General features: G+C 46.1%; 1 protein-coding gene across 1 annotated transcript; it reads right to left on the bottom strand.

Moving 5' to 3' along the window:
- Nucleotides 1-7,764: 7,764 nt before the first annotated feature.
- On the bottom strand, nt 7,765-54,583 carry Dfd (homeotic protein deformed). Its single transcript, XM_077707039.1, is given in 3 exon segments — nt 7,765-8,477; nt 53,580-54,204; nt 54,206-54,583. Coding segments are annotated over 3 exon segments (1,215 nt in total). The 5' UTR covers nt 54,224-54,583; the 3' UTR covers nt 7,765-7,905.
- Between the last annotated feature and the right edge of the window lie 17,506 nt (nt 54,584-72,089).

Consider the following 72,089-nt stretch of genomic DNA (forward strand, 5'->3'; position numbering starts at 1 on the left):
GTGCAACACTCTTGCTTTGGCAAATTTCACCACGAACGATACAGTGGGTAGTCAGACACATCGAGTTGTTAGGTGGCGTTGTAATCGATACACAGCCATAACCCCCTCGTTAGCGACGAACCAGACATGTTATCGTCGTTAGGGACCTACGTTACTATTTCGTAACCATTTATGTCTTGCAAAGCTTTAGGCGTTGGCATTATCTGGTAGCCCGGCGCTTTACATTGTTTCGGTTTGCCTTTATGCGTCGACGGGGGCGCAGATCTCGAAAAACGTTTTGGGCAGCGGCTGTTTTCCATTGAATCCGTTCCTTTTCGCTTTACTCAATTTACTTCTAACATCTTCGATTTGAAGGGAGGTCCTCACGCCGAGAATGCTCCAAACTCACGTGAGATAGCAGAAAGTGAATTATTATGCAAAAGTGCTTTATCTAGTACATTGCATGCACTGGGCTTTCAGACGCTGGACCTCTGTGTTTGCAGTGTTGTGCATTTCACAGTTTAGCATTTGATGCTCTTGCGGCTTGATTCTTTCTCCGTGTCGTGTTCTCCAGTCAATATTGCAATGCCCGCACCATAAACAACGATTTATGCTAATTTAGGCTACGTTACTTGTGTTCCACACAGCGTTGCGAAGTCTTCATCGCGATGCGTCACGGGCACAACTGAATGGCGTTCACCCCGGTTACTTATCTTTTACTGTCGCTGGCCGACAAACCCTTTGCGTACGCTAATGATTACGACAAGGTCCGATAAAGTTAGGGAGAAAGCGAGTATCCCGATTAACTGCGCGTTTGTCCCTCCTCATAGCGGAGTCCACGGGATTGCGCCCATCTTCAGAGCTTATTTCTCGAATTGACTGGGCGGGGGGAAGGGAGGGGGTAGCACGGTTCCATGCTTCATGGTGAACAAAAGCATCGCGTGCCGCATCAGTAAAGCCCGGACCCCGACAACAAAAGAATGGGATTTCTTGAGAAGTCAGTTTTTATACAACAAACTTTGTTGGCGGGCTACATATATGTAGGTTTGTTCCTTTACACCCCGAACACGTTTCAAGAAAATCGGGTGTAAACCCAATTTTTCCCCAAATTTTACCTTTTAAAAGTAGCGATCTGCACAATCGTGCGCTGGCAGTCCGCCGCTCTCAACCAGTACTTTCTGGAAGCAAGCCCCGCAAACACTGCTTTCGAATTCATTGAGTATTGGCATGGCTCTACCACTCGCTATTGCAGGCTGGCAAATGAGGCGCTGACATTGTCGTGCCTAGTTAATGGAAGCTGTGATTTAGAAAGAACTTTCTTCCGGCTGAGGTATACGTTCGACGACCGGAAAGGTCTCGAATGGAGACCGACATGTTGCGCATGGAGATGATAATGTACGTTAACAAGGATGTGTACAAAAATCGATGACCAACTTTTCGTCAATAAAATGTTTCATTTCTTGCAGGCTATCAATCCTCTTTGCGGTCATCATTACTTATATTCATTTCTAAACGCCAAATTTCGGGGAGTGTTTGCTAAAAATCCTGATGCCCCCTATACTAGCTTGAAAAAAAATTTAACGCACTAAAGTTAAGAAGCTCGTGATACCTTCTGATAAAATTAACTGAGTATACTTAGTATCTTTGTAGATTTAACAAAAATAAATCCGAATTTCGAAATCGTTTTAGGAAAAAACCGATTTCTCCTCGATTATCACTTTTAAATAGAACCCCGTTTTTACCCCCGGTTTAAAAAAAAAATGATAAAACCCGAAAACGAACAACTCTACATATATGTACCCTGCAGAGTACCAAATCTTGCTAACAGGAGATGTTCAGTTAATGTTGTGAACATTTTGCCGCTTGTTGAATCCCATGCATCTCTCGTGTTCAGTATGCTATATCGAAGGGCGCATTCCACGTTTTCACGTGGTCAGAAGGGGCCGCGACCACCTACAAGGCACCTAGTTCGAAAGAAAACTACAGAAAATTAAACATGTTGCTGTCACTGCTCCTGGAACCGTGTCGCATGACGTCCTGCGCACTATTCTCGAGAAGTTTCGAGCTTTAAATAGATCTCAACTATGCACGAAGGGGTGGTAAAAATTTAAGGCAAATAGTGCCATCAACACCAGAGAAAAGCAGCCTAACTTTACCGTCTACTACCAATTACCGTCTACTACACAATTTATCGTCTACTACAACTAAAACTTTATCGTCTACTACACAATTATCGTCTACTACCAACACCACAGCAACCATTTATGCTTAAGGTGTACAGGACCGAGCGCACTTTAAGTCGCGTTTGCATAGATGCGGCCATCTCGCAAGCTGCCGGTGGCACTTGGGTTGCTACACCATCTTGAACCAATCAGTGGCACGGAAATATTCCAACGCATTCTCCCTTCCCTTTTCCGGTCGCAGCAAGGTATGCGTACATCCACAGCGGCCAATAGGCGCGTCAGTCTGGCCGTGACGTTCTGCAGAGGCGGGGTAGAAGCGTCAATGGCCCTGGGGCCTTGGAAGGGCATTTCCGGTTACCCCGCAGCGCACTATAACCTTAACCGTACGCCTCGTGGTTATGCCCTGCTGTACGCAACATGCGAAAAGGGATATAGTACAGCTGCTGTGCAAGCTTCGCAATAAAAATACCCATCTCGCTATGCTGCAAAAAGCATTGAGCGAGTTCAAGTCTCACGAATGAAGACACACATCGGCTCGGGAAAATACAGGGACGAGCAGCTTCTTTTTATTGGCGCTTTTTTTTTTTAATGAACTCAGTTTTTTATACAGCATTCACAGCGAAAAGTGAAAGAAACGGTCACCTCTAATAACATGGCTACAACACTTACAGTGGTACATAATAGCACATGCACTCGATGCCGGCCGGTAAGGGGTTTTTTTGTTGTAGCTGTTGTTGTTTTCATCCACTCGGAGAACATTACAAAAATGTCCAGCCAGACAAAATATACACTCCACACAAAAATCACTGTGCTTGGCAATCCATCCTCGAAACCGAACCACACTGTACCACTTCGAACACGATGCGTTCCAGTGGCTGCAGCACTGCGCGTATGAGTTTATTGTGAATGAAGAGCCACACGTCTTCGTTCAGTAACTGTTTTGCAAGATTATCAGAGGCGCGGCTTTTGGGCAAGAATGTCTGTCCTCACGCAAGTGCTGCTCGTACCACGACAGTCATTGTGGACAGATCCACCTGTCCTCGTTCTACAAGAAGCGCAGCTTTGTCGCGTCGTTGCGTCTCGTTTTTTTTTTCCGTTTCGCATGCCCGGAGCACGTTTCGAAATGCCGGGTTTGCGAGTTCTATGTGCGGTAACATATAAAATTTACGTTGCAGGCATTTCGTGGGGGAAATAATTTCACGCGTTGCCGGCCATGCTGTAGCGATCAGTTTGCCACCTTCTGAATGCACCATCACGTTGAACACAAAGTAATACGAGCGTAATTTAGCATGCTTTTTGAACGGCATCTTCTTAGGCTTAACAGAATTGTCTTCGAAGCGAGGAAAAAGGGATGGGCAACATGAGACCGAGGGGGGCACGATAGAATCACAGTATCCTTGTCAGGCGCGATGTGCTTAGCAGCTACGGGGGATGGGAAAAGGGCCCTTGGCTATGTGCCCTTGAGGTAGCGACTTTTTTATTTTTAAAATTTAAAACTGCGATTTTGTACGTGAACACAGTCGGAGAAAAAAACACCGGCGGCAACGCGCACTCATCCGGGCTCTAAAAGGAGAAATGAAAACTTTTTTTGCGAATATTGGTTTTTCGTGATATAGAGTCTATTGATGCGGTGATTTCCGAGCATGACATTGTGTTCAAGGCGGAATAAGTGAGCGGGGGCTTGACCTCTTAGGTGAATATATTGCGACACGACTTTAACCGCCATTTCTGCAACAAAAACCGCCTGCAGCGCCACGCATAGAACGTGTACGATGGATAGCGACAGGGATATAAGCGGCCTTGAACTTTAAAAAAAAAGAAAAGCAAAACATTAGATACACTGCAGAATTGAACGCCGTCAACAGTTGAAATAGCGCCATAAAGACGGCTCGGACTGGCCCGAAAGTTGCATGTCATCGACGTTACTACTATCGTTATTATTTTGCGTCTTATGTTAACTGTACCGCGCCAGCGACAAATGTGGAGACGGCATCCTTTTGACTTCCTCAGAGACAAATCAACCTTAGGCGTGTAAGCCGAAAGTGATAATGGGCTCGAAGTTTACGACAATATGACCAAGCAAAAAACGTTAAGTTCCTTAGAGTTCACTTATCCAACAGCGAAGTGTTAACCCCTGCAGCGTACGATTAGGAAAGAAGCAATCGTCGAAGGAACGAAAAAAAAAATGTTTGCCAAAGAATAAAAACATGCTCCGCAATACCATCCGTCCATTAGCGGAGCTAAATCAGGTTGTATTCGGGTGGCCCTCGCGGTCTCAAGGAGGCAGGCGGGAGGAAAGGCGTTGGAGATCGGCCCGCTCTAGAAACCTTTCTTCGATTTGATGGCTAACATCGTGGCATCGTTAGGTCTGTTGTCCGTTAGTGACCGCCCCTGATAAGCGAAAGTGCACGTTCGTAGTCACTGCAAATGTTTATCCCTTGTTCATGTTCCAGTGTGTCATACAGGCGCTCTATGTGCTGCATGATTTCTTTCTTAGGGCAGCGAAGATAGCGGGTAATTTAACGCCTGGCCGTATTGCAAGAGAGACGATAACAGAAATCTGTCGGCCTCAATCATAGCAATAGAAGCAATGCTTACCAGGGTAATAGAACCCCTGCGCGCTGTAAGAAGTACTGGCACAGGCATTACTCCAATTGATCGAAGGGCAGGAATGTAATAACACCCCCATCGACTGGGAAGTAGCGATTGAAAGAAGGCCGCCTTACGCCAGACAAGGTGTGTTCATGTTAAGCCAATGAGAAGTAAATACGCCGTCGTGCGTTGTTTTCTAAAAATCCAAGCATAAAAAAGTCGACTTCCGCTGCCTATGATTGCAGATACGTTTCTCATTCGAAAAATGAATGTCTGCTTGATGAAGTTCACTTAAGCTGCGCACTCAATGAATGCATGAAAACGGACACGCAAAGGGTGCATTTGTATATTCCTTTTCGACTGATAAGAACACTTTCATAACGGAAAGAAATGCATGACTTTTCCAAGAGCGTGGGACCTAATATACGGCATTACGGAATACCAACTAAGAATATATTTCCGACTGGTTCGGACGAAATAACTGTTTGTCCTTTCAGGTTCCAATAAGTCATTTTTGCACCGTAGCTTAATAGAGTTATCAACTGCGTGTACCACTTCAAAACGAGATGTGTACGGAAACAGCGCCCTCCTCCTGCCGCTGTGAATGCCATTGCAAGTGCAGTTATTGCTGCTTTACCTGTCGCTCTAAGTTTTGTTTGGCGCGATTATTAGCAGACTGACGCTCGACAAATCCCAACGCTTACAATAAAGTATGCCGCAAAAGAGGGAGCATCGCGACGAATCATTCTCGCTGATGTTGCCAACCGAAAGGATGAAAAAGCGACCTAGCACAACGAGTACACAAAGGAAAGAAGGCGGGACAACAATAAACGGTACGCAAAAATATCACAGATTTCCCGGGTAGGCTTGTAAGGTGACGTTTCACACGCGTCTATCGTAATTCGCTGTTGGATTTCCAGTTTCGAAGAAATCTACGTACTGTCCGGTGCACGGTACAGAAGGTATCACAGACCGCAACCGAAAGAACTAAACATTGTCAGTGTGGTTGTGTTTTTGTTTTTGCGTGCACGCTAGCTCGTTTTTGCTTTAGTCGAAAGTGTTGAATGCTTTCAGAATGCTGCGTACTTTTTTTTAAAGGCAAATTCAGCACCAACAACGATTCCGAAACAACGCGAGTGTAAATTAAGCCTGCCATCGGGACACTTAGGACGGTGACAATATTTCTTGCTTCGCTGAAGTATTTCGCGCGTGCTCGGGCTCATATCATAGGCTTCATAACTTAGGGAAAAACAGACACAAAAGAAGAGAGAACTGTACAAAAAGACAATTCTGTCGCGGCTATTGTATAGTGTACAAGTCGCGCATTGCTTTTTTTAAGGATGCCATGGAGACATATCTCGGCCGTCTTCCCAGCCGAGTCGACGGCTCTCCACCAATAGTGTAAGCTTAACAATATAGACATATATTTTATCCATTTCTCGACAGATACGCATATGTCATTTGTACTTCTGACGTGTCGCGACCACCGGACTGAAGAAAGAGACACGCCAGTAAGACAAACCTAACAGAAAAAAAAAGACACGATTGCAAGACAAATCCGCCTTTATGGATACAATGGCCTCAGCAGTCATGGAGGCCGCTTTCCTTGTGGCCTAAATCATTTCTATATCTCCCTCACCACGACTGCCTCTATCGAGATCCGTAATGTTCCTTCTGGAATTCCTTGTGGTTCAGACGTGATCGTTGCCATGAAGAACTTGTTTTTTTATGCGTGAGTATTCGTGCCATTTCCTGCAAAGTTCTGCGGTCCACGAGGTATGCTTACACCATTTGTTTAGCCTGTACACAGTGATAGCACTCATTCTTGAGAGAAATGCCCCTGAGTATCAAATAGCCACTCTGTAGAGAAACCTTTGCTGCAAGACCTTCTGTGTACACCACAAGGCTTCCCGTGTCCGTCTGATTCGCGTTATGGCTGCAAGATTTCGTTGAAGTGAGGTAGTTTCGGTTAAAAAAGTGCGATGATTTCCACTTCTTCCCCCGCCGCAGCCTTAAATGAACGAAGAAAGAGAAGAGCGTGCAGTCATTAAAAGGCAGATCGCTACAAATTGAACTACTGAGGGATACGTTTTACACAGTACTTTTAGTTCTTGCTTCCTCAGAAGGTGTAGTTTTTTTGGGTGGTAACTGCCTTTTTGCCTTGTGCATTTATGAACACTATTTGAAGACAGTTTATTTCTGCCAGTAAACTGTGCATGCACCCCGTTAAGTACGGACAGCGTTTTTTTTTTTGCATGTTTTTAAGCCATAAGAGTATAACCGATTATGAAATACAATGCCACAACCATCTCGGAGAAAGCCGAATGGGTCACATACTCTGTGAGTCAAAAACGTCGAATCAGATGATCGCATACCAGTGAAACTGAATAGCTAAAAAAAACAAAAAAAAACATGCGTTTTGAGGGCCATACTGCAGAAACAGTTCTTCGCTATCTTTAAAACGAAACCGTAAGCATACACATCAGGCGAGCCCCACCGGAGGCCTTGCAGGTCATAGCCGGTCTGCAGCACTGAATGCTCCAGGCCTTGGAGGCGATTCTCGAAAATCGCGAAAGGCATTTCTATGGCTGGCTCTTCGGATCTCTCCGAAACAAGTAAACGAATGGCGTTCTGGACTCATGTCTTAGATTTCCTTCGCACAGCGCGCCCGTCAGCCGCACAGTGCTGCAAAAGCTCCACAGCGCGGATGTATCGTGAAATCTGAGTTCTATTTACAGGAGAAAACAGCATCATGAAACACACACCTGCACTAGTTGTTGGCGAACATTGTTGTCCACGCGCGCACACTCACACACGATGAACCCGGAGCACCACCGCGGGCGCCACGCCACCCATGTTCGCTGCGACACAGCGCTATACAGCTCTTCGCCATCAGGCTGTCCAGAAAGAGCACGGTGGCAACGACGCCTGTCCGCGGCGATCCGTCCGCACACAGGAGGAGACACGCCTCGGGATCTCCCCACAGAGGAACTTTTCTTGTTTTTGTCTTGTCAGCCGACTCCCCACGTCACCGCGATTGGCCCCGCGGATTGTACAGTGTCCACTTTTGCACTTCCGGGCAGGGGCGAAGCGTCCGCGCAGCACGGGACGGCACTCACAAGCACGTTCACGCACTAGAAGACCACGCGGTTCACAGTTCCGTGAGTCCGTAGTCTCCCTTCGTGTCCACAGTTGGTGGCGGAGGAAGCGGCGACATGATGTGCGTCTGGACCGGGTGGCCCAGAGGGTGGCTGTTGAGGAGGTGCGCGTGCTGGTGGGGCGCCAGCGCGAGGGGATTGGGCACCTGTAGGGTCGGAGACGACTGCTGGTGCGGAGGCGGGTGCGGCTCCTGAGAAGACGTGTTCTGCTGGTGCGGCTGCTGCGGCTGCTGCGGATGTTGTGGCTGCTGCTGTTGCTGCTGTTGTTGCTGCTGCTGCGCTGCTCGGTTGGGGTTGTTCTTCTTGACGTTCTTGGTGTTGGGCAGCTTGTTGTCCTTCTTCCACTTCATGCGCCGGTTCTGGAACCAGATCTTGATTTGGCGCTCCGAGAGGCAGAGCGAGTGGGCGATCTCGATGCGTCTCCGCCGCGTCAGGTAGCGGTTGAAGTGGAACTCCTTCTCCAGCTCGAGGATCTGGTGCCGCGTGTACGCCGTGCGTTGCCGCTTGGGCTCCATCCCCGTGAAGGTGCCATTCGTCGGGTCCGATGCGAACAGGAATGACCGGCCTGCGTCGGTGAGAAGGAAAGAAGAAATGCGTTTAGTTACTTAGCATTGACCTCATGAAATATTTCTGGACGCTTAAAAAGTGCTACAAATTGTCGAACCCTCCAACTTGTGGAAGGCCAAATATAATGCGCTAGAGCGCGACTTCGCAAAGCAAACTGCGGATTTTAGAACCCAACCTTTGTTGAGTATGCACCCCTGTAATGCGCAGGCCGCAATAAAGACGGCCAGTTTTGGAATGGCGTTCGTAAACGAGACACGGCTTTCTGGCGTACGTACACGCGACAAAGCTGCTGGTTCACAGCAATTACGTAGAGCCTGTCTATTCCGCGCATCGTTATTTTGATGGCAAAAGTGTTACACGCTAAATGAATACGCGTATTTCGTATAGATTCTTCCACGTGTAGCCAAACAGCAGGCCTCCACTCTCATGGCTATTAAATGAATAAGTGAACACTGGGCGTGTAGAAAAATCTTTCACAACAAACACAACGTTAAAGATATCCCTGCACGTCGCTTCTCCTTCATATTGGGTGTTGGGTCCAATTGGTTCAAAACTTTGTTCAGTTGTATGCATGCATCTTGCCGGACACGGATGTTGCTTAGCCATTAAAGCTTTCACACATTTTCCAAAGGAATGCAGTATTCTTCTTTCTGTTTGTGCACGACGTTTCAGAAGCCCATTCTCAGCGACGCGAGAACTTCCCCAGCCTGTTTCTCGAACTAACACAAGACCGCGTGCAATCACTGAATCTTTTTCTTTGGCATTTCCTAAACCACCTTTCTGTTTAGAACAAACCTCCAAAGGTGTAGACGTTGTTGAGCAAACTTCATTACGCGCAAGGCACGTTTGCATTGCATTGAGCACGCTTGCGTTCTCGAACCGGTTACCGTCAAAATAGCAACAGCAGCAGCGCAGCGACAGCAGCAACAACGACACGCAGTGTCTGCAAAACAACAGTTCCTCCTAACTTTGGAATGGTCGCAAACGCACGTCCTTAGTGACAAAGTCACAGTAGTAAGCTGAACAGAACGGAATCTAATGAGCTATACGGTGCATTCCTTGTCTAACTACTCTATCTTCACTGACTTCCTTCATTTCGAAGTGCAGATAGTGAATACGCAGAGCCACCGCAACACGGTTTACATTTTGACACGGCGTAGTGCGAAGAAAAGTTTCCACTGTTGCTTAAATTCGAGGTTAACACAATGCAAAGCACGGAACGGCCAGGTAGCGGGGCGGGATAGGTGTACTACCACAGCTTCGTCTTCGCTCTCTGCACCTCGAAATTTGCGTAACGGCATCACGCAACGAGAGCGAGACCCGATGGCTTCCATTCTTTATTCCGCGCGCGCGCCTCCTCCGTGGCGGCGCAACCAGTGTCTGAGCAGCCTTCCGCTTTTGTTCGCCGCTCCAAGGCCGTGCATTGAAAGTTAATGATCTGCTCATTGTCTGAGCCCCGCCTGACGGCGGTCACACGAACTTAAGCAGGCCCGATTGCTCCACTGACGTCCTCGCGGCTTTCGCCGGCACCGCTGCGCCTCAAGGTTAGATCTGCCTGGTGTGCACCGATAGGATGCCAAATAAAATATAAAAAAACAACATGGAACCACTCCATAAAGCCCTAAGCAACTGCAAATCCCAGTAGAAAATGACAATAAAAATTTCTGTAGTTTTGTCGTATTCACGCGTGTCGTACTGTCGTCTTGTCGTATTCATGTCGTGTCGGGATTCTGGTGTTCTGTCGTTTGTGGTATTCCTGGCCTCATTTTGATGTTCCGTCGGGCCGAATTCCTGTCTTGTCGTGATCCTGATGTTCCATCAGTAGTTGCACATGGTTTGAATGTTATTGCCCATTGTGAAGAGTAGCGTAAATGGCATGCAGTTCTGTTGTGACTACAGAAGTGTTGGTCGTTGAGAAAATTGACTTTGTTGTTACGACGGAAATGTATGTCGTAACAACAGATGGCTTTGTCGTAACAATAGGACTTCTGTTGTCACAACAAAGTTTTTTGTCGTACGACAGGAATTTTTGTTGGGTTTTTGCGATATTCCTGTTGTGATTTTTAGACTGGGAATTTCGCGTCGTTCCATGCTATCTACCAATTTCGTGTGTTGTGCCCAACCGAGTGCTGTTTGGCATCCATGGAGCACTGTGTCTCCCAACGAAACGCTGTTTATTACTTTTTTATCGCTAACTAACGCACCCCGCTAACAATACATTGCCAGGTGGAGTGTTTCTTAGAAGTTTAAATTGACGCGTTAATTGGTGTTGCGCTTCTTACGACAATCATAGACAATATGATTTTCTTCGGAATTTGAAATTTGAACGCTTTATCGCGAGGGGAAATAACATGATGAGCAGGCATCGAGAGAGATACCTGCCTCGCAGGATACTTGCGCCTGTTCCGATGTTATAAGGACTTAACTGGCAGGAAATTCACTATTTTTGCTTACCGCACACCGTAAATGATTTCTGCACGACCTAAAGGTGTGGCACTTGGACGAGTGTCACACGAGTGAAGATCAATTTGGATCTCTTGTGCGTTACCTACCGAAGAACGACGTTGGACGGACCAAACCGTCAATTTAAACTGATGCACTATTGTCCTCCTAACTCAGTAAGAAACACCTACGCTATTTTAGTCTGCATCTTATTGTGTTTCGATTCCAATAAAAAGCTTCAATCAGAAATACACCTTGCGAAGCAGCGATTGAGGCAAAACCCCACAGTGTCATAGTCGCATACAACCTGATGCCCTGAATAAACATCTTTCAGATCATCCATGACACTAATTCATTGCTTCATGGCGGAATATATAAAAGGCAGGCCAATGCAAATAGATTTCTAGTACTTTTTTCATTGTATTGCTCGAGTTTTGTGACAAGCATCATACAACCCCTCCGTCTAACGACGACGATGGTTGAACATGAAGCTTCCTGATGAGACATTACTTGGTTGTCCTCGGAGTTTGGACTTTGACTCGTTGACCTTTGACTTCTAACCACACACAGTTTGGGCTTTTGATATATAAGTGGCTTTGAGTTTGACCTTTGCCTATTTGATTTCACGCGAAGAAAGCGTCGCGTTCAACCATCGTCGTCGTCAGACGGAGGGGTGCGTCATTTTTCGGTATAATTTTGCACGTTCATGCAGCCGTCTCCAAACCCAAAGTGCTTCGGCCGTGCGGGAATGGTGTAATTGTATAAAGATCGGCTTCATAACGCGGGGGACTCAGGGTCGACTCAGACCACGGGAAACGTCTATTTCTTTTTTCTTTTTTCACTTCACCCACAATTACCGTCCCTATCTTGACCAGAAGTTATTCTCAATTTTTATGCACTTAATAAAGACCCATGGTAAACGTGACACGAAAGCATACATCTTTATAAGCCCAGTCAACTTTGGGCCTTGCTCAGCAAGTCTTTGTTTGGTGTATACAAAGGTGCAGCCTACATATCTTCTCATTTGAGGTTTGCACACTAAGCATCTTCAACGCGAATGGGTCGCGTTGTTTGTGCGATATTTAGACCTCGCTTTTCTCAATCCTTTATTTTCGAAATACTTTTCACCTCGAAAGACCACTTTCATTGCTTCCTTTAGCGCAAAGAGGGAAAAAACCGAAGCGTTTTCTTGGAAACACACGCATTACAGAGAAAGAAACCTTCGCTTAATACACACAATGTTTTATTCCTTGGTTTTATTTCATGTCTCAATTACACCATGTTTACACTTGCGGTGACGATTGATGATTTTTATTGGCTTTCCGGCCGGGTAGAATGGGGGGACGGCATGTATTAGAGAGTATTAGGACGGCATGTATCTAATACTTCAGGTATTAGAGAGTTTTAGCTGACCGTCTTGGAGGGTCCGCTCCGGTATCGGCGGCCCGCTCAGCGAAACCGGAGCCAACGCCGTTCGCGACCAGGCGCGCCACGCATGCGCATTGGCGCTCCCGCTTGCTATCGGAGCGGAGAGTACCGTGAAAACCCGTCAGCAAAGACTCGCTATTATCAGACATAATAACCAGGCCTAACACAATGTTTACTTCGTTATTTACAGTCTTTGTGGTTATGCTAGCTGCCTCTACTTTTTGCCCACCGGTAATCGATTCATACTATGCTGTCAGCATAGGTTGGGTATATGCATAGTTTATGACCATAGTATTCCATGCATATTTTATGAATATTTCAGCAACATTTTTGCTGAATCGGTTGTGTGTGCGTGTGTTTATTGAATATGTACACAGGCGGACTTGGGCCTGCAGCGTACTACAAAGAACTGACAACAGGTAGACACTAGTGTAACCGAGTGGCTACCGACAGATGATACAAGTAGAGGAATAAAGATAAGCCAGACGATCCAGGGAAAAAATAGGAAAATTGTGGGCCAATGAATGGCTTCAGATATCGCAGGATACAAATGTTTGGAAGTCCATGAAAGAGGGCTTTTTCCTCCCGTGCACATAAATAGTAGGACTATGATGATGGGAATGACTCGTGCTTTCCATGTTTTTTAATCACTCAACATTTAATCGCACCATGAACATAATATATTTTGCGTATTATGATTACTAAGTGTATTTTATGTGTATTTTAATTTTGTATAAATTTTATATATCTTGCCTAGACGTATATAATTCTTTGTAACAAGCATACCGCGTTAGTTTCATTCAGGAAGACGCAAGGGCGACACGCTAATATGCGACACCAGTAAGACGTATAGACACACACGCACACAAAAGAAATGCAGCCAGCCGGGATTCGAACCTGGGTTTGTTTGCTAATGCGTTTTAGCCACGGCTTTGTTCATTGTTTTATTTGCGGTTTTGAACTGCGCTGAAAGATTTCCCTACAACGTCCCAACTTTGCAGTTAGGCCTGGAAGCCGACATCCCTATCGCTAATGGCCGAAGCATTGCAGTTCCGAATCTTAGCATTAAGAATGATGAGAACTCCGCGTGTGCTTCTCACTTTCCTACCCCCACTGGTCGCGCACCTGCGGGAATACGTGTCTATGCAGGGCAGGGCAGGGCCGTACCCAGAAATTTTTTTCGGGGGGGGTTATGAATTTTGGGAAGGGGGTAGTTTTGCTGAAAGCATCAGTAAGAATTGTTTACGTGCTGCCTGGAAAAGATTTCGGGAGGGGTTTGAACCCCCAAACCCCCCCTCTGGGTACGGCCCTGGGGCAGGGTGTCAATGGGCGCAAGCCGCAGAAAGCGCAGACTTGTGGTTTCTTATTTATCATTCTGGAAATGCCAGAAGTGCTCCGAGACACCTCCGTACTTCATTTGCCCATAGAATTTCTATAAGCAGAGCATATTTGAGCTGCTCAGGAACTACTCAGAACGGCAGGCAAATAAGAGAGACTACTGGTGAATGCGCCAATTAACAGCGGGAGGCGCCAAAGTATTTCGGCTAGCCATATTAGGCGTGGCGTTTAGGTTGACATTTTGTGAGCGATTTCGTTACATGCGGGGACGGAAATAACGAGGGACACTTTTACGCACAATATTTACTCTTTGACCTCGTGTGGAGCTTTACACGAAGAGCACCACGCTGGTCAGCGATTAAGGGTACTTAATGAGCAGAAGGCACGGTGCCCGTTTAAGGAACCGGGGCTCCCAGACTACAAGCGCAAACGTCCAGCACTTAGGGATGCATGGTTTTCAACTGTGGATAAAAACTTGGCTAAAACGTAACAGCAAGCGGCCTCTGGTCTTCTAGGTCATGCAACAAGTGTTCTATCAGTGCGCTCTCTAGGCGGTAAAGAGGAAAACTGAAGGAATCGTGCTGATTGCGTGTGGCAGTCAGCAACGTGTCCTTTATTGATAACAAAATTACAAATGGCCAGTAGAGCTCCCCACAGATCTGGTCATCACATCATTTGGAACGTGATCCAGCTTCAAAGTTGCTTCAGTATTTTGAAATTTAATTTTTTTTAACGTTCCAGGGCTTATAATCAGTTACTTTATTTCTCTCCTTTCACCCACAGTGGCACTCTATACGATGTTACTGCAATATTTTGAAGTGAAAATCTCCTCATTGATATTAGGCCATTACTACCATGAAATAAATACTTATTTCCTGCATCCCTTTATTCCCATCCACGGCTATCAAATAAACTTTGCGCGTGCCATGGCGATATTCTAAGGCTTTTAGGAAGACCGTGATCTCAATCAAAAGCAAATTTATTTGGGCGCATCCCATCAACAAAATGTGTCTGTTTCCGCTTTCTCTCCGGAGACAGCCTAGTCATTCAGTGGGTACCCACCTCCAGATCTCTTTGTTACCAAGCAACCTGGCTGAATCTAACAGCGCCGGCGGCGTTACCGTGGCATACGAGTCACGAGGCGGAATAAGCACGTTATGGCTACGTCACCAGAAAAGATTGCACCCCAACCTCGAGCCTCCTTGCCGTATGCAGACAGCCATGAACCTTGTGCACTCAACCTTACCGACTAATAATATAAAACTGTTGTTGTAGAACGACTTACACCGAGGGCAGATAACGGAACGAAGTCGCTGTAACCAGCGTTACTACGAGCTCCAAATTTGGGGCTTCAATTGCCACGACAAAGTGACGATGGTGGCGGCGGCAGCGACATTGACAACAACACGCACGCACGCACACAATTTAGTATTAGTGCGAGTGATATGTTCCTTGTGATTAACACCGCTTTATGCTGCAATCGCGCTTTTTTTAAACCAGTTCGTTTGTTTGATTCACATGAGCGAGTTACAAAGCGTCAAGCCTGCTTAAAGCTTGCATGAGTATAGTTCCCGTATTGGAGTAACCGGTTTGACATTGTAACAGCGTGCTGAATAAAATGCTATGATTACAACACCAAGCTTGCAATTGCAACAAAGACAAACGGGAAAGTGGCAGATGTTTTATGTGTGTGCGCGTTTATAAGCAATATTCGTAATTCACAAAATTTCTGTAATTCGTAAAAATTCATAATTCGCAAAATTTGTACATATTCGTCAAATGTGAACGAGCGAATTCATAAACGTCGCCGTTGGAGTGGTTGGTAACCCTCACAGAAGTAAGCGAGGATGATTTGCAACCGTAACAGCGTTGGCAGGCGCCGGCTATCTCCTTTGAGATGCAGCACGGGGAAAAAAAAACGGGCGATTCCAACTCCCGAGGGGATATTGTCTTCACATTCATTCATTCATTCATTCATTCATTCATTCATTCATTCATTCATTCATTCATTCATTCACAATCAGCCTTTTTATGCCCAGTATTTATAGCCGAATATGTGTTTATAAGACCTGTAACTCTATACTTGCGTACACAGCTGAATTGCTTTTCAGGGATTTCTTACCGCCTCGAAATACAAGAATGGAAAGTTTCATTAGAAGAACACTGATAAAAGCCTAAGCAGTATCATGCTGCTTCCCCCCAAAATCTTTCCGTCTGTATGTAACGCGCGAAAGGATGCGCCCAGTATGAACCGAAGGAAACAGTACAGGAAATGCATGGAGGTTTGGCAGGGAAGTGTGAGGTTGGCTACCGTAAGAGGTATACATTGCGCCGTATGCAATATTTAATAAACGGCCCTGGGCCTTCCTATCTTGGCGCAATACTACCTATATTGTCCATTAAAATGTCTTCTGAACAATGCGTCCGTGTATAGTAGTGAGGAGGAGACGTATGCATAGCAAACAAGCCCACTATTCAGTAAAGCGGTCTCTTTAAAGTTAGCTTTTTCACATTAGTACCTTGTATTGCAGTGAAGTTTTACGACCGTAAATCAGCCATGTAAGAAAGCCACGAGAACTCTTCACAAGTGCGAAGTATGCGGCGGCCAGCATTTTTTCCATCTGCCAAAACTACAACAACAAAAAAAGAAAACCAAAACCGTCTGACACGTCGAGGTGCATACGCGGAGGCCAGTAGCTGGAAAGAACACTAACGCGCTATCCGGCAAATCCTGACCTGGAGTTTCTGAAAAATTTTCGTTCGTTCCAAGCATATGAACGCGATGCTAAGGTTTAGTTCAATAGGCCCAGTCACTTATTTTTACAACGCTGTTAGCGCACACACATAATGATTATGTATGGGTTTATGTGTTTGACATGCAGCAGCATAGCTTTATTTATTTGGCGTTATGAGCGATAAACGACCGAAGATAAATCATGTTCGAGAAAAAGGTCCCATTGCACTGGTATGGACAGGTACGATGGGCATGAGGTCAGGCCTATAAAAGCGACTATTTCTTTATATATGTCATGAAGCTAGACTAACATAGTTGTGCATCTTTTAAACGTTGCGCAATGGCGCGCTTGTGTTTTACATTCTTCTTCGCTGCTTTTAACTGTGGGATTCGGGGAATCGAGGCGCCAACACAACGAGAAATCCTGCCCCTAAAAGGCATGCGGATGGAGCAACTATTATCCTCGTGTGATATACAAGGGTGCGTAAACTTTTATGCGCACGAACTCTTTTTTATAATTCATTACAACAAGACCCAAGATAGGTTCGCCCCACTTTTCGTTATGCCATGGTGTATGCATACCAAAGCACTTGTTCCAGTGTATAACAAGTGCGAATTTGGAGTCGTAAAACGTATGTTTCATTTGTCCTGCAGACAGCCCTGCATGCATCACACTTTGAACGTGTGACTGTATGACATACGGCCACTTAGGACAGCTTCAAGGTCGTGACGTATCATTGTAACGTACAATACGCGGCAAATGAAACGCGGACAACAAAAAATGAATCAGAACACGCAAAATTCAAAAATGCTGTCCGTTGAGGTCTAATAATGGAGCGCTATTGGTATATTGAAAAACCCGCATTTCCGGACTTTGTTTTTGTAACCAAGCCACGCGTCATTTTGACTTGTATGGAAAGAATATATTTGCGTGTTTTGATTCAGATTTTCGTGCTCGTGTTTCAATTGCCGCGTATTGTACACTACTCACTCCGTAACAATTTTTTCCCCGCAACGCCCCTGTGTTCTCATATCCGAGTGCCCGTAGCGGATTTGCAACTGAATGTAATTTTCTATAAGCGGCACACACGTGGCCGCAGGGCAGATCAAATACTTCTCTCGGGGGTAAATGAATGCTCGCGGAACGCCAAAATAAGTGCACTAAACAGCAAGTTTATTACAATAAAAAATTCTTCATTCTCTACTCTCGTCGTCAAAAACAAATAAAAACGAAGTTCAGAAACCTCGTCCTATAAAATAAAAAAAAAAAAGACGCTAGAAACGCGATTCGAAACATTCCGAAACTCTATCGAAACACTTCGAAACTTAATAGACACTTCGAATTCTAAGCGGCACAACTCGGACTGAACTTTGGCCAGCACTGTTACGCATTTACGAGTCGGTGAAATCGCGCCTTAAATATAGCATACACGCGGGATACGCTACAGTTTATGCATGCAGTGAATTTTCTGTCATGCCGGCAACCACCCTGCGTATCCCTCCGCGAGTTGAGTGATATCTATACATGCCCCCCTTTTTTTCTGAGTGAATGCGTACATGAAAAAACGCTATTACAACCGAATACAAGGCCCTCAATCATCCTACCATGCATTTTATGGGAGAGATTTCTCGGACCATGACCGCCAACTGCCAAACACAAGACATCACTAAACGTTAAACGGAGGTTTCGGGGACCGCCACAATTGATATATGCCGCGAGCTGATGTTATTAATCAACGCTGCGACAACCCATAAGCGGTTATGCTTTAGTCTCCACGGTCATCGTTGAGGCTTACACTCTCCTTTTCTTTTTTTGTTGAAATATTGCAGCTTTATATTCTTTTGGGTTTGTATGCACTGCGTCAAAAATTATTATTTTGCTCTCATACGCCATGGTTGATTCCTAACTCCTCCAATTATGAGATTAAAAAGTTAAATATGGGCCGCAAAGCTAAAACGAAGCATTTGGTGTTTCTGAAAAAAAAAATGGTTTAACAGTGTTTGGCATTCCAAATATTTTGTTGAAAAATGTAAAACAAAAGTAGAGGAGAGAAAAGTTCATATCTGGCAAGTATAACTGCCCACAGCGCCGTACAATTCATTTATTTCTCAGTGACATAGCTTCCCACGTACGCTATTCCAGAAGCCAGCATGGCGTACCTCAAATTCAAGAATAAATAACATTTCTAACGCCTTCGGTGCGCTCTTCTCTGTTTCGCCTGGTTCCCCCAGCTGAAGTCTGCATGATTGAGTGCTCCTATTAATTTCCCATTCACCCCCCCCCCCCCCCTCACCTTTCAACACTTGTTTAGGCGCGAAAATTGAACTGTTAGTCCGACACCATACAGTGCCGGTCTTAGCACCAAAAGGTAGACAAATAGAGTGGCCGACACCATCTGTGAGCTTCAAAGCTATATAAACCATCATCATAATTTCTAGAACTGATTTTCTGGCAGTTAGAATGTATTCTTGCTTGTAAAAATTGTTCTTGTTTTTCTAACTGTCTTGAATCCTCAACCTAATGCTTTTTATGTACCAAGATCACAGTATATAGTTGTATCACGGAATCGCTTGAGGAATTAATTTCACAGCGTACCCAAAACCCTACCGGTTCCCTACGGAGCGAAAGAAGCACACGGGCATAAATGCATACAAAACACTGCACAGTCATATTCTGTAATCTTAGTTCGAAAGAGAGTTCCAATCGGCAAGATATCTAGAATGAAACCCAACTCGTATTATAGACCTGGCGTTCCAGTGACGATTCAAGAATTTTTGCGCCATTCATCAACATGCTTGTCCACTAATTGGAAACTAAGCTGCAACACCTAAAAGATCAACGCTACTCTATTTCTGTTGTTCACTTTCGGTTACTTACTGTGAGAGTAAATGACAATTTCTGATTTTGCGTACATTGTGCTACGTCGAATAGTGCAGGAAGTCACGGAGATTATAGGAAAGCAAGCCGACGGCCTTTTCCGTCATTGAACGCCTTATACGATTTTGCATTAAAATATACGCCGGCTTGCGGCATTTCACACGGTCTCTGCAAAAGGAAAGCAACTTGTAACGCCACCGGCCGGAATTGCTATGCCATCGCTGGTGACATAGCCCTTCATATGATGGATGAGCCGCTCCCAACAGGTTTTCGTTTACGATGAACCTTATGGGCAGCCGGCGTTACGCTCTGTACATTTTTTGGCGAGTGACAACAATTTTCCCCCATCGCTCATTAATCCTGAACACTCAGTATCTTTCTAAGACACACGGGGCCACGATCCGAATTGTTTAAGAAAGGAAAAATACCTAACTGGCGTAAAGGGAACAAAATCTGTGGTACAGTAAAAATAAACGACCTAAAAATAACTCGTAGCAAGCATACACCGCAAGTGAAATATCTGTACACAGAAGAAAAACTACGCAGTACGAAGTTCGAAAAGTTGAAAATCAGGTGCTGCTGCCTGTGCGGCGAGCACGCGACCACGAAAGAATGTTCACAATTACTTAGAATGCGCCCAAGAAGAATTTTGTCACGGTTTTAGCAAACACCTCCCGTAATTCAGCAACATGTATTTTACCTGCGGAGTAGTCGCATTGCTCTGATTTAATACGAGCACGTTGCGTTATCCTGTAGGACACAGCAGTGACGTAAGCGCTCATGATCGTAACACCACGGATGATTCAATGCAAAGACTCTGCAGGTGCACGTGTACAGTTGCTCAGAGAGACGTCCAGCTGCTATTATAGGTACGCAGCGTACGCGTTAACATGCTACGGCGCACGAGCGCATGCAAGGTGCAAGCTCCAGTTGCGGTGAACACTCCTTTCGACCACGAAAGAACGAGCGGGCTGCGTTAGCAGGTTTTTTAGGGGCGAAGCTCCTAAAGCCATGGATCTGTCCATCCCTTGTGTCTCGTGGTACGTGACCGCCGCATGCTTTCGGAGATGTCGCAAAGTGGGCCGCGTTGCACGCGCAAGAACCGGCTGCAACCGGCAGCGCGAACTCGGCACCGGGAGCGCGAGCTTGTCTGTGTTCGCCAACGGAGGCGCGAGCGCACGTGCACTGCGAGGGGGAGATCACGCAAGAGATCACGCCACGAACGCAGGCAGTCGTTCTCGGAGATCGAACGAGACGCAAGGACCTTTGCTCGTTTCCTCTCGTCTTGTTCGGGCACAAGTTCGCCCTAAATAAAAGTTCTTTCGCTACCGTTGTGTCCCATCCTACGTGACAAATTGTGGTGGAGGTGCGGGGTAGTCCTCGATGGCGCGGGGTCTTTCACCAGGTCTGGGCCTGGGAGCATTGACTCCGAAAATAAAAGTTGATTTGTACAATGTACGCACACAGTCTTACGTCTTTCTTAATGATGTAATGGGCGAACTTTTACGGGAGAGTTACGGTTACCGATGATCTCCCCCTCTCGAGCTTCGCCCCACTTATCATCATTCATTCCGTGGATATGGCGTGATTTTTTGTTTATCCTAAAAATTGACTACGGCCGTCCGTTCTTGGGTAAAATCTGGTATAGCCTGATTTCCCCTCTCCCTCCCCCTCGCTTTTCCTACCTGCCAAAGGTATTTGTAAAAATCAGGTTACACCCGATTTGTTCCCGAAAGCGTGTTACAAACCGAAATAATCATCATCACAAAAATGTCTGCGGCAGGAAATAACTATTATGGCAAAGTAAAAAATCGCTAAAGACGCAGAACTTACCAGTAACTCCTAACAAGACGGTTAAATGTTAAGACGGTTAAGAAATATAAAACCCGAAAAAGAAGGGACTCAGATATGATGTACGCTTTGCTCCAAGCACAAAGTTGCTCGCATTCGTACGTACACAGTTCAACACACTTGATTGATTGATTATGAGGTTTAACGCGCCGACACTTGCCAACATACTTCCTACACCACAGCTTTTAAAGACGATAGTCTTTCTTGGGCTACTTAAACCCAGAAATTTTGGTCTGTCTGTCTGTCTGTCTGTCTGTCTGTCGGTGACTCGATTCAGCCCCTCGGCCAAAGTAAATCTAAGTATGCGCAATAGTCTTATCTACTCATAGCCAAATCTCAACGTCCCAGTCCGGTTTATGTGTTCATACTTGTCAACATTGTTGAACAAGAACAAGGCATTACGCAAATATAAGACAGAAAATTAATACGTAAGGGTTATTTACAGTGTTCCTTAAATTTATAAAAAAAAATCATAGATACTTGATTTTTGCGAAATGAAATACTATATCCAGCGCAGAAAACAAAATTCACACTGTCGCCCGCGCCACTAAAGCTTCTGGCGGCATTTTAAGAAATAAACCGGCAACAGTCACGAAAGGTTCCACTATATAGGTTCCACGTTCTGCTTGGAACGCACGTGGGCTAGGGCAACGTGATTCTTTAAACGTTGAAATAGGGCGCCTCGATTCACGCGCGTCTCCACCGTATGGCAGCGCTGGCATCGAGGCACCAGGCCTGGAACAGTGGAACGCGGTAAATGTAAATCGACTTGAGCAATCCCTTAGCGTGTTTACCTTGGGAGGAGCGGGACGCAAGAGGAACAACATGAGAGGTGAGCGGGAAAGCGAAGGGAGGCATTTACTCGGCAAATTTCGGCAAAGACTATCGTCTTTTGTCGACATCTGCAACAAAAGGAGCAGATACGCGGCCAATTTTAAGTGCGAATGCACTTCTTCAGCGAGCCTGAAGCGTCCGCCGCCGTCCGCATAGCAACAGCTGCGGGTGCGCGCGCTCCTCGTCTTCCTTGGCAACGGGGGGAGATGGGCGCGCGCTGCCTGGCCGCTGACACGGCACATACCCACGTGGGGGATTGGCCAGGAATCTCCTCGTCTTCCTTGGCAACGGGGAAGATGGGCGCGCGCTGCCTGGCCGCTGACATGGCACATACCCACGTGGGGGATTGGCCAGGAATCGGGCGTGAGAAGGGCTAATGCACCCGCTTAAAGGAGTACTGACACGAAATTTCAAAGCTGAGATCCGCTCTAGCAATCAAGTACAACGACAACACAAATAGGTGTCTGTGAATAAATGCATCTATCTTTCTTTGTAGTTGTGTGCGTGTGTGTGATCTCTCTTTCACGAACATTACCGAACCGCGCAAATTCAACTCGTGCATTCGCACTTTCACATTCTTCCCCTCGGGGAAATGCGGGGAATTTTTTTTGCACTTCGAACCTCTGGCTGTGTTGCCGCAAACTAACCTAGAGAAAACTACACTGCACTATTAACAAATCTACACCGACTACGTCAGTGCCAAAAATTTCTCGGGAGTTTGCGTTCACACTTTTCCTGTGTGGCCAGCCGAAATAGCCTTCATTATAATGGAGGTGTGTTGAGGAACATACCTATATATGCATGTCGGGACAGACCATAATCATCATCGCCACGACCGGTTCGTAAATCCTCATTCTCCAGTTGGATGATTGGGATCCCACGGGCGAGGATAGAATCACCATTCCGCATCTCACGAGGAAAGGGATTACGATACTCTTCGCAATATAGCCTTATATGCGCCCAACCCGGTGTCACAAATTTCAAGTATTTCAAAGCGCTTACATATTTCATATTACATATTACATCTTTCAAAGCGCTTCGTGTTGTGTTTCTTCCTTCGTCGTCGTTTTCAAGTAGCGCTTTTGCAATTATATTTCAAGTCGTTTTGTGTTCCGTGTGCAATTGTGTACAGACAAAAAAAAAATGGCCGCGTACATGCTCCTTTCGTTGCCAAGTTCGTCGAAAGACGATAGTCGAATGGTGCCCCTGCCAAGTAAATGCCTCCCTTCTCTTTCCCGCTCACCTCTTAGGCTGTTCCTCTCCCGTCTCGCTTTTCCCAAGATAAATACGCTAAATGTTTGCTCAAGTCAGTTTAAATCTACCGCGTTCCACTGTTCAACTCCGGGTGCCTCGATGCAAGCGCTGCTGTATCGGATATGCACCTGAATCGAGGCACCCTACTACAACGTTTATAGAATTACGTTGCCCTACAGAGTCCACGCGCGTTCCAGGCGGAACGTATAAACCAATCTAGTGGAACCTTTTGCTACTACTGCCGTTTGATTTCTTAAAATGCCGCCAGAAGCTATAGTTGCGCGGGCGACAGCAGGCGATAGAGGGAATTTATTTTCAGCAGTGGATGTATTTCATTCGCTACAGCAAAAATCAAGTATCCAGAATTTTTTAATAAAGGAACACTGTAAATATTACTTCTTCATATTACTTCTTCACTACTTCATATTTGCGTAATGTTTTGTTCTTCTTCAACAATGCTGACAAGTATGAACATTTCCACCTGACTTAGACGTTCAGATTTGGCTTTGGGTGCATAAGATTTTTGCGCAGCTTCTGTTTCACTCTAACCGGGTGGCTGAATAGAAGTACAGACACAGACAGACAGACCAAAATTTATGCTTTTAAGTAGCCCTACAAAGACTATACTTTTAAAAAAGGCACGCTTGTGCGCCCTTGCTGTAGAGGCTGGCGCAACTAGGGTGAATAGTATTCTTTCAAACATGGTGTACCCAGTGTACCCGCCGTGTCATGTCGCTCCCCGTAATCAAGACTCCTCCTTTCTTTTTCGCCAGGTGGTGACTGCTTGAAAGGCTGGAGTATGCCTTTTTTAAGTAACTGAAATTATGTTCTCTCTCTCTCTCTCTCTCTCTCTCTCTCTTGAGGCGACGCCTTAGGCTCCAAGAAACTCGAGGAACTACGCAGCGTTTTCGGTTTTATCTTCAAACTTTTCCCACATTCAAACGCTTAATGAAATCACACATCAAATGCATTTAAACTACGGAGTTATGCTGCGGTGAGCCTATAAGTGGACAGATGGCTATATTGGGCTCGATGTTCTCTAAAGCAACCATTGCCGACAGTACTAAAAGTATTTTTATAGCACAAGGGGCATTAGGGGCAACATAAATCTCAGCTGTCTCCACGGGTAATATGGTCAATAACATTCAGCATTTCAGGCGTTGTTACTTGTGCCGTCATATAATATATTTTTAATTAATTTCAGCCACGCTTTCACCTTTTTAACAGAGAAAAACTGGAGCACCTGGAACATGAAGTTGCAGCACGCACCTGAAGTAGGTTCCTAACTCTGCCAACATCGTTCTCAGAAACATGGCAGCTAGGTTAAAAATGTTCCCCGAAATAAAAACATTACAGCCAGGCGCACCTGGAACATGAAGTTGCAGCACGCACCTGAAGTAGGTTCCTAACTCTGCCAACATCGTTCTCAGAAACATGGCAGCTAGGTTAAAAATGTTCCCCGAAATAAAAACATTACAGCCAGGCGCTGCGCAGTACACTAATTGCGGTACAGTGCACATAAAACACAATTCATGAAATCAACAAAGGCATCCATTTAAATTTGCTGAAGGATGAAAGCACATATCGTTACGAAACAAAAATTTCCTGCAGTATTATCACAACTGCAGAATCTCCTGGTAAAGCTTCAAAACTATTGCTCGTTTCCAACCTTGTAAATGATTTACGTTTGTCGGCTGGTTTACTTCTTTTGGTATAGCTTTGTGTCCCTTAACTGTATTTTTTTGTTGTTTAGACCCCGTTTCCGGCAATTGTTAGCTCTTTCTTCGATGCTTTCGTTTTTGGAAATGTACATTGCTTGAAATATTTAAACTTTTTTATGTTTTCAGATATATTCACCCTAACCCACACGTGTGATGTTTTTCAACTGTAATTAAACAGGAAATAATTGGACGACATTCACTCTGCCCGCAAGGAACGACCCCTGACACGAAAGCTCCTCCTCCAGCCATCGTCGAGAGGGTCTTTTAGCAGTTATCTATATTCTCACCAGGCCTCCACAAAGTGTCTAGATGGCTGAAAGACGTTGACAGGGGTTGGCGCGACAGCTATCTTCTTCGTACTCGAATTTGCGCAAAATATTGGTATAATTTCTTACAGGTCTGGCAACATAACTCCGCAGCAAAAGAGAATTCCCGACAAGGACGAAAACGGGAAAGCAGGGATTAACGCAACGGCAAGCGCAACGGGTCACACATCCTATAGGCAAAGCAAAGGCTGCGCAACGGCCTCCCCCTACCCCTCCCTTCCCCTGCAAAAAAACCATATATATATATATATATATATATATATATATATATATATATATATATATATATATATATATATATATATATATAAGAGAAGAAAAACTTCGAACAAGGTAAAAGCACGATTGTGGCCTACGTTTCAGAAAAGAGCAAGTTCTGAGGAAAGCAAGTTCTCTTTGCTGAAACGTAGGCCACAATCGTGCTTTTACCTTGTTCGAAGTTTTTCTTCTCTTGTGTTCTCTACCATCTTCAAAGTTCTACTACTCCCCATATATATATATATATATATATATATATATATATATATATATATATATATATATATATATCAAGGTTGCAGTCGTCATTGCCAGTGCTATTCGGCTTTTTTTCGAAATATATAATAGGGCCGAATGACGTGTGCTTGTCACGTTTCTTTGATTCATTGATAAATAAGCGAAAATAGAAGTCGAGAAAAAATCCGCCGTTTTCCGGGAGCGGGACTCGAACCCACATCTCCGCATAACCGGTGCGGTGCGGTACAATATATATATACGTATATATAGGGTTTGGAAATGAGGGGCTCGTTAGGAAATACAGAAAGAAATGCCGGCAGTCTACAACGCCAAATTGGTTGTATTGGTACGGCATTCGAGATCTAATCGAAAGGCGTGGGTTCGATCCCCACTCTGGGCGCGTGTTTTTCTTTCTTTCTTTCTCACGTAATTAAGAAAACAAAAATATTAATGTAACGTCACTAACGGTAAAAAATAGTCTAACCATTCCCCTATGCCTTCTTTGGCGTTCTAGACTGCCGGCATTTCTTTCTGCATACGTATATATATATATATATATATATATATATATATATATATATATATATATATATATATATATATATATATATATATATATATATATATATATATATATATATATATATATCGATAAGGCGCGAAATGGTGGTCGAGGCGGTCGGTGCCATGACAGCGATCGCGTGTCATTCGCACGTACTTCGAGTGTGAGTGAACTGGCATAATCTACGGAATGGGCGCAGACAAAAAACAATGGGTAGACGAGAACAGAAAATTACTTTCAAACGACGGGGTACGAGAGCCAAAAAAAAGATATACCACTCTATCCCGGTAACGCCTCTAGTTCACAATACGGGTGCGTGCACATAATGATTCGGATTGTATCGAAAACGTAGCTGTGCGTGCCCAGTGGTTCGAGTTGACCGGGAACAGAGAGCTCCACAGGAAGGGCTTTTGGTTGGTTGTTCGCCTTGTGTGCTGAATTTGCTCTGAATGGCACATCACTACTACGGACACCCAGTACATATGTACTAGTGCGTTACTTGTCCATGTGGCCCAAGGCGACCCCGAGGAGGCTTGCAGGTTTAAACGCTCTGCGTACAAAAAATATAGCCTGCTTTAAAAATATAGCCTGCTTTAACGAGACCATATCTCGCCTTTCGGGCTGACACTTGCAAATAATTATAATATTACCCAATAACGAACCTGTTTAAAGAGACCCATGTGCGCATACGCGATGAAAAATTATTATTCGCTGCGCATACAAAGCGACTTTCGTTGCAGAGATTATTCTTGGGTCCCTCCGTCACTTCCAGCATAAAGGAGTGGGTTTAGATGGCGCAATTTTTGATAAGAAGGGAAGCAGCTACACGTCAGCTGGTGCCTTCACTGCAGGCCCGGCGGATGCCTGAAAATGGGTCAAGAGTAAGAATAATCAGCTTGGCCACCTTGAATTTAACGGTTACCTGCCCAACTAATTTTTTCCGATACAAGTTTCGAAGTATAAACTCTATCTTTCTGCGTAATGTTGCCAACTTTGCATGTATCCAGCTAGCATCTGGCATGCTATGGCGGCACGCCGATGCCCGCCTTGTCGTATGTCGAACAACTCACCTGGCAAGCGGCCAGGTGGCATCAACGGGCACCTATTATCGATTTCCCGCGGCATTTTTCCCGGACTTATTATCGCTGCTCGCGCTTCACCGGTGCCATTTTTCACAATTATGCAGGTACACTTGTCGGACTGGCAGAATCATGGCAAGGAATTTGATTTGTGTTTCCGGCACGACAGGTTCAAATTTTCGCACGTGCTCTGTGGGAGAAGAAATGTTTTCGCGGCGATCAATGGGGTTCGGAGCGGGCTCCGTTTGCTTCACTGGAACAAACTGGCCATATCATTTATTCGAAAATAAAAATAGAACTGCGCTACTAAATATCAGTCCCGAATCATTTGGTACCTGGTGTACGGCGAAAGCGCCAAGCGGGCACGCATGCATACACGCCTCCCGCAGGCAAGTATACGGCATGCAGCTTAGTCTATACGTGTTTTTAGGGAGTCTGCGTGGGCTAGAATAGACATCCCTTAGTTATGCGTTTGGACATACAGGGTGTCCCAACTATCATGCACCAAGATTTTAAAAAAGAGCAATGGCGTTATCGAAGAAAGCCCAGTGCATACTGTTTCCTGTAAATTGGAGTAGTCGCTAGTAGTTTTTTTGTTAGTGAGATTTCATTATGTAATTGTAAATAATTATCCTATTGGAAAATTAGTGCCCTAATCATTAAAGTGCCAGTGAGTCACTTGTAAGTACTCACGAGGGGCATCTAACTGCGGTATTTTCAGCGACAAAGTAATTGCGTACTCATTTATTCTGACTGCTAACGAAACCCCGCGAAAAAAAAAAACCACGTGACGGCACTGGCGCCCGCATCATAAACCAGCGCCCTCAAATAAGCTGATTGAAAGCCACTGCTTTGGTTGTCACACGCCTGAAGAGACAGCGCATCACCTTGATAAGCGTATGCACAGAAAGAGCAGCAACATAAAGTTTCACAGGGCGCATGTGGCAGATAAGGTACAAATTCAGTCGCGATTTCTTCTTTCTTTATTTACTTTATTTCACTCTGGCTAACTCAGACGGAGCCTGGTCAAGGGCAGTGTTTTATGAGGGGGGCGGGAGCGCCGTCACGTGGTATTTTTCATATTCCGCGGGGTTTCTTTATCAGTCAGTATAAAGGAGTACGCCAATAGACGTTGCTGAAAATACCGCAGTTAGGTGTCCCTCGTGGGTATATACATGTGCCTTATTGGCACTCAAATGATCGGGGAAGTACTTCTCAAGTTGGATAATTAATTAAAATTACCTGATTAAATCTCATTAACGAAATTATTACTGGCAGCTGCTCCACTGTACTGGAAACAATATGCACTATGTTTTCTTCGCGTAAAGCAATTGATTTTTTTTCCAAATCTTGGTGGATGATAGTTGGGACACCCTGTATATTTCAATGTAGCTCCGACGGTGTTTGAAACGAACGGTGGCATTTTATGCCTGTCAGGATCTCGTCAATGATAGACAGCAATTCTTTCATGCACGCCGAGCTCTTCGTAGAAGTCTTACCGAATAAAGTTGAAGGAACATATAAGCCTGGCGCTCAGATTGGATTTAAGGTTGTAACAGCGCTAAAGAATGTCAGCAAACGACATCTGAAAATAGCTTTCTTGAGGGCTGTTAACTTGGGGCTGCCATTGTGTGTCCCATTCTTGAAGTTCTTTGATCAGGGTATATCCGATTTAGTGGGACCTTTATACACGTCAGATTTGTTGTACCTTCTCTCTGTAGAGATGTCTTCCCGAAAACCCGCTAGAAAATAAAATTAATGTAATAAGCGAATACACCATATAAGGGACTAATTCGAGAAACGTAGCATGGTAAGTAAAATTCTCGAATTAGTTTTAATTATTCGCAGGTACGAAGTACCACAGCTTGAATTGTCTCGATCGTACAGCACACGCATGTACATGGCAGCGTCAAAGTTAGATAGCACGTATTCATTTGCTGACGTATACAGGTAGACCACCAGGCAAACCACGTCAGGTCTTATTAAAACACACTCGCTCATATCTGTTGCTGCGTTTATTTGAATCCCACCTGTGACAAAATGTCACAATCACTGCGAGACCGTTCGAGAAAAGAGACAACTCGTTGCACTGGAAGCATTTAGCTTATTGTCTGTGGCTTTGATGGCCCGAATTAAATAAATGTCAGTGAGTCATGTCTGCGCAGCGCTCTTGTTGTATGCGCCAGACTTTCGCTATATAACGTGATAGTTGGATGGCACTGACTAAAAATTGTGACGTGTGTTTCGATGCAATCAAAAAGATATTCAGTACGGACATTAAGCCTCCCCCTTCCGGCTTAAGGAGGACCCAACTGATCACAATCCTATGGAACATACAAATTAATGACCCACTGGCTTAAAAAGCGTCGTGTACAGATACAAAGTCTTACAGATACATAAAAATTATTTCTAACGTCCTAGTTCGCTTCGTTTAGAAATATATGATTTCTCTACTGAAATAAAAAATAAACAATAAACGCGTTTTAGTTCATTCAGTTTTCACTGGATGGCGCTAACTCTCACACAAGCGAGAGTTTCATCTCTTTATTTAAGTACGGCAGGGACATATTTCTGAAAAAAAAAAAAAAAAAGCAGACTAGGCCGTTTGCAGCATTTTCAAGGATCGGCGAAACTTTTCCTATAGGTGCACGATGGTTTTTGAGCCCGTGGGTCATGTCCCATAGGAATATTAACAGGTGAGTCCCCCTTAACCGTAGGCGAGGAATAAGGCCCAAATTTTAAAACCTTCCTTACCTTACCCCATTTCCTCACCTTACTGAAGGAGCCCTTCATGCTCCCTTACAGTGAGGCGACCTTGCAGCTCCGATTCTCATTTTTAAAGCCTCCCTCAACCTTCCTTACCAAAGGGCGCCCTTACTCCCGTCAAGGAAGACATTCGTGCACATGGGTGCGAGGGTAAGCGCAATTTGTTCTTAAAATGTGCCTTCATTAGCCGTGATAGGCATGTAATTTGTCGTGTTTTACATTTATACGGGCATATATATTTAATGTTTGCTTATTGCGCAGTTCTTGAAACAAGTTGTACCGGTCGGTTACTGCAGTTGCTTGTAAGTCAAATCTAGTCTGGCAACAGTCTCACGTTGATTTTTGTCAACATCGCATTTAGCGTCGAAACGTGTGAGCCAACGTTTTGTGCGAGCCTAGCGCCAGTGTAACCATGCCCGGGAAAGTGTATTACACAGAAGAAAAAAAAAAAAGAACTTCTCCAAGAACTGGTACGAAAATACAAAAACTTTGTAGAGTGCAACAAGAGCAACGCCATGTCGCTGCACGCGAAACCTAAAGTGTGGAAGCGACTTTGCGACGAATACAACAGCATGCCCAACGTGTGCCCGCGTGATGTAAAACAACTCCGCGTCATAAGCGTTTCCTCTTCGTTGCGTTTGGTAGCCGACGTACTTTGGGAACAGGCGCAAGCACACCGCCTGCGTAACTACCCAGAGCCCATTGCTGACTGTGGGCTGCGAAACGTTGACGAGGTTGCTTCTCAAAATCACGCGATTCCCAAATTGGATGCGCAAACCATACCCTCTAAACAACCGCTCACACACACACGCGCGCAAAAAAAAAAAAAAAAAAAAAAACTCACCCCGCCGGGAATTGAACCCCCAACTTCAGCGCACGGGCGCGACGCGCGAGAGCACTGTGCCACTGCCCAAATGGTGCTTCGTTGCGAAATAGCCTGGGTAATAGACGGAGGCCCATCCTTCCGTGTCATACGTCGGTGTTTACTAGCTGGTTTACACAATTCCTGGCTGGTAAACTGAAATTTCTTAAATAGCGCTTGCACAGCAACGTTCCCCGAAGCCCCCACAATAGCTTATCGCCATCAACTCCGCTGCTTCGCGAAAGCGCTCGCAATAATGTGTGTGCACGGCTGCCGGCTGCGACTGCGATTTCCCACTGCGGGGATAGTGCTTGCTGTACTTTGGTTTTACGTTTCACATGAAAAACCTTGGCCGATGTTGATGCCTTATTACCCAAATTACCCTACGTAACTTTTCTTCTGCACGAAACTGACCTTACATTTTCTACAGGCGAGCCGATCGCACACGCATTTGCAGGTTGCAGCTCCGGGGTAGCGGCGTCGCCGAAGAGCACGGCCGAAGCCTCGAACGCCAAAATACGGATTGCATTAGCGCTAGTGTTGAGTTGTATGGGCTTCGTGGACGTTACTGAGTTTATTACACTCCAGAAACTATCAAAATAGAGCCGCATTCATTGCGGCACGAATGTTGTCGGGGAGCAGTTTTCGCTTCTCGGTCGATTCCCGACGATGACGCGTCGGTCAACTCGGTCAACCCGGCGCGGTCGGTCAACTCGGCAGTTGGCCGATGGTTTGGCGACTCGTCGGCGTCGCCGTCGCGTCGTCGTCGCCGTCGTGTCGGCCTAGTGGGAACGCGCCTTAACGAGGCGTGTGCCAAGTGCTGCGGAGAAGTGTGCGTCCAGTTGAAAGAGCGGGGTAAGGTCGCATCAAGGTAGCCCCCGAGCGACCTTGCAGTAAGGAGACATCAAGGGAGCGTTTCGTAAGGAAGCCTCAGTAGGGAACGTTCCAAAATTGAACTAAGGCCTCCTTGCGAGTTCTAAGGCCACCTTAGTAAGGTAAGGAAGGTTTTAAAATTTGGGCCTAAGAATAAAATGATAATGGTTGGATGAAGGCGGCGCTTCTTTCGAGCACGTAAAACTGGCGAGTTTCATGCTGCAATTTTCAGCGAAGAGATTTTTCCCCCCTCACGTTACCGCGTCTGTATGCTTCAACCAGCTGTGTTCAGGTTCTACGAAGAACCGCGTTTTTATCGCTAAATTCAGCCGTAAATTTTGTGCTTCTCCTCGGTACGAATCGGCGCTGTTTACGATCTCTATTCTGCTGGTATCTTTCGTTGGGGATGCATCAGACGGACAGCGAACGGGAAATGAACGGGCGTAAAAACGGGGCAATACCTGCTATTGCAGTAAATTACCCGAAGCCGCCGCCGACGGTGCAGATGAAAAGGAAATCGTGGCGGTGTCCTCTATGAGGTAGATTTAGTTGCAATGTATTCAGTGCCGCGGTGATGGATAACGGAATGCATAGTATACGCCATAGGCGACTTAGTTTCTTATAGCCGTCATGTCGGTTAGTAATGAGAGAAACGGGGAAACTACGGCAATTTTTCGATGGCCTATCAAAACCAAGCGCACATCGTTCTGCGCGTTACGTGTTTTTTTTTCTTTTTTTTTTTTTACGAAAGTCAGCGGGATTTCTTTGTTTCCAGATCCTAGACTTAAAATAAAGGAAATAGGGGAACAACTTCGCTTTGGCTCACAGCGTTCGTGTGAAATTAGCCCGAATCAGTGTAATTATAATTTACCTAAGAAGCTGATATTTATTACTGACTTTTTTACGGCCCCTGACTCCTCTCATACTTCTGATTCTGTTGTTGGGAATCAGCCATGTTACCCACGCGGACGGGTACTGCTTAAGCGTCTTTCCAAAAAAAGAAACAAAGAAAAGATCAGCGTTGCTTCGTACTTGAACATTCGTTATTCTCATATAATGCCTTGTATAAACAAAAGGTCAACGGTTCTATATATACGACGTGGCACACGCTTGCCGAATCACATGACACGACGGATATGGAGATGACTGAGTGATTTAGACTGGCGATTCTTACTGTTTCCACAATGACTTCCCAAGAACTTGCTCACGATCTGACTCGGGATACCTGTGTTTTTAAAGCGAAAGCTTTCTTAATGGGAGCAATGAAGTTCTGTCGAAAAACTAGTACATTTCCTCATATACCGGTTGGTTGGCCGAACATCTCTGGTAAGATCTCTGGACACGCGGCGCGTGTGCGAAACCGGGCTTAAATTGTATCAAAACGGTAATCGCGAATAAGAAACGTATACGGTTCTAGATGAAACAATACACGCATCGGTCACGAACGAGGTCAATAGTATACCATTATGTCGTAGACCACGTATCGGTTTACATTTAGATCGTTCGTAGATGTGTTTACTCATTGCGCTAAAAATTGTTGCATGGGTTCGTTCTTCGTTCGCGCGATGGGTCTTTGAAAGGTTGACGATAGATTTGACGCACTTTCAGCGAAGGATGGACGCACTTCTAGCGAAGATATTGAAGCGCTTTTGATGCGGTTTTGATGTCATAAGTGTTCCGCGCTCCTCTCAACTTTCTTTATGAAGGGATGGTAAAGCGTTCTTTCCCCTGACGCTGGGGAAAGAAAACACTTCATTTAGCCTCGCCCGCTCTTCCTTCTGTTACGAATCACCCAGCAACACGTGTTTTTCCGCATCAGCGACCACGTGGGAATCGACCATGTGCGCCCACGTGTCGGTGAATCGTACTTTCGTGTCTCGACATGCCGGGTCAGTCACCTCGCTTGGCAACGTGATTCCGGCAGCTGCCAGCGCCACACCCTTCAGGCACCTGCGCGTCGCCTTGACCTTCCCGGCTCAGACGTTTCGCTATCGGCACGATCAGCAGTTGATAGCGCGACCCCGGCACCTTTCAAGGACACTCTCTCCCCCCCTCTCGGACGCCATGTGGGACGAAGCCATGGGTGACTCACCAACTATGGACAGAGTGTGTGCGTGTCTGTGATTTCGTGGCGTGTTACTCTTGGGGGCGTTTTTTGGGTATAAATAGAGGCCGCACAAACGTTGAAAATCATTCCTGTCTGAGCAGCGAATCCATGCGGTCGCTCTGCTCGTGTCCTGCATTGTAACCTCGCCCGTCGGGGCATTGTATGTTTTTTTGGCTTCGGCTCACCTCTCGCTATGAAGTAAACAGTTACGTTCGCCTATCAGCTCTGGACGTCTTCCCGGCTGCAGTCGCCCCTGACACGGTCGCAACAACTGGTGTTAGCACTGGGATGACTCGGTCGCAACAACTGGTTGGCAGCGGTCGGATGACAACTTCGTGACACCTGGAGCCAGCGGTGCGAGACCCAACACCACGGACGTCAAGGCGGCTTCGGACTTCGCAGAATTCACGGCGGTCAAGGGTGAGTGCGGGACTTTTCTTCACTGAGTTTTACCAGGCTTCTGAGGATAGCTGGTAGGGCGTCTGTTTTTGTCGCGTGGGTTATTCGCGCAAAACAATTTTGGAGCAGTGGGAAAGCAGTACTCTAGACCGGCCATGAATTTGAAGGCGTTGAAAAAACCGCAGTTGTTGGAGCTTGCAAAAGAGTTGCGCTTGGATGTTACAGACGCGCTGAGAAAGCCAGAGCTGATACAGGCTATACTCGCTGTTGGGGCTGACGATGACGAGCTGTCCGAGTGCATTGAGACGATCAATGACAGGGAGACCGCTAAACGTCAGGCTGCAGAGGCTGTGCGCCAGCGTCAGGAACGCGAGGAAAGAAAGCGCGAAGAGGAACGCGAGGAAAGAAAGCGCGAAGAGGAACGCGAGCAAAGAAAGCGCGAAGAGGAACGCGAGCAAAGAAAGCGCGAAGAGGAACGCGAGCAAAGAAAGCGCGAAGAGGAACGCGAGCAAAGAAAGCGCGAAGAGGAACGCGAGGAAAGAAAGCGAGAACAGGAACGCGAAGATAGAAAGCGAGAACAGGAGCGACAGCATGAGCTGGAAATGAAGCGTCTAGACGTCGAGGCGTCTCGAACTAGACGTCAGAGTGGCAGCAGCGTGCAGTCTGCGGCGACTGAGCGACCTACGTTGCGAATGTGTGACCTAATGCGACCCTACAAGGTAGGAGAAGACATCGGTCTTTTTTTGGTCAACTTCGAGCGTACGTGTGAGAGGGCCCAGTTTAGCCGAGACTCATGGCCGCAAAAGCTGCTTACGCTTTTGCCAGGTGAGGCATCCGACGTGATGGCCCGCTTGCCAAAGGAGGAGGCGGAGGACTACCAGAAAGTCAAGTCTAGCCTCCTGCGTAAGTACAGGCTGTCAGCAGAGGCATTTCGCCAGAAGTTCCGCGAAGCCGAGAAAGCTAGAGGCGAGTCGTACTCGGAGTTCGCCTACAAGCTGAGGGCAAATATGGAAGAGTGGCTCAAAGAGGCCGAGGCCTTCGGAGAGCACGACAAAGTGGTTGAGTGCTTCGGTCTTGAGCAGTTTTACCGCCGTCTACCAGAGAACCTGAGACTCTGGGTGCAAGATAGGCCAGGGGTAAGTACTGTTGATCAGGCAGCTCAGCTAGCCGACGAGTTTGTCGCACGGCGAGGTGCGCAGGGGCCGAAAGACGGCCAAAAAGAGTTCAGGCCGAGGCCTGATAAGCCAGGGCCGAAAGGCAGAGCTTCCCAGGTAGACGGTAGAGCAAGGGAAGTCGTTCTCGTGGATAGAGAAACTGGCCACGATAACGAAGAGAGAGCAGCAGACGCTGAGGAGCAGCGCAGGCAGAAAGCTTTCGAAGCGCGCAGACAGGCTGCGTGTTACAACTGCGGCGAGACGGGACATTTCGCTGCCAGTTGTAAGAAAGGAAAACTCGTCTTTCACGTACTAGATCAGAGTGAGGACAGCAGGCAGTTTCTAGAGCCGTATGTACGGGAGCTAGTCGTCAATGGTAAACCGTGCCGAGTTCTTCGTGACTCCGCGGCGACGGTAGACATGGTTCACCCTTCGTACGTTGAACAGGATCAGCTAACGGGGCAGTGTGTTTGGGTGAAGCCAGCCGTAGGTGCACGAAACGTTCGTCTGCCGATTGCTAAGGTCAGCATCGGAGGTCCGTTTGGTGAACTTGTGACGCACGCAGCAGTATCCCCACAACTACTTCCGGAGTACAAGTACCTATTCTCGAACAGGACGGATCAGCTGTTAAGGGAAAAGGGGTACCATTTTGAGAAACTGCCGAGGAAAGAACCAGCGGGGCTCGCTGCGAAGAGCTCGAGTAACGATAGGGTCGCCACCTCTGTGAGGAATGGCGAAACTCAGACAGAAAGCGATGATGGGGCATTTCTAGAGACTCACGACGGAGGGCAGCGTAAGTACACTGTGTGTAAGGTCCCTACGGTGAGCGGAGATGTTTCGTCGCCATGTTCAAAGTGCGCTAGATCACTGGAATCCCTGAAAACGGCTGTCGACCCGAACGCGAGCAGTTCGCGGGCAACTGAGCCGTCTTTTGAGACAGGGCAGCCTAGGTGTAGTGTGCTTCTAGCAGGAAGGAAGGAGAATGGAAACACGCTTCGGTCTTCGCGTGCCGAGGTTGTCGCTGAAAGCGCGAGGGACGACGAGGTAGTGACTGTTGGGAACTGCAAGGTGTCTAATGGGCTCGTCATGCCCGTTTCACTCCCAGCTGATGCTCCCGTCGTTAGGACAACATCAGCTGAGCTAGTTGAGGTTCCGGTGTCGCCTGTGGCTGAACCGAAGTCTAGAAACGACCAGCCTAGAGGAGTGAACGTAAACGCGTTCCGAGGTTCGTTTGCCAAACGCGTTCGTAAAAAAGCGAGCAACGAGGAGGTAGCAAAAACTTCAGCGCGTAATTGTGGCGCGTGTTTCAGTGCGAGCAAAGCTGTGAGCTCGCATCGCGTCGAGGGAACGCCGCCTAGAAGCAGTGCACGCCTAACGTATGAACGGGGGAAAATCCCGCTCGCTCCTCCGCGCGCTCGACCTTTGTCGAACAAGACGACCGGTGTCATTTCACGCGGTCACAGCAGCGTTGAGAGAACGGCTGCAACTAAAGTGCGGTACCGAAAGGGAAAGGCTCAAGGCATTGACGAGAGCTCAAATCGCAGCTCTCGGCGCGAGAAGTGGCCTGTTGACGCCTGACTTTCTCAAATTTCTTTGTTTTTCCTGAAGCAGGTTTCGCCTTTATGATTACGTTTTTTTTGTGTGTGTGGGACATTTCCAATCACGCGAAATGTCACCTTTCAGGTTTGTGCACTTGTCTAAAGTACTGCTGGGCTAAAAATATAACTAGTGTAGTTAGTTATTAGCGTATTTTTTCGCATCTAAAAGCCTGGTAGATCTTCAGTGGGGATTTGTCTTCGCACTTGCCGGCGATGCGGTTGTGTCTTGCTGTGTTGTTCTGTTGCTTGCCTGACCAATCCAGAGACGTTCTTGGGGAGCCACTTCTCGTCCAGTGATCAGCCATGTGAAGCTCCAGCACGGTGTCGTACAGCCCAGGCCTGGAGTCGAGCGTCTGCTGAGCACTTCCCTGCGAAAGCATCCCTCCGGACAACGGTTGAAGACCCTTATCCATCGGGATCTCGGACCCCCGGCGGAGAAGCTGTTACGAATCACCCAGCAACACGTGTTTTTCCGCATCAGCGACCACGTGGGAATCGACCATGTGCGCCCACGTGTCGGTGAATCGTACTTTCGTGTCTCGACATGCCGGGTCAGTCACCTCGCTTGGCAACGTGATTCCGGCAGCTGCCAGCGCCACACCCTTCAGGCACCTGCGCGTCGCCTTGACCTTCCCGGCTCAGACGTTTCGCTATCGGCACGATCAGCAGTTGATAGCGCGACCCCGGCACCTTTCAAGGACACTCTCTCCCCCCCTCTCGGACGCCATGTGGGACGAAGCCATGGGTGACTCACCAACTATGGACAGAGTGTGTGCGTGTCTGTGATTTCGTGGCGTGTTACTCTTGGGGGCGTTTTTTGGGTATAAATAGAGGCCGCACAAACGTTGAAAATCATTCCTGTCTGAGCAGCGAATCCATGCGGTCGCTCTGCTCCTGTCCTGTATTGTAACCTCGCCCGTCGGGGCATTGTATGTTTTTTTGGCTTCGGCTCACCTCTCGCTATGAAGTAAACAGTTACGTTACCCTACTGCTCTGGACTTCTTCACGGCTGCAACACCGGCTGGCCGCTCGCTTCCTACACGCTACCCATCGTATGTTGGAGGCCACGGAGAAAGGATCGGGTGCCCCCGCCCGGTCGCAACACTTCCACTCTCGTTCCCACGAGGCATGCTGCAATGTCAGCACGAAAGCAGTGCGGAGAAGCTAACAAGTTTAGGAGGCGCTGCGTTTTTCGCCGGGTCCCGGGCGTTTCATAGTGCTATCGGAGCCTATATATGTCGTAAATGGCTGCCGTTTTAGCTCAAAACGAAGTATATTTTCCTTGCACCAACTAATGGTACTGTATACACTTTAGAAGGACATCTCTAGTTATTCGTCATTGAACCGGCGGCCGAAAATTATCATAGAAATGCCGCTGTCGGATGTTAGCGAATTATGAAAGTTAACGCAGCGGTAATAAATTAATCTAGCGTCTACCAAGCCCAGTATGTAGACAGTGAGAGATAGAGAGAGATAGGGACGTGATTATGGTTATATTGATGATGCTGCTGCTTAGCGGCTTCCCCTTTGTAACGGGGTGGCGTTGCACAGCGACCTTAGTCGTAACGCCACTGTACAATCACCTCACCATTAAAAAAAATACCCTTTATGAATTTTCTGTGCTTGTCTGACTTCTTTATTCGTATGGTTTCCCAGATTCTTCTCTGCTCTTTTCCCACCGACATTCTAACCTTCTTTTACTAACCTCTACTGCTGTCCAATTCACTTCTCCGTTAACCTTAAAGCCGAGGGCTTCCGCAAGCTGGATGTCTTCCTCACTGAGGGCTGGACGGATACCTTTGCACTCCGTTACAATATGTCGCATGGTTTCTGGTTTCCTGCCGCAACTTGCGCACGCTTGTTCCTGTACCGGCTCGCGCATAAGTGCTTTTGTAAGCAAGCAACCCGTCTTGGCTTCAAAAAGCGATACACTCCCTTTGGTATTATCAGAAAACTTTTCCCTCGTGATCTCCCGCTTCCCGATACTGTAGATATATAAGGACTTCTTTGCGTCCATCCTCTTTTTCCAGGTAGTGGTCTCTGATTCTTTCCCTTCATTTTTTATTGCCTTGGTCGCTCCCCCTGCGCTTCCAGGTTTCATATATATTTTGTCCAGAGCCTTCTGGTTCTTTTTCTGGTTCTTTTTCATATAAATATACCGTAACACTTTGGCCACCCATCTCTGGTCATCGAAATTTCTAAGCCGTTCTTCAAAAGATATTTTGCTCTGCGCTTCTCTCACTTCAAAGGAGGCCCGTCCCATGTTTCCCTGCACTGCCTCATTTGTTGTTTTACTGTGTGCTCCTAATGCCAATCGACCAATACCGCCCTCTGATTTACTTCTGAACCTGAATGAATCTCTGATTTGACACACAATATTTAAAATTTACAGCGCACCTAGGTGACAATACACGGACCACGCAAAAAAAATAAGCAAAACTAAAGAAAATATAACCCCGTTTGTTGATTTTGAGCGGCTACATTTGATTTTTCCATCGACCACGGAGTTGCACACAATGTTGAACGAAACTGGACACATTGTAAACCCATAGAGCATATATTTTGTATGTTCACATTTAGGATCAGCCGTGAAAAAGTTTTTGCACCGTTCAAGCTAATAACAAACAACACTAGGTTCTGTAAGCGATAAGCCAGCTTGGTCAAGATGCATTCGGTCAGAATAAAATTTCCAGTGAATTGCCGAGCTGTTACCTCCTGAGAATTTGGCCATTTCATCAGCCGACCGGCTAATCACACATTAACGCGGAAAAATAAACGATTTCGTTCATTTTATCAAGAAACACTTAGGTGGTCCTCAATTTTTTGTTCTGTAATTTAATATAGTTATGCGGCACTATATTTATCGTCCTAATTGTTCTATGCTCGTCTTGATCGGGATGTTATCATCTTAAAATGTGGCAAGTAGCCTTCATTACAAAATTTAGAGAGAGAGAAAAAGTAAAGAAAAGGCAGGAATGTTAACCAGGCTACGGCCTAGTATGCTATCCTGCACAGGGGAAAGGGGAACAATGAGGAAAAAGAGATTGACTGCTACAAACGAAAAGCAGGCACAAACGAAAAAAAACTGCTATGAACGAGAAGCAGGCATGTTCACAGACACGCCACTCGTCTATTTTGTGTGTGTTTGTGTGTCGGTGCGTGCGAGACTGCGTCCGGTTTACGTTTACAATAGTGGATTTACATGACCTCATTTCTTCAATTCGCAGTTCCTAAGCCTGGAACTTGGTTCCATTTTCTTGCGGACAATGCATAGGTCTCCCCCAAATAAAATTCCCTCGACCAGAAGTTCACTGCCGGTGAGGTCGTATGTGTTTGTGTTTGATCTTTTTCTGTCGCTGTATTTTTCCAACTATTGGAGTGTTACAACCAGGGAGTTCATTACCTGTCCGTCACGGCATCACCACAGTGTACCTTGAGATGATTGATTACGTATCTGCTGGCAACAGATTGGCTCGGCGAAATAGCTGAATGGGCGCGCATTATTGCACACACATCTGAACTGCGAGGACGCGTTCATCTCGCAGCGCACCATGACGATGGCGATAGCCAGTTCTATGGACTAGGGGTTGTCTATATAAATAGTTTACAGCTTGCAATGGGTTACCTCCAGAAGACCCTGAGACACAATTGCGCGGGCCCAAACAACGACGTATCTCACGTGTTACTTGTTGAACTGTACGCTTTAGTCGTCGAATAGGGGGAATAGTGATCGGACAAAATGAGATACTTGTCTGATTCACCTTGAGTAAATGTGAGCATGACAAGTCCATGCTATTAACTCAAAATGGCACCATTAATAAGACCATACTGCCCCTCTGGACATATTTCACAGCTATATTCAATACAAGTCTATTCGAAAGTCCAATGCACTTGTATTCCATCGTTCGTAAACACTCAATTGGCCAGACCTTTGATCAGACTGTAATAACAAGGTGTTTAGTATTTTAAAGGGACCCTGCAACACTTTCTTCCACTTTTTTTGAAATATTAAACGCTTGCAAAACGTTGTCTCCCAACACACCCAGTACTTAGATTAGGGAGTCGCAAAGTACCCCAGGCAAAAATTACTGCTCTATGCCCATCAGATAACATAAAAGCTCGCTCAAAACATTTTTCTCTCTTTCGCGGTCTTAAATTTCTTCGACCGCTCGAATTACGTCACTAAGGCCATGTAGCGGTTGTTGGCCGGTTTTCCTTCAGTTGCAGCAATGAACGCTTTTCGACAGCAACTTTAAAAATAAAGCCACAAAAACAAAGCAGAAACGGAAGGCGTATCTGATGCGACGAGCAAATCACGCAGTGCCGCTCCGTGCTCGCGTTAACTATAGCTTTCGCAGTGCTTCCAGACACGAAGGAAAGAGTGAAAGTGTTTATCGAAAGTGTTCCAGGGTCCCTTTAAAATGTCATTGTGTTCGCAGCAACAAAATCCGGCCGAACAGCTGAAGTTGCAGCTGCACTCTAACAGTCATGTGCATAGGGTTCACCACAATGAACTGTTTTGACCAGTCCATGCAGCGAACAATAAAATTTAGCCGAATGATGGTGTGGAGCACAAGGTTTGATTCACAGGTTTGGTCCTCGCTCTTTATTCACGCAACGCAAGCGTGACGTTTTGCATTGCGCGGTGTCCCAGCGGAGCTCTCATTTCGGAGTCAAATTGTATGCACGTAACTGTCATTCGCCGCATCTGCTTTGCTGGCGGCATGGATTGGCCAGTGCAGCACAATGTTATGAAGTTGAAATACGGCAGTGCTTTAAAGAGGTGGGATATATGAGCGTAGCCGCAGCGAAAGGAACGGATGTATTAATACCACCTGACATTTTCCAATACTACTTATATGCGATAAAATCTCGTTTTCGTGCGGGCTTGTGTCTCTCATTTCAGTTGCGTTGTTTCTGAAATGTTTTGGAGGATATCAAGAGAATAACGTTGTGTTCGCTGGCGTGCTAGTATTTCTGGCTTTTTTGTTTGAAGCGCGCGGTAGCCTATGTGGAAATTTTATTGTGTGTGAATTTCGTAATGTGTAATTTTATTATGGCAATCTTTGTACAGGTACGAACTCTGGTTCATTAGGAACAAATGCGTACAAATTTTACGCGCAGCGAGGCCGGAAAGAAAGGCTACCTATGTGTCAGCCGCCCATTGGAAAACAAGATATCCAGGATCGCTACGCATGGCATGTCTCTAAAGGTACCCGACCCGTAAAGCTTTCTATGTGTGTCTCTGCTTGGATCGTAATCGTTATCGCACAGGCTCAAAATAAAATTTATGAATTTTCAGCAGTTGAAATAGAACCCCCCTTATGTTTCTCAAGCGGGAACCATAACAATTTTTTTTATTTGGATGTGCGACTGTGACGTTTCGTGTGGAAGTATACGTTCTTAAACGTCCAATAGATTGAGTATGAAGTCATGTTCGGTCCCCAATTTTACCCGCATTAAAAATGGAATTTTTTTTATCTTTTATTATGACGAGAGAAAATAAGGTCAGTGTCAGATATGATATCTTGTGTCTGGAGGGCCATCTGGTCTCAAGGAAAGAAAATTGCCCAGGCCCCACTCTAACTTGGCAACATTTCGAGCGCGGAGTGCGCGAGTTCATTTCCCTACCCTTCCATATGCAGATAAGATCTCTGTGACACGTTCTCACGAAGCCGGCTCTCGCGCAAGCGATCCTGGGAAAAAATAAAAAATAAAAAAACTGCTGAAGCATATTTAATGAGACGAGAAGAGGAAATCGTTTTATCGCTTTTTTTTTTCGCTAGGTTCGTGGACGAGTGTTCCGCCGATGTTCACGCTGAGCCTAAAACCTTAAGATCATACTTACTGCAGCTGTACTTGTTGCTGAGGCACTATCCATGCTGCTGTGGCGCTGCCACTGCAAAAACTGAAGGCCAACTCAGATACCGGGCGAAATTCCTGATGAACGCGTTTTTGCTTGGTCTATTTTTTTTTTCTTATGCACGCGCTACGGGGCAGCTCGCAGCCAATAGGAATTGAGCGCGCTCCGAGTGCTTTTCTAAATTTTTTCTGACGAACCCGCTATGGAACCGTAACTGCTTACCGAGGCTTCACTACCATCCTCTTTTATTTTAAAAATTTCAATTTATTTATCACTGACCGTGCGTCTGTTCGGTCTTCAAACTGGGGACATCAAAATTCGTAATATATTCGTCGGCCCCATACTCTTTAGCGCTTAAACACGAGCCAATTTAAAAAAACAAAACGTTAGCAAAATGCGCCATAAAAAAACGCAACGTTAGAATATTTAAGGTAATTTTCAAGGACTGGACTGTGAAGTGATAGTAAATTCGTGAAGGCATCACGAAACAATTCAGAGGGTCGAGTTGAAGACACGCAAGGTAACGTTTGTTGCTACTAACCGTTTCCAAGTTATCGCATCTAGGTAAATGTACAACGGACCCTGGTACATGATCGCGTCATTTCTGCACCCCACATCTCTCCTCGAAGCACGCGGATGAGCTCTTAACCTCTAGGCATTAACGAAGAGCCAAAGATGGTGTCATCAAGCTTCTCACCATACACCGCGGGCTTTAAACGACGCCCACAGAAACAGCTTGCACCCACGGCAAGTTACATTACACCTGTACAAAGCCACGCAAGTAGCAAACGGGACTCGTACAGCGCCAAACACCTGACACCAGGCGGCTCCGAGGAGTACAGGGACAGTGATGGGTCGGATAAGTGACGAAAAGAGGAGCACGGGGGAAGAAGCCTCGGAGGCGCAAAAGGCGCGCGGGAGAAGAGCGGATAGATGGGCACGGTGAGGGACGCCGATAAAACAGCCATTTGCCACCGGGGCACGTGGCTCGGCAGGACAGCGAGCAAACAGACACGATTGCTAACCATTACACTTGTCGGGCAGCAGCACCACGCGAAAGGGAGACGCGGAGCAGCCACGGCGATCAGCAGCACCACGCACCGCCGCCAAACGGGCCCATAAATATCCTGGAGCGCCCAAAGGGAGCGAAAGCCACGCCGCCGCCGCCGACAACGCGGGTGCCGGCGGCAGCAAAAAGGGCCTCCTCATCTTCTTCCCCCCTTGGCTGAAAGAAAACCGTTTCAGAACCCCGGGGCTCGCCGAATATGACCTTCCTTTTTGAGCTCGAGAGTCCACATCTCCTCTAGTCCATCTCTCCCTCCCTCTTTCCTCCTCTCCGAGTTGCAAGTGGCGCTGCTGGCTGCCCTCGTAAGAGCGTGCGGCGTATATTATTGCGGTCGTCCTTCTCGGTCCCTCTCCGAGCCAAATGGACACCGCTCGGCGCGCGCGCGCACACAGACAGGCATGCCCGGGCCGTCCGGACCGCAATAATTTGTGCGTCACCCCCGCGGGCCGAAAACGAGCGTTTACGGCCGTTCTTTATGGCGTGCCAAGTGATTGCCGATTTCGGGGGCACCGCCGCTTCTCTCCGCCCCTCCTCCTCGCCCCCTCTCTCCTCCTTCCGGAGGCCAGCATCTTATTCCTCTTCGCTTTTCAATGCGCGCAACATTTTACAAAGGCACCCGCGCGACTCGATGAACAGGTGTAGGGGAGCGTATGCGGGCGCGTGTGTGTGTGTATACTGTTACGGGGCCGCTCGAGAATGGGTCCTCGCCATGCGATCGCGCCCGGCGTGCGCTGCTGCGCGCCTCCGACTCATTAATCCGCCGAGCTCCGCTCCCTCTCTCCCGGCTCGCACGCCGCTCTCGCCGGCGATAAGACTAATGTGGGAAGGCCCAAGTCGGGGCGGGCGCTTATGGCCGAGATTTATTGTTATGGACCTCTTTGTAATGCATGCACGGATGAAAAAAAAAGGGGGCTGCTTTGCCGGGCGAGCAATGCTCACGTGTTCCGTCTCGCGAGCTCACCCACGTGCGCGCCGTTCGTTGTCCTTCCTAGTGATTTTTGTTTCGTTTATGTCTTCGTGCAGTTGATTTGCCCCTCCCTTTATCTCCTCGTTAGGCGGGAGATTACGAGGGTGGACGTGACCGACGGGAGAAACAGCGTGTCGGTGCGCGTATATACATAGCGGAGGGGGCGATGTAAATAGATGTGTGTAAGTGAGGCGCAAAATGGTCGCGTGCCACCGCGTTCTCCATGGCCTTTTAGTGACGCCGCGGGCGAGGAAATCACTGCAGAACACGCGAGTGTCACGATTTTCGCGCGCTCTCTTCCCGCTTGAATTACATCCACACGCTCGCGCCGTCGTGTAGAGGAACCGCGGCGAACTTGACCCTGAGTCGCGGGGATTGCGAGACCCTCAGCGCTTGATTCCGCGATAATGTGGGCATCTCGGAGCCCGCACTGATACGCGATGGGGGATTATTATTTCTGACGTTCCTTGGTGAGACGTAACACAGCTTAGTCGTCGAAAAGGATTACTGCACTGCAGCGTGCTGTGCATGCTATTATCAAATATTATTCGCGCGCAGTTGCAGGGACCGGTTACGTTACACTCACCACGAAAACAGGAAGCTTCATGGTCCCGGATAACGGTATAGTGGTCAATGTGGTGGGGAAATAAAATGTTGCTAAACATTGTTAGCTGTTACAACATAAAGCACTAATCGGAAGTTTCTGTTCGATATGGGCGTTAGGAAAATGTTTAAAACAAATATATATTCGTCGTCGTTCACCATAACCCATTGCCCATATTCGCCGTTCCCCATAATCTATTCTGCATATTCGTCCTTCATTATAATACGTTCCGGATACGCCGTATTAAACCAAGTGTGCTCAACCGCGCTTAATTCAGTCCAACACGAGGTTAACGCACTAATGGGACGCGTACATAACATGTATACCAGAACGAGAGACAGCTGACCGTGACGGTCTTGTTAGACATACGAACTTGCATACCCTGCGAACATCTGTGTGTGGGCGCCCAGAACACTCCGTCAAGCGCCCAAATGTAACAACATTTCAAGCTGCCGCTGTCAACAGCAATTCCGCATGTTTGAGGCCGCGAGCGCGGCGCTACACACACGATAGGCTGTTGTGGTGCCAGTTGGCAAACATCGCTAAAAGGAACTAACGCGCGCGGACGTCTAAATCGGGCAGTTGCGGCAGTGGCGGCATCGGCGCTCGGCCAGCAGGCCGCGTTGGAACGCGTTCGCTCGCGCCCCGCGAGAAGCTCGCGATGCTCGCCGGGCCGTCCCTCCTACAGCCCGCGGCCCGTTTTAGCGATGACTTCAAATTTAGATGGGGGAACCAGCGGAGCTCCATCGCGCGACCCGCCGTCGGGCCGCCCAGTGCAAGGACGACTTTTTCCTCGTCTATTCGCGCGTGCTATATGCGACGACGAGGAGCCGAACGGGGCCCCGGATGGCTAAGCCGGGGCCGAACTCGAAACCAGGATATTGTGTCACATATATGCCAAGTGCCACGCGCCGCTGCTTCACTTTGTTTTTTTAAACTTTCGAGTCGTGAGTCAGGATATAGCTTTCTGCAAAAGTACATTGTCTCTGTTTCGAGTAGCAAAGACCCACCTGTGTTCCAACCGGTGTTCCAAAGACCAACCGGTGGGCAAGTGTGCATGCACAACTGCGGTGGTTGGGGAAGGAATTTCGCTTTCGGAACGATAAAATAATAAGAAAGCAAACAAAAACAGTTTTATTAAGTCCTTTATAAGCAGGAATAAAATGATATTACCTGGCTCGTTGACGTTAAAACTGTCAGTGAGTTTTTGACCATCATCACCCTAAATATAGAGAAGCAACTGGACCCCCTTTTTGAGCCACTCCCGACGTGCATTAGTAACATCGGTACTTCTCATGAGCAGCAGTTTTCATCAGCAACTTTCAGCAGCCTTAAGTTACCATAAACCGACTGACTGTATCTCAGAAATGATGACCGATTCAAAGGTTTTGACAATGCCCTCTAAACGTAGATACACCTATGCTGCGTTTCCATTATTCTGTTCGCGGAACGTAGCCAAAGGAAAGGCGCGGGGGGAGGGGCGGGGCGTTTCGCAAAACTCTTTCTTTCCGATAGCCCATAACCTCCCCCGAAAAAAATCTCTGGCAGCGGCCCTGCTCTGTTCTCTCTCGTAATCAATGTGTTTATGCTGCAGGCACTTCCCTTTATTTGTTCGTGTCCCCTTTTGCCTGATAATTTTATTCGGTGATATTCGCCCCCATCGCATAGCTGAAGGGTCCAGATTATGAAAAGATGACAACTACGGTTTCATGGTGCGATGAATTGTTACGCTGGAAGCAGCACTGAAGTACATCGCTATTACAATTCACCGCTTGTATTGCTCTTTATCATAAAAAGCCGGAGAATTGCACTCAAAGCTCCTCCCCATGTTAATATAAGACGCATGAGCGCCACTCTCCATCGCACCAGACGTCGTCACTTCCCTCCGGAAAGTCCGCGGCTTGTTTTCCAGCATTTGAAAACACTCCATTTATCAAGGATGTAAACGTTTGAACATTCCATCTTTGCCACCTGCACTCTTTCCATCCGCTCGTTTTCTGCTTGAAGAGGAGACTGGCGATACGCGGCGGCCAAATCTTACGGGTCACCGTGAAACTTCCGCGGTTTCTTAAGCAGTCTCACGTGATTGGCTACACTCGTGAGCATGTATTAAAAGACTCCGCGCGTAGCCAATCATGTGAGTAAACATGACAAATCAGCTTCGTTGTAAGTTTGACTGAACCCAATAAAATTTGGACCCATACTTCCTCTGCAGGTCAGAACATGCCAGCATAAATGTTTAATAGTCTAAGCGACTGTTCTCGGGTATCGAAAGCGTTGGCCATTTCACCGCTCCGGTTATTGTCGTGCGGTGTGGTGGCACAAACATCACTAGCCGTTATATATAGGGTGGCTGATACGCCATGTAGTCTGCCATTTTGATCAATGATTCTGACCGCAGTAGCCATACTTCGGCCGTACCCGCTGAACCAGAGTGTATATGGTAACCATCAAAATACCGCTACAGCTTCCCTCCGCCAACTTAATTGCGGTGTTTCACCCGCCGCGGCGGCAGGCGTTGTGCTGCTGAGCCCAGGGTCGCGGGTTCGATTCCCGGCCACGGTGGCTGCTTTTCTGATGAAGGCGAAAAGCGAAAACGCCCGTGTATTTGAGATTTCGGTGTGCGTTAATGATACCGTGGTGGTGAAAATTAATCCTGATCCCTCCACTACGGCGCGCATCATCGCCTGTGCAGTTTCGGCGCGTTAAACCTCGTAATAAATCAATCAATCAATCATTCAATTGCGGTGCTTCGTTATGGCCTGTCGGAAGCTACCGCATGCGTGAATTATATCGAAACAAGAAACATTTCTGCAGCACACCGCAGGACCACTTTTAATTTTCTTGGCTCGCAAATGAAGCAAGTAAGAGAATAAAATGACTTGGAACCACCTCGACCGTATGACTTTACTGCTCCAAAGGAAAGCTACTTTTTCTTTCGGCAGCTTTAATGCATGTGAAACATTTTCTGTACAGCGGCAACTTCCATGGCGAGCTTAATTAGCGCAAGTAATTGCTGACGGCATCTGGCTGCACGGGGTTAAAACGACCGACACGGATCATTTTCTCGTGCACGTTCAAGTCGTCGGGCAAAATTCCAAGCTTCTCTTTGCACATAGATGGGCCCTCATTTTTCCTGCTTTTTGGAATCTTTCACCACAGTATTAGATGAACCTCCTTTACAGGGCCTGGCAGTTATGCATTTGCGTGCAAGTGTAGAATTAATATGATTTGATTTCATTTAATTGTAGAGTTTAACACGCCGACGCAACACAGGCAATGAGGCGCGTCGTAGCGGAGGGCTCCGGATTAATTTTGACCACCTGGGGATCCTTACTTAACGTGAGCCGAAATCTCGTACACACGGTCGTTTTTGCTTTTCGCCTCCATCATAAAAGCGGCCGCCACGGCCGGGAATCGAACCCGCGTGCTCGTGCTCAACAGCACAACGCCTTAGCCACTGAGCCACCACGGCGGATTAAGTATAGAATTGCAAACTGTATCTTTCTCTATTTCTGCCCCGCTGTCACTTTTGTAGTTTTGTAATAACTTTGTGCCCATTTCTGTCTTTTAGTTTGTTTTGTCCCCTCTCGCCCCCTACCCCCATCAATTTTCGTTCAGACAAACCGCTTTGTAAGCACTGCTATGCCCGGTGAAAGAGATCTGACGCACAATAACTTAGCGTCTCTATATTTCCGACAGCCATGGTAAGTTTGAATAAGTACCATGCAAAAATTAATGGTTCATCACAAGTAAGACGCTCGGAACTGAAATGGAAACAGAGCAACAGCCAAGAAAATAACGGAACTTGTATCTTATAACCCATCAGGCTTAGTTTTTTTCAGTCGAGAAGGATATAATTATACACAAATTCATTAAAAAGGTTTTGCCCTCATTGAAGTTATGTGCTTCAGTTCCCACCCTTAGCATTTTGTGTCCCGAAAATGTTTTGTAGCAGGGAAGCTACAGGATTGACTGCGGACTGACGAAACAGAGAAGCGTGTCCGAAAATTTGTTCAAAATATTTATGTAATTTTTTTTTACCCGCTCTTTATGTGTGGCAGGCTGTCTAGTAATACACACCTTCAGTATATCCATAGGCCCGCGAAGGTGCCATCTATTATCGCTTCAAAAGTGTCAAACAAAATAATAATGAGTATACGCGAGAGTGGACCTTTACCAAGACAAAACTGCAATTTTATAATGCTGCTTTTCTGAGAATGGTGTTAGTTCGATCTGTAGAATGAAGGTTAATAAAAGGATTCGTGAATAAAGGCGTACAGTCGTCTAATGGAGGTCTGCGTGCACCCTCCAAGAGACCGGATAATGAGTTTCACGTGAGGTTATTTTGGTAAAGGAGGCAGTATAATTAACCCGAGCGACTGCGATTATTTCCGAAAAGCAAAGAAAACCAACCGGCAAATAACGAAACTATTTCTATTACATTTAAATGTGGCGGTTATAAGCATAGTGTCTCCTCACCGCCACAACACATGCACCCCCAAAGACACTTTGCTTTCATTGGGCTGCTGGCAGTTGAGGGTTATTTTGAGGCTTCGAGCGTGGGCACATACATGTGGCGTCCTTCGGGTTAAACGATCAGGCGGCGTGTTGCCACAACACGTTGAGCAACAGGCGCTGGCGTTCCAGCCGGAACTCTTGGGCACATGCACAGTGCCCAATCTTTCAAGCTCGACGCACTTCGGGCTCCAGTTTGTCACAAATGGTACATTGTAATTGCTCGAAAGACCCGCCATTTGCTTTGGCTGCACGTCGCTTTCGAAGGTCCCTAACTTTGCGGGCAGAATTCAGCAGTTGATAAGCGCGTACTAAAACCGGACCTATAGCGCCTGAACACGAAGCTCATTTTTATGCCACTATTGTTGGACCGCTCAGTGCCATATTTCGTTCCGAAACTGCCAAAAGACGAAAATGACAAGTTGAAGTGGATCATATTTCCGAGTAAAAAGATATATAGTCTAATACAGTACAAATTCCTCTCGTATACGTTTTACTGGGAGCATCGATGAATTCGTAAGTACTTATGCGTTTGCAATAAGGTTTCGCAGTAGAGCTTATTATCCTCTCATACCAAAGCTTGCACTATTTGTGCTTCTAGGAGGAACGCGCGCATGCTTCAAGAGTACATGCTCTTCACCCCTTTAGATTGATTACCGCACCAATGAATTTCACTAACCCCCCCCCCCCCCCTAAATTCTAAGTCAATAACTTTGTCCCCTGTGATTATAAACCAGGCATCGTTGTAATACGAAATGGCAGTGGGTCTCCGACAAATTTTTGGCCTAATGTCCCGCATAGCACATCACTCACCACGACATTGTCATTTCGTTAAATTAAACTCGAAGATTTTTAACCACAACTGCGAATAAAATATGACAAGAATAACTGGGAAGACTATTCGGCAATAAACTAGATGCTCGCAAATTGCCACTTTGTGTCGAGTAGGCTCTTACTATGCGAAAGTGGAAGTTTTGTCTAAACACACGAAACTTCGCTGAAGTTTGCCTGTTATATATTGCAATGACATGCATAGTTTGAAATTGTGTTCACAAGGTGTATTACTATATCGCACAAAGAAATTCGGCGCGCCAAATTTAGTGCTATCACAGCCTCAGCTGAATGCTCGACTACTGAGATGGCGTTAAAATGTATCATATGTTTACAAACACGTGACAGCAGCTAAGCGCTCATTTACGTCCATTGGGTTTCAACATAGGCAGTTCTTCAAGCGACGCAGAATAAGAGTTCTAGAGTGAATTAGAACGAAAACATGCTATAAAGAATGTTCGCTAATCTGCTTCCCCACAATGCCCACAAAAGGCCAATCACTGCGAGCATAGCTTTAAAATAGGCTAACGACGACGCCCAACATGAAATTTATCTGGAAAATTGTCGTCTGCTCAGTCAAACCACGCAATGCGAGCATGATGATTTGCATTGAGCGACGTCACTGCACAGATTTCATTTTTCGGGTCAAAGTATATGACGGGCCTCTTTATTCTGTAAATTTGTTCCCGCAGGCACCACGATTGGCCATTCATGTGCATTGAGGCAAAGCAGATCCACGGGCATTTTTTGGAGTGTAAATACCCCATCCCTTTTGGACCCCAATAACCCATTTTCATCTTTGTAAGCAAAAAAGCTTTGTCGGTGAAGAGACCCGGTTTTTCCTTGCAAGTGCCTGATCCGTTATACCACCGAGTAATAAACTAACTGTAACCTTCACCAAATTCGCGGAATCATCGCTCCGCCCCCAACGTACACTGTCGCATAACATATGTGCATATACGCCCATATGTAATTACTTCGGTATACTGAAATAATTCGTTCGGGCTCCTAAGGGTTTCTTATTTTGTAACGATGGCCTGGGACAATGAATTTCTAAATGCGAGTAAAGTGATTCCATTTAATCTTAGCCGCATTTGACGCGTCGGCAATCCCCTGATCAGTGTGTCATCAACGTCAATTGTGCGAAGACTAAACTTGCATCATGATCTTTTGTCTTTTCAACTGTTTTCTAGACTACAATCTCCTCAGCAATTTCGGAAGCAGGCGTCACTGCATGCGACTGTCCGCTCGCATGAAGACGATGTGTTTTTGAATTCCCAGGCGCCATTTGTTTTTCTCTACGAAGCGCCTTGACGATTCTGACACTGCAGAAATTGCGCCGTCATGTTTTCACTGCAATATCGGGAACTAAAATTACGTTCTGCCCCGCTTTTATTCTTCGAACGTGGTTTTTGTAAGATTCAGTTGTGACCCTGCAGTGTACCATCCCCTTCGCGGGAACCTTGGTATCGCGCACTGTCGAAGCCACACTACAGCAGCAGATTGCCGGATTGTCAGTCCAGTCCTTTCGCGAGCACTTCATCCGAAGTTATCGAGTGTTATTGGAAGTATTTCGGCGCAGTTAAGTATTGTGGAATGTGACAGCCTGTTTTGTGCGCAATATTAGGTTTATTAAGATAGTTCTCGAAGTGTTTAGTTTAATGGGAAGAAAATTTTCGCGGCGAATTCAACACAAAAACTACATAGCATTCACTGACATTCACAGCTTTATCGCTAAAAAGGACAACCTCTCAAAAACACGGTAAAACCGCAGTGTTCCGCATATGACGAGGGTCGACCTGGATCTATACACTACAAAAATATTTCCCAGAATTCTAGTAGATTCGCCGTCGAAAGTAACTGCCCATACGTTTAAAAGTGATAGTTTCCGTGTCCCTGGATCCTCATATAAACTTCAAAGTGCGCGCGAACTTCACTTTCATTTTCAATATTTGCCGCATGAGAATAATTTGTATTACACTGAATTGCTCCGCAGTAATGAGGAGGCAAGCTGCATTTGAATATCTTGGCAGTGTGCGTATATTCAAAGCGAAACCGAAATGCTCAGGCAATGTCGTGTTTACACGGGAATACCGGGTTGCTGAACGGTTCATTCATTAAACGAGCCTGGTCAGTATGGATATCCGAACTCTCCTTTTAATGGCGAGTGCCAAATCGACTACCTGCAACAACCCAACGTGACAATCAGTGATCTGTAGCCGGTTCAAATGCGACTCCGTTCTGGCGGGAACCGAGAAGCCCTCGCGCACGTGGTGTCTGGAAACCTCCGGAAAGATCTTCTAACCCCGATTATCCTACCTGAAGTCCTTCGCGTAGAACCACTGCAAGCAATGTTTCGTTACATAATGCCCGAGTGCATTATGTAATACATTAAGTTACGTGAGTGATTACGGGTATAACAGGTGAGATATCGTAGTATCGGAACTTACGTGCCCACTCTGCTACTTTGCCACTACTTTCACAGCGTGCCGCGTGTCGCGCAGATTGCGCAAGGCAAGATCGAGACATGTGGGTGTGGGAGCACTTCACCTGCGTTCACATGTGCCTTTTTCATCCACGGGTAGATGACAGGTTGGCCTCCCTGGTTGCAGTCGCCGCCGGCGGAGTTCGGCGCAGTCGGGGTTCCCCCGGGGCTGTGCATGGGTCCCACAAGCGGCGACTGCGGCGAGGGCCTGAGCATGGACGCCGGCGGCGGAGGCGACGGAGACCGCTGCAGCGGCGCGGGCGGGCCCGAGTACGGCGGGCTGTGGCCGCCGCCGCCATGGTCCAGGCCGACGCTGGGCCGCGACAGCGGACTCAGCGTGGTCTGGGTCATGGAACATGAGTGCTGGTAGTAGTGCGGCGACGCGCTGGACACGTAGCCGCCGTTCTCGGCGCCGTACGGCGGGGCCGCGGCGCCGCCGAACGAGGCGTACGGGTGCGCGGCCGCGTGGTGGTGGTGGTGCGGCGGGGCCCCGGCGTAGTAGTCACCGGCGCCATGGGTCGGGATGTAGTTTCCCTGCGAGTACTCCTCGGACGGCGGGAACTTGGGGTCCACGTAGGACGGCGAGTTCATCAAAAACGAACTCATGGTCATTAATTTTTGCCCGCTGAATTGGATGATGGAGATAGTTTTGCTTCGGGGTTGTCGCCGAGCAGCGCCATGGCTCCGCCCCGCCGCCGGAGATTAGCATATCACGTGATGGACGCCATCCAATAGCGGAGGCGGCGCGCGCCGCGCTGACCCCGGCGCTCCCGCGTCAGCGACGATGATGGATGGAGACCGCGCTGGCCGACGCCGCCGCGCACATGCGACTCCGGCACGCCGCGCCGGCTACCTGTCCTCGCGGGGCAGTCGCACGGGCCACGCAGGACACACACAGCAGAGTCGTGGTCGGCTCGCACGCGGCCACACACGCACGGGGTAATCCAGCCACGGGCGAACCGATGCGGCCCGCGCGAGCAGTCGCGATCGAGTGGCGCTCTCTCACGTGGCGGGGCGGACGCGCCAAACTTGCCGACTATAGCGCTGCCGCCGGCGACCGGAGTGTTTGTTGGGGAAAGGGGCGGGCGGGGGAGGGTGCCAGGGGAGGAGGGCTCGTGGGAGGGCGCTCGGCCGCGGCGGCGGCCGCCGAAGCCGCGCGCGGCGGCGGGCAACAAGTTTGGCAACTCCGCTCAGCCGCGCTGGCGCTGCGGTCGCCAGCGATGCTGCTGCTAGCGCTCTAGCCGCCGGTGCCCCCCTTTCTCACAGCGTGCGGGAAAGAGAAATTTCCTTCGTTTTCGCACTGGTGCGGGGCCCGTACAGCTGAGATTCCTCCAGACTAGATAATGTGGCCGGAGGGGAACTTACTTGTTCACCTCCTTCGTGCTTTGAACCATGTTTGGGTGGTTGTTTACCGATGCGGTTTCATGTCCCTTGTTCCAGCTACATCCACACTGATTGCGTAATATTTGGATAAAGGTGCTGAATATCTTTGGGTAAAAGTGCTGAATCGTTCATCTGGAAGCTCCATGAACAATCGATAGTTTCTCGGTGTAGCTTCAAAGTCAATGTTCATGTATAGACCTGCTCAAATAAATGAAATTGCTAATTAAGAAGTCTGAAACAAAATTACATTTTGTCTCTAAATGGTGAAAAACAGCCGCTCTCGTAACAGCAGGAGAAACAAAGGCACCGGTGTCAAAAGGTTGTGCACGCTGTCATATTAAGTAATCATGCAGAAAATTATAAACATGTTTTGACGATCGCAAACCTGGCGTGCAGTTGTGCAGTTGATAGTTTCAAATCAAGGGGCACAAGAAATAAAAAAAAAAAAATGAAACCACACTAAGGTGCGCTTATCACCTTAAGATGTGTATGTACTCCACTTAAGCTGTGTAATGATGTGTGTAGTCTGTTTCCGGAACTTGCACGGCATGCATAGTTTGTCTAAATTGGCACTGGTGATTTCGCATATTATGTGCTGTATGGTCGGTCTTCATGTCTACTATACATTATCTTTAAATGTATGCTCCCCTAAATTTTTTTGAAAACGAAGATGTTTCGTTTGATTATTTTTCTGTAAGTGGAACTGTTAGATTTATTATATGTTAGATCTATGTTAAATTTATTCAACAAAAACTGGTTTATTAAACAGGCAGGCAGCAAATTTCCGTCGAAAATCTCCCATATCGTCACTTAATCAGCGGAATTACTTGTATGAATAATTTACGAATGCAAAAGAAGTACTGGACGACTGTGAGCGCCTGGATTATTTTTTCCTTTGCAATCACGGCACGCGATTGCTTATACCACACTATATGCGTTTTCTTAATAATCTCTAATGCGACTGCCGTGCAGTGTATATTTTCTTTTCATCTTGAGTCTCCTATATGTGCAAATGTACTTGAAAGTAAGATTCTAACTAGTGTGCATTATTTAGTCTACACCAGGAGAATGGGTCACAAATAAACATAATGTATATTGGTAGCCCACACGGTCGAAATTCCGAGGGAGATTTGTGGGCATAAAAATGTTTATATCGTGATACTCATCATTTGAGGCGTAAAACGACTTTTAGGCTCGAAATATAGGCAGGCATAACAAAGTTTAAGGCCTCCAATGTCGTAAATCTGGGCACCATAAATTTTTCAATAAATGCAAATAATTTCAAATGAAGACGTGCGTGACCTGTATATCAACGCAGGACCCCCCCACCCCCCCCCCCCCCCCCCACAAAAAAAAAAAAGTATTGTTCATGATGGCACAAAGATGCCAACAGTTGAACATAGCCATTCAATTGTCCCACAAACTGTTGGACTAATGGCGATCCATTGGTTGATTCAACAAGCGCACTGCTTACATTCGTGTTCAATGGCCACTGTAGCTTGCTCGAGGGTAGGAATAGGGAAACAGGCATGAAGAAGAATGCTTGAGAGCTGGGAATACTGATTTTGAAAAAATGCTGCTTTGTGCCCGCCTGACGTAATTTAATTACCACACACACACAAAAACAGACACAATTAGTAAACATAAAATAGACAACGAATTATCCAAAAATTAACAGTCCTCTTACCTGAGGAATGATAGGTACACAACTCTGGCAGTTTTCTCATATGCAATAATATCCGAATATCCATGCTAGACGTCCCAACACTGCCAAATATACTTCCACACATTTGAAGAGCATTTTTCAAAATGTGTTTAGCAGGCGAACGGAGTTCTTATGGAACAGCGTGTTTTAGAGCCCGTCGGCAGTGTGAATCTTTAGGGGCAAGGAAATTCAGCTGCGCACGGGTGTTTCGCCTTTGCTTCTTCAATATACGAATTATTTGCTCAAAGAGGCGTGTTTTGGGCGGCACTTGCACGTGCCGCCGCTTTGAGAAGACGAATGCATGTTGATTTTCTCGATTGTACACTTAAAACATTGTCGCACATGTTGTTACTACTCTCAGGGGACGTTGAGAGCAATCCTGGGCCTAGTACAGTGCCTTCTGGATGGACCCACTGTAGAGTGATAGCATTTTTGAGATTGTACAGAGCCTCGAAGCTTAACATAAACATGTTTTACGCAAAATTAAGGAACTTAAGGACAATCAGGCTGCAATAAGTACGTCTATGGAAGATTTATTAAACAGAGTCGCAGTCGTAGAACGCAATGCTGCTTTAAGAAAGAGTGAAGTTCCTACTGTTTTAGCTGAACATAATGTTCCTAGCTGTTTGGCTCGTCATGTCGCGCAGCTGAAAGCAAATAGGTCCTTGACAATGTGCCCATTAACACAGTCGCAGATTTTAACAGATCGCGTAGCAATAATTTAATTATATATGGACTAACCGATTATTTTAAAGACATCTGGGCACAATCAGAGGTTAAAGCTTTATTTGTTTGATAAGCAGCTGGGTGAACCTATTGCGCCTGAGCGTATCGAACGGGCACATCGTCTTGGGCATTTCCGGGAAAACAAAAATCGACCGATAATCGTAAAATTTAGCAGTTACAAAGATAGAGAGCGTATGCTTTCTCGTGCACACGAATTAAAAAAACACGAATTTCGCATTGCGCGAAGACCTTGTACCCCGGCTGCAAGGTTAGCACAATCCAAACTTTTGCAGTTCGCCCGCACTTCTGGTTCGTCCTATAAACTAAGGCACGATAAGCTTATTGCAAACGAAAAATCCTTCATCTATGATAATAATTTGGATCTCGTGATTGAACCAAAAAATAGCAGAAGTGGAAACGGGTGCCTGCTCGGAGCGATTCACGCCGCGCAGTGTCACAGACGTCTGACCTCGTCATTCTCAACGTAAATTGCCGATGCATTAAAAATAAAATCGACGAATTGGCAATGCTTGTTGCCACAGCTAGTGCTCACAGAGTCTTGGCTTCATAGTTCCATCCTTGATTCAGAAATTTCCCCGCATGGTTTTGAAGTATACCGTAGTGATAGGGACACGAAGGGAGGGGGCGTATTTGTGCTCGTTGACTCCAGCCTGCAATCTAGTCCACTGACAGTATCATTCACACACGCGGTATCAACTGGTGTAATATTCATCTAAATAATAATGGTCAGGCAATAACAACTGGTTCTTTTTATCGTCCTCCCACATGCACCAACCCGGATATTTTTCGGTCCTTATCGGACTACCTGTGTGCTCTAAAAAAACGATTACATACTAGGAGGCGATTTCAATATGCCGCAAGTGCTAAGGTTATATCATAAATCTGTATTAACTGATTCTACACTTTCGTTAAGCTTTCACGGACTGGTTCTAGCCAATGACCTTTTCCAGTTTGTAAACGAACCCACTAGGAAAGGGAAAGAGCGAACTTCTGTCTTAGATCTACTATTTGCAAACAGACAATCACTGTTAAATATGTTAATATCATCCCAGGCATCAGCGACCATGACTGCATTCATGCCTATTTGTCCCCGCTTAACTGCTAAAGAGTGCATACCAATCCGAGGAAGGTATTTTTCTATAACCGAGGTTATTACGCAGCTTTGTCGGAAAAACATCAGTCTTTCCTCCCAGAATTTAGTGAAATGAGCCACTTACTTAATTGCAATTCATTATGGGACGCACTGGAAATTAAATTGGAACACTTAGTAGAAAAAATATGTCCCTAGTAAAATCATCTCCCGTAAAAAACGGGCTGATAAGCCATGAATGACTCGAGATACTTTGCTGCTAATAAAGAAATAACGTCGTTTCGTGGACGCGTACAGGAAAAGTAAAAAAAAAAGCTAAGCATTTCAGATGCTATTACGAAGCTTGCAAACGATATAAAGAGTCGTAACAAAGACTCCAAGGATAAGTACTATTGTTCTCCAGGAACGAACTTTAAGGAAAATCCCAAGGAAATGTGGAAATTTGTTAGATCCCAGGACAGGGAACCTCAGGTGTAGCCAGCCTTCAAGTTGATGGTGCAATACTTATGGACGACTCTGAGAAAGCTACTTGTTTTAATCATTATTTCAAACCAGTCTTTGCGCCCCCCTATTCAGGAAACCTACCGCCTGTCTCTGAAAAGATAGACCAACCTATCGGCCCCATAGCTATCACTTTTATGGTGTTCTCATCTACTTAAAAAATGTTAAAGTTAATTCAGCTGGTGGACTGGATGGCATACCGAATTATGTTTTGCATGCTTGTTCTTAAATCATTGCCCACATTCTGGTCACCTTGTTCACCATAACGCTGGCTACCGGTGAACTACCTCATGACTGGAGAACCGCTTATGTGGCCCCATTCACAAAAGCGGCTCCAAAAGCAACCCCAAAAATTGTAGGCCCATTTCCCTTAAAAGCGTGTGCTTAAAAATTCTTGAGAAAATAAGTTATGCAGTAATTAAGCATTTGGAAAGCAATAATTACTTTACAAATTGCCAACATGGTTTCCGGGCTGGCTTTCCCTGTACGACTCAAGTGGTTGAAATTATTCATGACATTTTCTCCTCATCTGACAGAAACGAACATACAGATTGTGTATTTTGAGATTTTAAGAATTCCTTAGATTGTGTTCCTCACGCCTTGCTTTTACACAAACTATCTTTTAGTGGCTTACACTGCAATGTAATGCAGTGTATAAGGGTTGATTGGGAAAATCGCACGCGGCGTGTTTTTTTACATGGGTGGCAATGTGATGCAGTGAGTGTCTTTTCAGGTGTTCCGCAGGGGTATTCTTTGGGGCCTTTGCTTTTTCTTGTTTTTATCAATGAGATTGTACCTGGTCTTAACTGCAAAGTGCGTCTCTATGCTAACAACTGTGTCATTTATCACCGTATAACTAGCTCTCATGATACATTCCATATTCAAAAGGATCTACATTCAATTCAGCGCTGGTGTAAACAAAAAGGAAAATGACGTTGAATGCAATGCAATGTCAGCGCATTACTTTTTCGCGCAGTCGTAAACCCATTTTGTTGAAATATGTCCTTGACAATGTGCCATTACCTCTCCCGGAAAAGACAGGTTGAACATGGTTGTTCTTCTGCCTTCCGTACGTTTAACTTTCTTCGGCGCAATTTTTAGGGCTGCCTCTCCTAAACTGAAACAACTTCTTTATTTCACCCACGTAAGGTCCATCCTGGAGTACGCCTGTGCCGCTTGGGACCCGCAACTAGCCTACTTATGCACAATGTTAGAACGTGTACAAAACCGTGCCGCCCGTTTTACTGGGGCGATTACAATTTCCGATCCAGTATTACATTACTTAACAACCAGCTTAACTGGGAGCCCCTAAAATAACGCAGACAGCATGTCAAACTTAATTTGCTTTATCGTATCTATTTAAAAAATTACTGACATTAATCCTGGCCTCTTTCTGTTTAACACACATTCTGTATCTAGACGGCGTGACCATTGTTAAAAAATTCGTGAGACACTTTGCCGTACAAATGTTCGTTCAAAGGTTCGTTCTTTGTCAAAGGTTCGTATCCCGGAATAGGGAAGCCCCCCGCCGGGCGGGTGCCCTAACATCTGCACCAGCTTGACAAATAAAGATTTCATCATAATCATCATCATCATCATCATCATCATCATTTTAGACAAGGGTGGCGCCTAAGTTGCTACCATTGGATATTCTAGAAAAAATTATCACAAACATCCCCCCCCCCCATGAAGAAAAATCACGGCTCAACTCCGCTAGGATTTTAAAGTGACTGCTGTAACGACCCACCTGCTGCATGAGTACCGCATTGTTGTTATGTGTGTGAGGAAGTCATTATTCATGGTATATATATGTTATATGAAATCAATTAACATGTTAACCTACGACTACCTTTTATCATTTATGATGATCATCAGCTTGATCTTTCTGCCCGACTAGACGTGTTGTTCCTATACTTAGCGAAAACCGTAGACTATTGTGAACCGTCTATCAGTACAAGCCATTGCTGTAGCCTATCAAGCCTGGGATTTTTTCTAGTACATCGAAAAGTATTAACAGTATCGACGTGAGGCTATACAGCGGCCAACTGCTCCTACAAAATTTTTAGAGTTCTGTGAATAAATAACTTCCGTTTGGTGCACCAAAAAGCACCTGAATTCAGTCTAATTCGAAAGTACTGGCTATGCATTCGAAGTGTAAGAAAATAAACGGCATGCGTTCGGCAAACCACCAGCTTCAAGGTCGCTAGTACTGTTCAATCTTCTGAAGACTTAAGTTTGTTCACCATTACGTACATATACCTAAAAAAATATCAATGTCTCTCTAAGAAAGGGTGAAGTTTTAAAATCAGTCACTCAGTGTCTGTTCAATATTGATAAAACTTAATTAAAGCAATGGCGAGACACTTTTCTGGCGGTTCACTTGATTTTCGCCAACCGCATCAGATTGAGAGAAAGATTAATATTTTCTATATATGAGCTGTTCACCCAGCACAAAAGGTGTAGAATCCTACAATAATCCCGCCTTACCTTTTATGCACCTTTCTAAGCTGCTCGGTCGCCCTTGGCTTCTTGTAGTAATCAGAAGTCTCTTGTAAAAATAAATTTGTATTAAGAAAAGGCCATTTTGGTTATGCATCTTAGCAAGGGAAGCTACAGGCATGCAAGAAAAAAGCTATTTCACAGTCGAATTATCCGCACGACTTGATGGTGTCCATTTGTTTACCGTGCCAAGTTTACCATGCTATAAACCTTCAACAATGTCTTCAAAGTCCAAAGGTTCGGTTTGTTTGCGTTGTTTTCCTTACGTGTACATTCGCTGTTTTGCCCCATGCACGCGTTTCTCCTGATGTATATGAATACTGCTAATGGCATCCATGACCAACAACCGCCCTTTCCGTTCGACACTTATATTAGAAATAAACCAGTTAGGCATCGGTTTTGCTACGTGATATATTTTGTTGGACCATATCTAGCAATATTCATTCCGTCATTTGCATCTTGGTGTTGATATCATTAAAGCCATCTTGATGAAGATGATGACCATGATGCAGGCTCACACAAAAGTTGCTCTTACGCACTCAGGATGAGGTCTTCTGCCGACCGGGAAACTCCGCATCGTCGTTGTTTTTGTTCCCCAACACTGATTCTATACATGAAAGATAAGCGGTGTCCCGATGCCGAAGCTCATATGCGTTGACAGGGGCGAGACAAAAACTGGCCGTATTGTCACCTCTTCGCGAAACGCATGGGTTCATGCGGACAGCATTGTCTGCTGCCACAGTCAAGTGGTTCACAGTGAAGTTCTACAGTGTACAAGTTACAGAATTTCCGTTCGCTGCCGATACATGGGCTTCTACCATAACCAAATATGGTAAAAATAAATATGGGTACATTCTTCAATCATGTGTGCAAAGTGTATTTTACGCAGGTTTCCTTATCATTACAGAGTGAAGTGGCTAGTAATTGTTGCTTTGTTTTTACCTTTTGCCGTCCGATTCTAGGAAAGTTCGAGCTTCTCCTGGTTACATTGCGTAACCGGGCTGGCACAACTATGTGATTGCGCAGCTTTTGATGTCTAGCCACGTACATTTTCCCCCTGCTGTAACACTGTCACGATTACACGAGTGTCGGCGCTGCCTATTTAGCATTTGCATACTGCCTAGTTGCAAGGTGTACTTCAAGTGGCTACCCAGGCCAAGTAGATTTTTGTTCTTCGGGTTATAGCCAAGCTGTGACATTTTTCTCCGATCATTTTTATGTATACCATATTTCTGCGATCACCGTTGCCAGCGGGCACTTTAATCCCTCCAGCACCATTGAAAAATTTGATGTGCCACCTCCTGGGCTTGTATAACGTAAGCTGAGTTACTCGATGTTGCGAAACTCACAATAGGGCCTATGTATCAAAAGCAGGTCCGCAGTTGCCCCCCCCCCGCCCCCAGTGCCTAGGCAAACAGGGGCAAGCACGGGAAAGTAGACGGGCCTGTCGTCTGTCCTCAGAAAGTTGTAGTAGCACTCAATAGTAATGTATGGCTCCCAATATAGTATTCTGACAAGACCGACTTAAAAGGTACACTGAGAACTATACAATACACTCTTTTGTTAAGAATTAGCAAAGCCTTTTGGACAATTCCAAACCTGGCATTAAACGTCTTATGCCATATACCCCTTATCCAAGTTACAATAGAAAAAGAAAACGAACTTCTACAAATTTTAGAAGGCTCAAAATTATTCAGTTAGCAGGATGACGTATGCCACACAAATATTGTAGCTAGAAAAGTAAATATTTGGGAAAGGCGCCCCACATGGAAGTTACTACATGGTTTCAGTTTAACTATACAAAAATCAGACACAAACATTTAAAGGAAAAGTAAGGTCAGCTTATGTAGTTCTGGGTGATCAAAACAAAATAATCGCTACCGAATTGCTTAAGCTTCCTCAATACTCGAGTAATTTTGAAGCCCAAACCGTCGCTATACTAGAAGCACTAAAATATGTAAAATTCGTCCCGGAAATATCAAATAATATTGGGCGGTCTCTCCATATTACAACGACTACAAAATCCAATAAACTTAAATATTTTCATCCAAAAAATCAAGCGCGAATTAAAGAAGGTCAAGTACACCCATGATACAATTTTAGCTTACCCTAAATGATACGCTGGTGTTCTTGGTAACGAGATAGCCGACGATTTAGCTAACCAAGAAGCCATTATTGTAGACAGTTTAGATGCTCCCATAACAACCCAGTTCATTAAAACGCAACTAAAGGAGCGAAGTAAGGATAAATGGAACCAAATATGGAATGAACATGGCAAAAAAGCCACAGCTTATCAGTTGGTAAAAAACGTAAAAATTGTACCACAAAATTTTTCTTCCAATTATTGCACAACACAAGCGATATCAGGCCATGGTAGGTTTCCATTTTATTTTTAAAAAATTGAAGATTAGCGATAATATTACCTGCGGATGTGGACTACGAGCCGAAAACTTCGACCATTACCCCACAACGTGCATATATACGCGAGAGGAACGTGACAAACTAATAAATTTATTTTAAACAAGCTTACCGGAATTCGAACAGGGAATTAACAAAAGCAAAGCATCTATTCACATATTGGAAAAGCTGGTCCAGACTATTAACATTAACATTGTCCAACAATCACATCAACAAACAAAAGTAAACTAAACTCTAAACAGGTTTTGGGCATAAACACAAACAGGTGCATAAAACAGACTTTAGGTTAGTCCATTGCCATTATCCAAGTTAACAAAAAACAACACTAAAAAAATCAGAAATAAAAAATTGTTATTCAAGGGACCCCGAAGAAAGTAAAACTGTACTGGCTTCTTCTACTTTTATGCACACAACTTCTGTACACATATCTTATATACCACTCTATGTGAAATCACTGTGTGAAATCACTATGTGAAACCGCTGCAGTAGGCATAGGTTGGGGCTTTTTTTAATGTCTCTGTATGTATGTTATTTTTTCCCGGCCCCGAAATAAACGAACTACTCAGTGCTTGCGGCTGCTACCATGAGTCATAAAAAGAAAAAAAAAACTGAGAAAACATATATAAATATTACATGAGTAATGTTTTCTAATTTAAAACATTAAAGCAGTCCCACCCAACGTGGCAGCAGTCCGAAGGGCAGATCAGTGATTCGCCATACGGGCTGTAGCGCCGTTCCTCGCTTTTTGCCACCACCCCTCACGCTCTTTCACTCTCTGTCTCCCTCTTCTCTGGATGAATTCAACCGAGGTTTGTTCAATGTCATTCAGTTTTCCCGCCTTCGCAGTGCTTGCGTGCCTTCTCCTGGGACAGCTCGCATCCTTTTTTTTTATCTTTTGTTTCTTGCTCTTACTGGAACAGCACGAGCGGGAGTTCTGCCCTTCTTGTGCTTGTTTTCATCTCGCACGGGCTGTCTTGATTTTGAAAACCCGTTGATTTTTTTAGATGCGAAGCATCTCTTGCTCGGGGGGACGTCCCGCGTTCGTGCCCCGTCTGCAGCGCCTCTGAGGATGATTGTGACAGGTTGCCCCTAGGGATTGGCCAACCAAAGAATCCGTCACGAAATAGCTTCGCGTTCAACCACCGTCGTCATCTTCCCGTAGGGGAACCGCTGTAGAAGAAGAAGGAGAAGAAGACAAAGCTGCGAAGTGGAGGGCGTGTACGTTGCTCTCAGCCGGTGCACCCATGTCAACAACCTTTACCTCACCAACGCTGACGGAGACTACCGATTCTACCACAGAGGCGACAACATCGACAAGAACATGATGGACGAGTTTCGGCGCCTCGAGCACCACCACCTACTCACCGTAACACAGCAGTACTTGCGTGACTTTGCCACCGGTGTGGACCCGGACGCGGAATTCTCTCTGGCGCTACTAAACACCAGATCACTCAACATAACGGCAACACAATGGAACCACACGGAACCCCCATGATACTTCGCCTCCTCATCAGGGTTCCCCACGGGAAGATGGTGTAATTTATTCTTCTGCGGCTACTTTTTTTCGCTTAATATTGTAAAAACCAACCCAACCAGCATTCCTAACTAAATGAATGCGGGGGGGACTGCCGGTAAGTGAATATATTTTGACTTCAATTTACCCGCAGTTTTCTTTGCGCTAAATAATGGGGACATACATTACTAGCGCAATTTGTTCCAGGAGTTTCGAACGGTTCTGCGTATATAAACCTCTTGTTCAATTATCCTCGTAACGTTTGGCTGGAAGGCTACATCAAGGGACAAGCGGGCATTCTTTCGAAGCCTATGTTTCGGTATGTGACGCCATGGGACTCCGTTTAGGTGTATTACGCCGCGCGACTGTGATGGTTAGATTGCGTGACCGCGGACGAGCTATGACGAGGTGGGCCCCCTAAAGTGCTAAGCACTTAACAGCCAACTATTTTATTAAGTTTTGTATTAAGTAAATGTTAGGCAAAGTCCAGTTTTGGTCCTCTAGGTGCGCGCCGGTGCACTTGCCCCTCCGCTTCCACGAAGCAAGGGGGGCTCTCACCGCCCGGATTCTGCAGCGGTATTTCTCAACTAGGGTATGTTGAGTAACTCCATACTTCAAGTTCTCAGCGGTGTTGCGGATGCTCCTACAGGACTCGTAACATGCAGTGTGATACTTAAAGGCCAACTGCACTCAAATTTTCGACAACGTAAAAATAATGTCACCTAACAGTTCATATAAAAAAGGTGCGAAATGCAAAATACTGCGCTTAAAACATCAACGCGCGCGACGCAAACGGCTCGCGATATTCGCGTTTTCGGAACCGAAACTGAATAGAAAAGGCGGCCATAGCGGCGGCCGGACGTGACGTACGTGAGGGAACGGAAGCGACCGCGCCAGAGCCGGCGGCCGCTCAGAGCCGCCTTCAAATGCGCGTGGTAGCGCCGCGTTTCGATTTTTATTTCCACAGAAAAACTTCCACTAACGTTTGCCCATGATAATGGAGGTGGGCGCAATTCCGGCATCCCGTTGCTATCAATCGAGATGAAGTAGACCGCCCGACAGTAATTTTTTCCATCATAATAACTGCCGGAACAGCAATTTTCGGTATTGCTAGTAAAATACGGACCCTGATTTACAAAGCTATTTGCTCGTATACGATATCGAAAAGCAGCTTTTATTATAGCCGACCCCTCGGCTATCGCGTCACCCTCTCTGAAGGGAACAAATCGCACGCGGGCGGAGATAAATCACTATTTCTACTATACATTACATGCAAACAGCTTCGTGAATATCGGCCCAGTATTTTTCCCCTCGAATACGCTGTAAAGAACGGAGGATCAAATAGAGGATCGAATACGCTGTAAAGAACGGAGGTAGCCTGAAAGCAGTGAAGAGACGTCTTGGCGTGGGGAAAAATCAGATGTATGCACTTAAGGATAAGCAAGGCAATGTCATCACAAATAGGGATAAAATAGTCACAGTGGCCGAGGAGTTCTATAGGGATCTGTACAGTAGCCAGGACATACAGGATAATGCCGAACGAGACAGTAGTTCACAGGAGATAGACATCCCACCAGTAACGACCGAAGAAGTAAGGAAGGCTTTGAAAGAAATGAAAGGGGGCAAAGCACCTGGTGAGGATCAAATAACAGCAGACCTCTTCAAGGATGGCGGAGAAATTGTCCTTGAAAAACTGGCAAACCTGTATACGCAATGCCTAATGACCGCAATGGTACCGGAATCTTGGAAGAACGCGAACATCATCCTAATTCATAAGAAAGGCGACATGAAGGACTTGAAAAATTACAGGCCGATCAGCTTACTGTCAGTCGTCTACAAGGTATTTACCAAGGTAATCGCTAACCGAATTTCTGCAACCTTAGATTTCAGTCAACCTAAAGAACAAGCATGGTTCCGTAAAGGTTATTCAACAATGGACCATATTCACACGATCAATCAGGTGATAGAGAAGTGCGCTGAGTATACTGAACCCCTATATATAGCCTTCATAGATTATGAGAAAGCATTTGATTCGGTCGAAACCCTAGCAGTCATTCAGGCATTACGGAACCAGGGGGTAGATGAGCATTATGTAAGAATACTAGAGGATATCTACAATGGGTCTACAGCTACGATCCTCCTCCATAGGGAGAGCAGCAAAATACCTATAAGAAAGGGTGTCAGACAAGGAGACACAATCTCTCCAATGCTATTCACAGCATGTTTACAAGAAGTATTCAGAACGTTGGATTGGGAACAGGTGGGAGTAAGGGTTAATGGAGAATACCTCAGTAACCTCAGATTTGCTGATGACGTTGCCTTGCTAAGTAACTCGGGGGACGAATTGCAAAGCATGCTTTCCGCACTGGGCGAACAGAGTAGAACCGTGGGACTGAAAATTAATATGCAGAAAACTAAAGTAATGATCAATAACCTCGGGACAGCACAGCGGTTTGACATAGGTGGCGAGGCAGTGGAAGTGGTAAGCGAATATATCTACTTAGGCCAAGTTGTGACCCCAAATCCCAACCATGAGGCAGAGATAATTAGAAGGATCAGAATGGGGTGGGGTGCATATGGCAGACATTCTCAGATAATGAATAGCAGCCTACCATTGTCGCTGAAGAAGAAAGTGTATGACAGCTGCATCTTACCGGTACTCACCTACGGGGCAGAAACTTGGAGGCTCACTAAGAGGGTTCAACTTAAATTGAGAACGACTCAGCGGGCAATGGAGCGGAAAATGATAGGTGTAACATTAAGGGACAGGAAGAGAGCGGAGTGGGTCAGGGAGCAAACTGGTGTTAAAGACATATTAGTAGAAATTAAGAAGAAGAAATGGACGTGGGCAGGACATGTAATGCGAAGGCAAGATAACCGCTGGTCATTAAGGGTAACAGAGTGGATCCCTAGAGAAGGCAAGCGTTGCAGGGGGCGGCAGAAAGTTAGATGGGCAGATGAGATAAAGAAGTTTGCGGGGATAAATTGGTCACAATTGGCACAGGACCGAGGCAATTGGAGAATAATGGGAGAGGCCTTTGCCCTGCAGTGGGCGTAGATAGGCTGGTGATGATGATTTTTCCCCTGTGTGCACATAGAGAATCTAATTATAGAAGGGATCTGAAACTATAAGCCCGCCTCCAGAGCTAAATGACGCACTAACACACGAAAGAACTTCCTATCTACCGCTGTTTTCTACTTTAACCAGAGACAGGTACTGTTGAAAACGTTTTACTTTCAAATAAACTAAATGTAACGCTCAAAGTTCATACCTCACTTGGGAATCGAACAAAAATATAATCTATTGTTTAGGAGAGGCGCAGTTTAGTTTTCGCACTTCCCAAATACGACGGCCAATATTTGTGCGGGTGTATTTGTTACTACGAGAAAGGCTGATTTTGGTTCACTTAGCTAGGGAGACAAAAGTCGCACAAATGTTTATAGCCGTGTGTACAAGAACTTTATTTGGGTCGTAAAAAATGTCTAAAGGATAGAGGTGGCGTTGGGCCAGCCCAAATGAGGCCAATATTGGACGCGGAAGTGCAAGTGGTCAATAATTTATAATATATCTTTTTTTTTCTGTGGTAAATGCAATAGGAATGACAAATATAAGGCAAGTGCTCCTTTCGCGCTATTTTTTTTTTCTTTGAGTAAATATATTATTTTCAAGTAAAAAGAGTTTTGCTAACTCCAACACGTTCGCAAGCGCCTGAATAGGTTTAGGCTTCTAGTAATTTTTTTTTTTTGCATTGAGAAAAAATGGGGGATATTACTGCCTATGCGGTTACTTTAAACATTTCATGGCGACGCTGGTACAGCGCGCTGGTGTAGAAGAGAAACCCCGGGCGAACGCATCCCTGCGTTGCAAGTCGCCGGAGAAGCGCGAGCTTCACGGGACAGGTTCCCTAACCTGCGTCATAGGACGCTCGGAACTTGTTACGGCGACCCTCCGCCAGGTGCAAACGTCGTCTGCTCGGAGTTACTTTGAACGGCGGTACCTAGCGCTCTCTGTGATTACGAAGCTAAGGATTTTGCTATGGTGATTTTAAGAGCATAGACAACTTATTTGGACAAAAAAAAAATTTTTGAGTGCAATTGGCCTTTAAAGGTTGATTACAGCCTTTCGATACAACCTTTCACTACGGTGTTGAGCTCTTACCTTGCAAGCAGCGCTTTTTGGGAAATGTGTCCAGAAGTAATATGCACACTTTGAATGTGAACATCTTCGACAGAACTCTGTCTGGTTGGGTTAAACTTGAAGAGGCAAATACACCAACCAAGGGCGTTTATTCAAAGCGGTCCCAACGTTTCGGAGCCGACTCGGCTCCTTCATCAGGGGTGACTGTGTACAACAAGAATCAGCGGTTATATAGGTGTCTTCTTTTTTTTTTTTTTTTTCTTACTGGAATCTTGCCCTTGCGCGTCGGAGGCCATGGGCGTAGATGGTGGGAAGGGCTCTTAGGGATCTATTTAGGCCTTGCCGGTTCCCTTGCATGTGCCAGGACTCAAGAAGTAATCTTTGTGAGTAACTGGTTTCGGTGCCAATCACCTGCGCCGTCAAAGTTAATCCTGTGGTCAGCTTTTTCGCAAAAGGCGTCCGCAGCATCCCACTGCAAGCACTGCAGGACAGCTGGCAACCCCGAAAGCTTCCACATACACGGGCCCCTTTCCAAGTATCGTTTCGCTGCCGTCTCATTCTGAGGCGCGCATCACGTTGCCATACTGCATCCCACCCTCACAGCTACGGTGCAATACATTCACTGAATAGCAGGACTCCTTCGGCTTGCCGCCACACCCTAGTACAGAGGGCAACACCCTTGACTATAAAACAGGTTTCATACTTATAGCCTTATCTTGCCTGGATCGAAAACCATTTGAAGAAAACTATTGTGTCATTCTGAAGTATTGACGACATATTTTGATCTCAACGTTTTTTGTGACAAGCTTGAGTCCCCAGTTTTGAGAGATAACCAGTTAGAGTTAAACTCAGTGTTATAGACAAGGGTGTTGCGCACACTGCTGCTAGTGTGGCGGAAACCACGGAATACACTCGACCAAGGCTTGACCAGTGCCTCAAATGGAATTATGTGAGTGTACGGGCGTGAACTCATGAGGAGCCCCTGCTCCTGCTAGCGATCGCTTCTCACGTATGAGGCGGCGACGAGCGACCATTCCTTCCAACTCCCACTCACTACATTGAGAACTTTCATGAGCGGGGCAAATGCTGCTGGTCAGTCTTCATTTGGGCTCTGTGTCCTCACGTCAGATATTACTAAGTGGTGGCTACGGTATCATTCTAAGATCTTCGGGAGGTTCATTCTACCCTGCGCCCTTATCACCCCCCCCCCCAAAAAAAAAAAAAAGAAACGAACCACGGATATAAAAAGTATTTTGTGCGTCTTAAACCCTCTGGTTTGGAAGTAAGTCCTCATGTCACTTCCTCTCTATGCCTTCAATTTTGTTCTTTTTTATATGTAAATGCTTGTGCAGTGTTTGCTCATGATGTTGCATTTTCTCCTCGTGCTGTTTTCAGCTGCCCCTGAAGTAGAAAGGCCAGTATTGTGCAGGGTTTAATTGTTCATGTCTCCTCAAGAAATCTCCCTCTCCTCTCTCCCGCTCCAAGTTTAGGTCACATATCCTCCAGGCATCAAGGACGTCTGTGACGCCCCACCTACGGATACTAAAGGGATTGTGCCACTTAGCCATCACTGCTCCCACAAGTGAGACCGCTGCTAGAAGCGAAAAGAGCTGCCATGTAGACGTTGGAAGTTCCCAGCTTCTCATCTCTTGGCACCCTTCCTTGTAGTTGTGTACGCACCTTCTGTGTGGCCACGGACACGCCCAGGCCACTGGCAATCTTAGTGTGCTCGCAATGCACAAATGTTATTTTAACACGACAGCGTTACCAGGCTCACTTCCGTGAAAACGGCGCACTCGCCTCCCATGCACGAAACTGACGCCGTCACACCAAAGTGAAAATGGCAACAGCTGAAATTATACCGAAAAAGAAAATGTAATGCGATCTATACAGTTATGCGTGACACCAACGTCGCTATTAGGCTGAAAAGTTTAGGGCACCAGGTGACGTCAGACAATTGAGGCGTTTCTTTTCTTTCGAAACGACCCAAAATTAGAGTAGACAGAGAGATAGATAGACAGAGAGAGAGAGAGAGAGAGAGAGAGAGAGAGAGAGAGAGAGAGAGAGAGAGAGAGAGAGAGAGAGAGAGAGAGAGAGAGAGAGAGAGAGAGAGAGAGACTTTAATCACAGTTGAAGTGAGCATATTTGTGGTCGGGGTCCTCAGTCCAAGACTCCGTTGGTACGGCCGGCGGTCTTCGCCCTTTCCGCTAGCAAAAGCTGCCAAAATCAGAAACCGAAACTAGGTCAGACAAAACTGCAGTGACCAAAAAAAAAGCGCTCAGCACGTTTTTCCTAAAAAAAGAGGTGGCAAGAAGACAGGCGAGATAACGCCCTGAAAGCGTGTACGCAGATCGTAGTTTGTATCGAACAAGAGCCAGATCCTGTTGTTTCACGGATCAAAATGAGCCAAATCTATTTGCCCAATAGGAGTTTGCTTTTGGCTTAACTGTTCGGACTGTTTCTGGGGTGTTTTCAGAAGTTCTTCTTCTTTTTTTTCTTTTTTTTCTTTTCTTTTTTTTTTTTTGCTTTTCGGAGCCGGCTTATCATGAGCCTAAACGGAAAAATAGGAGATAGGCGAAAC

The sequence above is a fragment of the Haemaphysalis longicornis genome, unplaced genomic scaffold (genome assembly GCF_048455015.1).
Source record: "Haemaphysalis longicornis isolate Haplotype H1 unplaced genomic scaffold, Haemaphysalis longicornis Haplotype H1 scaffold_4, whole genome shotgun sequence".
In the NCBI taxonomy this organism is placed as follows: Eukaryota; Metazoa; Arthropoda; class Arachnida; order Ixodida; family Ixodidae; genus Haemaphysalis; species Haemaphysalis longicornis.